Raw genomic sequence first — 72,089 nt, forward strand, 5'->3', positions numbered from 1 at the left:
TGATTTTTATTCTTTTTAATACAGTCTAGGCATTGATCATATATTAAGTTCTTTTTAGCACGGCAACTTGGCAGCAAAGTTAGGTTTTTCTTTTTTTCTCCTATTAATCCTAATGACATACAGTTTGAGGAAGCGTCCTGAAAGCTAGTCGAGAAGTGTTGGAGATTTTATTTCTTTACTAACAAAATCGATGAACATGACCCAAGAAAATATGCAATCAATGTTCAACAACATGCAAGAGTGTTTTCAAGAGAATACGAATGTGATGCAAGACAAAATGCAGTTGATGGCTGATTCTGTGGGGTGTCCGGATGCAATGTGCAAAGAGGATGAAAGACTTGAATAACAAGCATGTTGAGGTGAGAGAAAACTCAGGTGCACGAAAGACATTGTGGAAAAAGAATAGTGGGAGGATCAGGTTGAGGGTGACGACGAAGAAGTTGTGCCGAAGGAAGGGAACAAAGAACTAAGGGTGAGGGAGGGAGCCAAACAACCAGTTCCTCAACCCACATTGCCCATAACTAACCACCAGCCTTCATGGAGCAACTGTTGGACCATCAACCTATAAGCGGTGGATAGACGATGCAATCATTGATGGGTGGTCTGGATGGATTGAATCTTGGTGGAGTTATGCAAAAATAAAGGCAAACAGACCTTGTTTTAACCCCCCCAGGTCATGCGAGCCTGGTCTGGTCTCGCTTTTAAGACCCTAGGGTGAAGCTCGGCATAGGTGGCCGCACTATGGCACTATGTTGCAGCCATGCTTGGCACGAGCCACACCAAAAAAAAAAAACTTTGCTTGGTCATGCTTTTGGGTGTTAGAGGATCTTTTAGTTGTGAGTCCACAATCCAAATTTCAACATGAACCAAGTCCGAGAGGAGTTATGATCATCAGAAGTCTGCAGAATGAATGATGGGAGCCCAGTCTTGACTAGTTGCTTTGGCATAGGCAGAGGATGCAACATGGATGCTCTAGGCAAACATGGCTCAGGCGCATGTGAGGCGCCAAGCTGGCCTTTCTCCTCCTCCATGATGGCCTTTGATCCCACTGTTGGGTTTGGGGCCTGCGGAAGGTGTGGGACTTGCTCATGGGTTGGGACCTTTGGTGTAGTCAGGCGAGTGGTAGGTGGCATGCTCGGGCTGGGGAGAGGTTGCTACGGGTTGAAATTTTAAATGCACCCTTCCCCAAACTATAGGTTATTCAGTGAATTACCAGCCGAGGCATTGTCAGGCAGCAGCAATTGTGAAGGACTTGCGGCTTCCCAAGGCCCGCCGACTGAAGGAAGGAAGGGAATGGCTGCCGGGTGTGGTTCCCCCGCTGCGGCAGTGATAGTCGCTGGTCGGTTTGTTCGAGTGAGGTCTCCTTCCATCAATTGAAGATACCAGAGCAGTTAGGTTGTGCATAGAAATTACAGAGTAAACCAGAGGGAGGGTGCTAGAACACTTCATCAATAGGACAAGTGGCCCGTTTTGTGAATAACGGGGAGGCTTGGCGTTGAAGGCGAGGCTAGCTTCCATCGGATGTTGTGGTGAAGGCTAGCTACAATGCTTGTTTTCGCCCTTGCCGGTTGGATGGAAATGGTCCAAGGTGGAAGTGGGGTATCAATCCACTAACATTGTGCAGGAGCTCCCTAGGCACGTTGAAAGGTCTCGCCGAGAGTGAGGTTGAAGGGGTGTGCGTGGAAGGTTGGTTGCTGCGAGTGCCTCTTGGCAAAGAAGGTCGTTACTTAGGTGAGATCCCTAGTGCTTCATGTTGGATGTGACGATCTCCTGGAGTTATCATGGTCATTGCGTTGGGGAGCCTCACCAATTAGGTTCCTTAGTCTTTGCCCCTCTGGAGATTACGCTCAGCAGGAACACACAAGGAAAAACAGAAGGTTAACCCCGACAAGAAGGGAATAAATGTAGGAAGAGCGATAAAGCGCTTGGAAACTTCACCGACAGATTTGGATTCCCAACGGGTGACGACTAGGGAAGCTGGGTTATTCGGTGGATGCGCCCTGGCACCATGAAGCGGAACAAGTCTCTGTTGTTGGGTGACTCTATGACGGTAGACAATAACGAAACAAGGGACGGTCAGGAATCCTTGGTTTTGGCCAGCTCTGGTCACGTCGCCGATCGAGCTCGGGCTCAATGGAAACGTAGCACGTTGAGGCATCCTTTTGAATGTTCTCGCAGGGTGAGAACAGAACCTGTCCAGCGGCAGGACGAAAACTCGTCGATGTCGCCAGCAAGCTTGTCTTAGTCGGTGGAGCCTACTCGAAGGGAGCGAGGGTATCAGAGTTGCAGGTGGTGTCGGAATCCGCAACTGTGTTTCTGCCGTTAGAGGTTGAGGAGGATCCATGTCTTCGGGCTACATTCTGTTGGTTTTGTGAGTTTTGGGAGGGAGAAAAAGAGATCGAACTGCAATGGTTGATGATTGAAATGTCACCGCGGATTGGGATCCGAAAAACCCTTTTGAATCGGAAGACTCCATTTAACCTGGTCATGTCTCAAGGATCAAAACAAAACCGAGGAAAGGGAAAAGAGCCGGAACTATTGTCACCCGTCTTGGAGCAAGTAGAAGTAAACCCCAGCTGGCTCGTCCGAAGTCTCCAGGAGGGATGGAGAAGTTTCACGGTTCTCCCATGAAATCATCTTGGTCCAAGACCAATTGCATCAGATGAGGAACATCAGACTCAAATGAGCTAGATGAGAGAGAAGAAATCCGTGAAATGTTGAACCAACTTCGGCCATCTCTGGGAATGGCCTCAAAACCCACCAATGGAGGGGCTGAGTCTATAATAAGGTGGGGTGTACTCCCGGTCTAAATTAGGGAGTCGGTCCAAGCCACAAACCTCATCCAGGCCGATTCGAGGTTTGGACAGAGTATCAAGACCAAATCGAATGAGACTTTGGTACTCGGTCCCCAATCCGGCCCCCAATAGATGATCCCATTGTTCAGAGGCATACGCCGCCCGAGCATGAAAAGTTCATACCTCCCAGAAGGCATGAGAGGGGCAGTCAACCGGAAACAACACCACAAGATGTGGAGATCATGAGCAGCGAGCGAGTATCCTCTCTAGAATCCAACATGAGCCACATGCAGCAAGAGCTACAGGAGTATAAAAAGTCCCTTAGCAAGCTGGAAGAATGGGACCAAATGAAACAAATGATGTCATCCCTCGTAGTTAGCCAGGACATGATAGTTCATAGACTTAGGCAATTTGATAGGACTAATCAGGGACCACTGCAGTACGCGGATAAGGGAAAGGGGCCGACGAATGGCCCACCCTTCCCACCTCTCGTGGGCGGCAACTTCTGTAACATTGCCTTGGACCACGTTGGAACAAGTCGGGAAGGAGGATAAGGCACACAGTGGCGTCAACAAGGGCCAGAAATAGAAACAAGGACTGGGCCCAACAACCAACAAACAAACTGAACCCAGTGGCATCAACAAGGGCCAGAAATAGAAACAAGAACTAGGCCCAACAACCCACAAAGAGACAGAACACTACGGCGACAACAAGGGCCAGAAATAGAGACAAGAACGGGGCCCAACAACCAACCAGGAGACAAAACCCAGTGACATCAACAAGGACCGAACTCAGAAATGAGAACGGGACCTAACCACCAGCAATGGGTTCCCCAGTTCGTCCAGGAAAATAGGCATAGAGGCCGTGAGGAGAGTGAGTATGAGGATGAAGAGGACTACCCTGACATGGAACATTATCGGGGGGAAACCGTAGGCCTCAAAATGTTAGAAGGACCCCCACCGTCAAAATTGACTTCCCTACATTCTCGGGCAAAGATGTGAAAGATTGGCTCTTCAAGGCTGAGGAGTATTTCGATTGCCACGACATACAGGGCAACAAATGGGTCTTCATGGCCATTCTAAATTTTGAAGGCGAAGCATCCAAGTGGTTTTGATGGTTCAAGAGAAACCACCAAGTGGTCACCTGGGGCAACTTTACTGAAGGTCTGCAAGCCCGATTCGGAGATGAGTTGTATGCCGATTTTGACATCGAGCTAAAGGATCTGGTTCAAACCGGACAGTCCAGGACTACCAAAGTACTTTTGAGAGTCTGTCCGCCATGGTAGACTGGACAACCAAGTCATTGCCTTTGTGGGAGGCCTAAAGGAGGAGATTAAGATTGAGGTCCAACGCAAGAAATATACTGACCTCGTAGAATGTTTTGCTGAGGCAAGGGTAGTGGAGAGACGAATCAAACAGTTCAAAGCATTGTGGAGGACAGCACGTCATCAGGACGCTAGCAAGCTAAGACCAATACAAACCAGGAAACCTCTGCCATATAAGAAAGAGGAGGCCAAGGTAACTCCTCAGGAAAAGGTGGCCACAACGTATATCAGTCGTTAAGAAATAGATCAAATGATAAAAAATAATCAATGCTTCAAATGCAAGGGGATGTGACAGAAAGGCCACAAGTGTACGTCGTTTCGGGTCTTCGAAGTGATCGATGACAGTGAGGATGAAGAAGACCATGAGTTGGAGGCTGATGAGGAGGTGACAAACTGAAGAACCCCAACATGAGCCAGATAGCCCAACAGTGGAGGAGGGCAATTGTCATGCCTTAACCGACCCAAAGCGACCCAGTGTAATGAGGGTCATGGGCAAGTTAGGGAAGCATAGAGTGTTAGTGCTCTTAGACTCGGGGACGACTCACTACTTTGTGAGCGAAGAAGCAGCGAGAGCAGTCGGTTGCCAACTAGAAGAACAACGACCTATTTTAGTCATGGTAGGTGATGGGTCCAAAATTGAATGTACGCACAAATGCTCAGACGTGACCCTTCGCATTCAAAGGATGTCGTTTACCGTCGATCTTCTAGTCCTTCCTATAGGCGGAGTCGATGTGGTGTGAGGCATTAAATGGTTGAAAACCCTCGGTGACATATCTTGGAATTTTAAGGACATGAGCATGTCCTTTGCCAAGGAGGGTGGTAACCAGATGGTCACCCTAAGAGCTGTCAAAACCAGCATTGAATCTAAGGTGGCACTCAAGCCCATCGAGGTGCAACAACCGGCCTATTGGGTTATTGCTATGGCAAAGGATGTTCCTGCCAAGGATGAAAATGAGGAAGAGGTTCCGGAGGAAATACAACAAGTACTGGGCAAATCCCCGAACTATTTGAAGAACCCAAAGGCTTACCACCTCGTGGGGTGTATGATCACCGCATCACCCTCACCCAAGGAACTGAACCGGTGAACATGCGGCCGTACAGATGGCCACACTCACAAAACGAAGATAGAGAAACTCGTGAAAGAGATGTTGGGAGGAGGAATTATACGGCCCAGCTGCAGCCCATTCTCTTCTCTGGTTCTAGTAAAAAAGGACAATACGTGGCAGTTTTGCGTGGACTACCGGGCCTTAAACGAGGCAACTGTAAAGGTTCGTCACCCGATTCATGTCATAGATGAACTCTTAGATGAGTTAGCAGGAACGTGTGTCTTCTCCAAAATAGATTTGAGGTCGGACTACCGTCAAATTAGGATGAAAGAAGAGGATGTGGCCAAAACTATCTTTCGAACTCATGATCGGCACTATGAGTTCCTGGTTATGCCGTTCGGCCTAACCAATGCACCAGCCACATTTCAAAGATGTATGAATGACGTCTTTCGACGCTACCTTCGTGATTTCGTCTTAGTATTCTTCGACGACATCCTCATCTACAGTCGGACGATAGAGCAACATGTAGTCCATCTCGCCACGGTCTTGAATGTTCTGAAGGAGAATCAGCTATTTGCCAAGAGATCTAAATGCAGTTTTGAACATGCTGAAATAGGGTACTTAGGGCACATTGTATCCAAGGGGTGAGAGCAGACCCTGACAAGCTTCACGCTATGGACAGGTGGCCCCTACCGAAAGACTTGAAAGGATTGTGTGGATTCTTAGGATTAACTAGGTACTACCGACGATTTATCAAGGGCTACGGACAAGTAGCTGCCCCATTGACCCAGGTGACCAAGAAGGGGGCGTTCACGTGATCGGACAAGGCTAGGGCAGCCTTTGACAATCTGAAAGCCGCTCTCATGTCAGCCCCGGTCCTAACTCTATCGGATTTCAGCAAAACCTTCACAGTGGAAATGGATGCCTGTGAAGTGGGAGTTGGTGCCGTCCTCAGCCAGGAGGGGCATCCCATAGCCTACATGTCTAAGGCACTTACCAACAGGGCTAACCTACGAGAAAGTGCTCCTAGCCATTGTGCTCGTAGTTGAAAAGTGGAGGCCTTACCTCATAGGTTGGCGGTTTGTTGTCAAAACAGACCAAAGCAGCTTAAAGTTCATGCTCAAGTAGACAGCGTCAACCCCAACCCAACAGAGGTGGTTGTCCAAGCTTTTGGGGTATGATTTTGACATTGAGTACAAACAGGGACCAAAGAATACCGCGGCCGACGCATTATTCCATTTAATGAGCAGTTGGCCAATCTCACGATTGTACAAACTGACTTGTGGGATAAGATAGCAGCAGAGCAGCAAGCAGACGATGGTCTAGCTCATCAAGGTTTCCCTGGTACAAAACCCAGGATCGATTCCTCATTACTCGGTCTGGGGAGACCTGCTTCTAAGGAAGAAGAAAGTTGTGGTGCCACCACAATCAACTGTCAGGCAAGATGTGATACACCATTTTCATCCACACCTTCAACTGGCCATGGCGGCGTGACCAAGACACTACAGAGAGTGAAGGAACAATTCTGGTGGCATGGTATCAAGACATATGTGAAGAATTTTGTAAAGCATTGTGAGATATGCCAACGGGAAAAATATGAGGCCATTCGACCTCCATGCCATTTGAACCCCTTACCCGTCCCGTTCAAGTCATGGATAGACATAAGTATGGATTTCATAGAAGCTTTACCCCGCTCAGAAAACAAAGAGGCCATCTTGGTACTCAAGCCTCTCCGCCAAAATATCCTCAAGGCACATAATCAGATGAGACAAACCTACAACAAGGGTCGTAAGGATAGAGAATTTCAAGTGGGGGACTATGTGTGGCTGAAAAGGCTTCCCATGAAGCAGAAGTCACTGTTAGGGTAGTCATACTCTAAGCTCCTGCCAAAGTATTATGGACCCTACCCTGTACTTCAGAAAGTGGGCCGAGCAGCTTATCGGTTGGGACTTCCAAAAACAGCCATGGTCCATCCGGTGTTCCTTGTGACATGTCTTAAACCACACTACAAGGAAATATCTGAGCAAATCAAACATGCCCCAGATCATCTTCCAATCCCTTACCGCATTCTGAAGCATCGACCAGTACAAAGAGAAGGCATGTTGAGACATGAAGTGTTAGTGGAATGGGATGGGCATGACCGTGGAACATCTTGGAAAGAATTCGATCAGATTGCCCACAGGTTTCCAAAAGAAGGAGCTTGGAGATAAGCTCCTTTTAAGGAGGGTGGATCTGTTACGAATTTTCTTCCAAAACAGCCCAAACCCACATCCCCTGCCAGGAGAAGCCGGGCCAGGATGGCAAACGATGCCCAAAGACGACATGTCACAGGTCGAGCGCCCAATAGCACCACTGGACGAGGGTTGTCAACAGGACAAGCAAGCGCAAAGTCCAATGGGGATGGACAGGTTGGCCAAGGTCGGATAGACAGACAGGGCAGAAGCACAGGCCAGACACGCCAGGCCAAAACCAAGGCATCAGTGAGGTTGCTAGGCAGAGCAGCCGAAGAGCGAAGACATGAGACATGCAGACAGTAATCCTGACCCCGTGAGCCAAATGGAACCAAGCCTAGGTCAAGTCTGAACCCGGTCAGAGAGGTAGATTAAGATCAAGTCCTTAGCGTCGAGTCGTCCCAATGCCGTCTCAGTTGAGTCGTTAGTTAGAGTGTTTAATCTTACGAGTCATTTCATTTCCTTTTTGCTTTTTAGAACTGTCTCGGTTAGGGTTATGTAAACGGAGACGTTAGACTATTTAAGTTCTTTCGTAAGCCATTTTTGGCATTCCTGCTTTTGAAATAGAATTTGCTTGAGATCGTCTCTCTCCTTCCCCACCCTTTGTGGTGTGTATCTCCCCTACCGTTGAGGTGGTGTAATCCAAACTCTTCAGCCCATGGCTCTGGCCGAAGTGAAGAAGAGGAGCTTCCATTGGTGATGATTTCCTACGTGCAAATCCCCAATGAAAAGATATCTCCTCTCGGTGCGGTTGTCCTCGAACATGAAGGGCTTCAAGAGGCAGGACGAGATCACGGGAAGGCTTGGAAAAAGGTGGGCCGTGGTTTTGTCCTACTAGTACCCTAGCATTGACGATTCCGCTAGCGAAAGTAAGGTTGGTATCGTGGAAACTCCTATACGGTTCCTTCTCTTTCACTGGTTCTAGGCTTGGCCAACACCACCCTAGTAGGCTAGCTTCCTTCCCAGGCACATCGGGAAGGTGGGTAGTCGGAAAGGTAGGCCTAATCCCAATCTTGGCGAGTTTGGTGAAGCTCGGCCCTAGTAGGCAGCATTCCTCCTATAGGATGCAGGGAGTGTGTGGTCGGAGAGGTCACGCCCACAAGAAACAAGACAAACCGCAGTGGTGCACACGGAGACGACCGAGGCAAGAGCTTGGTAAATCGCCCAGGCGCGCGTAGAGGGACAGGCCAAGCCACTCCTAAGTCCGACTCCGGACAGTGGCAAATCGCAAAGTGTCGGAATCTTCCAACTCAATTGTCGGAATTCCTATCGTCCCACCAAGTCCAGTGACTCTTGGTGTTCCCTCAGTCCTAAGACGAGGGTGCCCTTGCCATTAAGGCATCATTAATCTGACTCCTAAGCCGAGGGTGACAATCATATTCGGGTAAGAAAGCCATCAATCCTATCGTGGGAAAACGAAGAGCATTAACTCCGGGAGTGTGTCCCCAAGGCATGCGAGTCTCCAACCCTCAACCTCCTATCTCTGATCTGCTACGTGGCAGCATCCAAGGGCCCACACCCTTCAAGTTCCCGATGTGTAATAAAGGGGAATATCCCCTTTACTCCTCATCCTCCACATGCAAGGCAGGTAAGAGTCTTAACTCTCTCGCATCCCCTCTCCCGCTTCTCAATCTCCCACCTCTTCCCTTCGTAAACCAAACTCATCATTAACTAATCTCCTCATAACCCCACCCCTCATCATTACTCTCCTTGTAACCCAACTCCCTCAGAAGTGCCGACCATCATTGTCGGTAGCTGCCCTTGTCGACCATCCAAGATTGCGCAAGGTTTGCTTCCCGTCCGTCCACATCACGTCCTCCCTCGGCCAGGCTAGCCGAGCCCATTCCTCTGCAACATCATCTTCCTCGTCCAGGCAGGACGAGCCATTCTACCGTGATACGAGTCTTCGCCGATCTCCCCTGGCTGCTCGACATTCTTTTGTCAGGTTCGAACTCAGCCCTTCTCAGGTTGTGGCATGTTGAATGTTTGTGTAAGCTGCTTGTGTAAACGTGTAGCATACTCGGTGGTAAGGCCTTAGCCCCTAGTGTTCTAGTAGGTTGAGACCAAGGGCAGGAAAACGCACCTATAACTTCACCCAGGAAGCAAGAAACCGGGGTCAATAGCCCGGCGGGAGACGCGACCTCAAGAGATCTTGGGCGAGCGATTTGGCTTAGGGCATAGGTTCTTTGGCTCTAGGGTCAGCGCCACCATCGTCGGCCAGTAGATTGGAGTAGATTTTGTAGTCTACTAGAGTCAGCAAGATGCCTTCTTGGGAGGAAGGAGCCGCGGATGGTGAAACCTCTTGCGGTTATGAGTCCAACGACTACAGATCCTTTGAAGAATATGAGCAATATTCCGAAGAGGAGGTTCAAAGGCAATCTGGAGAAGAACATTCAGATGCCTCAGACACGGAAAGGCTATATGAGGTTGTTGCCGAGGATGAAGAGCAACCCCCGGAGGGACATTTCGTTGAAGAGTCCCACCCAAGTTTCGTGGGAATCCGATCTAGATCGGAGGAGAGTCATGAAGTCTACAACTACTCTCTACTCCGAAGCACATATGGGAAAACTGGGATTATGCACCACGGCATGGGCACAGATTCAAGCGTTAGAAGCAGCCCACCGGGCCACCAAACTCGTCAACTAGAGCAACCAAGTTGGGACTTAGTTTTGAACGCCTATGAAGAAGGTCAATATACATTCAAATGGATCCTATGGCAAGGACGAGAATTGACCAAAGGTTCACAGTGGAGAAGCGTACTCGGTGGATCAAGTCCGAAATGTGAGGTGCATATCTAAAATTTGGGCTTGGAAAGTTACCATTTCCAGTTATGGATGGATCCGCATAACCAAACCCTGTTCATCACCAATGTTACCCATGCGAGAAAGCTAAGTGTAGATGGCTATATGGCGAATTTCATATAACTAGGAAAGACGCAGTCACATTGAACAGCATTCTACATGATGACACTGCATTCTACATGATGACACTGAACCACTTCCATCTACACCTGCATTTCAGACGACTCCTTTGTACATGCAGTCTGATAGTGAACAATCATTCACACAGATGCTTAATGATGATAGTCCCCTACAATCGGCAGTACCTCCAACTCCTACAACTGAAAATCCGACAAACAATACAACTACATGTAGGTCAAAAAGGACCAGGTCCAACTCCTCTAATGATGACGTATATTACAATTTGTTGAACAGTATAGCTCAGAATGTGGACACCCTCACACATACTTGTAGAGGGTTTCAATATGTCAAATGTTGCGAAATCTTACAAGAGATGGTGGACAGTGGGCTCCTAGATAGTCATACGCGACTGATGAGTATGGATCTGTTAGCCGAGGGCATCAATTCCATGATCTTTGTCAACATTCCACCTTCAGATTGGGTGACATGGTTGTCGCGTAGACTTGCTGATTCGTAGGTAAGAGTTCATTGTTTTATATTCAATTATTTGTATAATTCATGTCATGCAAAACATTTCTTGTGTGTTATTAGTATAATTCCATGATCTTCGATGTTGTTTGAAATTGTTGTTGTTCATGCAACAATTGTATGGTGATGAAAATGCACCTTCGAATGATGACTTTGTCTTAAGCGAACTGAAAATTGCAAGTCAAACACATCAGCGAGGAAGCAACAATTCTATGAGAGCTGCTATATCATCTCAAATGTTTACAGATTATCAATTGAATAGTAAGTTTGTTTATGAGTGTTGACTATTGTTTCATTTGATTATTTGACATTTGTTTTGTTTTGAATAGGACAACGAAGATGATGTCTCGTCAAAAGTACTACGTGGTTTTCGAAGGTCGTGAGCGAGGCACATATGACAGTTGGGAGCGGTGTCAATCATTAGTCTATTGATACAAGGGCGCCCTCTTTAGATTGTTTGATTCATTCGAAGTAGCTGAGTATCACATGCATGAGTATGTCCACAACAAGTATGGTGTGCAAGTACGTAGGCCTCCACTAATTGAAGATGACATTGCAAAGTAAGATATAGAAGACACGAAGCTTGAAGAACGAAAGTGCAGCTACAAATGTTGGATTACTTGTTTTGTGATTACATGTTTTCTTTGTTGGATATGTACTCATTAAACTTTTTTTTTTTCTGGAGTAAGAAATACACCCTTTTGTGGATTTGTACTCATTTAACTTTTGTGGACATATGCTCATTACACAGTTAAACCTGTATGGGTTAGCTAACTTTGTTATCGTTATAAATTTTATTTCGTCAACTATATTGCACTGTTAGATGTCATGGTTTTAACTGTGTTATTTTTTTTTACATATAATTGTTGTTCGTACCATGTGCATCTTGTTGGTTTAGAAGATCATGTTCCAATTTCTTCCCACGTCAAATTGAGGAGGAGAAGAAAAAAAAAACAATATTTACCACGATAAATTCTTCTTGTGCATTAAATAGGATTAAATTTATCACGTTAAATTCTTCATGTGCATCAAACATGGTTAAATTTACCACGTTAAATTCTTTCTGTGCATCAAATATGGCCTTAGATTGGAAGAGGGAGAAATTTCATCCTGTAAATTTTTTCAAAAAAATTTGCCACGTTAAATTTCACCCGACAAGCAAACGGGCCCTTACGTCGGTTTCCAGAATTTTTATTCAGGAAATTTGTTTCCACTCTCCGAAGACGAAAAAATGCATGTTGCTTCCCGCGGGCAACGCAAGCTTGGTCACCCGCAATGGTTGCGGGACTGCCGAAAGCTTGGTCACGAGCGATGGCTGTGAAGCGATGTATTCTGCATACACAGAAAGAGAGAGAAAGAGAGACATTAGAGGGAAACCTTCATACAGAAGAGGGTGGCTCTCTAGAAGAAACCCTTTTCCTTTTTGAGGGTTTACCTGCATAGGGTTTCTCTAAAACATTCTCCAACACTGAAACCTTCATACAGAAGCAAAAGAAACGAAACCCTCTGCCTCTGCATAGATGGTTACATAAAGAAAGAGTTTCAGAGCTCTTCGAAAGTGAAACCCTCTACCTCTGCATAGGGGGAGCCCTCTGAAACCCTCTAGGTAGAGGCAGAGGTTTCTTATAGACAAAGATGAAGAGATGAAAGGGTAGAAGAAGATGAAATATCAAAGCCTGAACGTTGAACCCACCTGTTGTCGGTTGCTGGTCGTCAGTTTCCAGTCTGGTTTTCCAGTGAAGAAGAGAGATCAGTGGAGAGGAAAGAGAAGAGAAAGGCAGAAATGAAAGAAAAAAAAAGTTCGAACCTTTCTTTATACAGTTAAAATGAAAAATCTTCATTCCACCCAACCCCACCCCACCGTTTTAAATTATTTTCAAAATGGTCGAAATAGTTTTTCAAAATTACCTATATGACTAATAATTTTAAGAAAATTTCAAAACACAATCTTGATAAAATTTTGGCACTTGACTAGACAGGAAAAAAATTGATAATTGTTATTTGAACCTGATTAACTTTGTGAAGAGTTGAAGCGAAATTCTCATCTATTCTGTGTTTAAAAAAAGAAACTATTTTTTCTGAAAATATGTTTATTATAGAAACTTGTTTCTAGAAATTTATTTCTTACTTATCACACACACATAAGAATGAGAATCAAAAAGATTTTTCTCATTCCTTTTTTACAGTAAACTTATTTTCAAAAACATTTTTTCAATTATAGGTTTCCAATCCATCAAACAGCCTCTAATGGACATATCACATACGCCTCTAATGGACATATCACATACGGGTTAACCTTTTTCTAGTGAAAGGTATGTTTTCTGAATGTTTTTTCTAGCCCAAAAGCTGTCGCATGCTGAATGTGAATTTTCCTCAACATCTTTTGCAAATGACCCAATGATGCCTTTCCATGCAGCTGCTTAGCTAGAGGCTCTCATAATCAGCATACATAATACCCCTCTTTAAAGGTCAAAACTACAGCAATTTGGCGTGGCAACACAGCGGCCATGGCAGCCACCCTTTCAGAGAAAACTGTTTCTTCCTGTTTCATTTCTGTGTCCAAATAAGGGAAAACTGTTTCTTCCTGTTTCATTTCTGTCCAAATAAGAACCTGATCACAAGCAGAAAACTTAAGTTTCTTGAGTAAACCTTTTAGGGCATAGTTAGCAAATCCATGACTCGGACTCGGATTGGCTGATGACCAGGTCACTAGGTTAGCAAGTTGACTTGTCAGCTCGGTGAGTTGACTCATCAAGTCAGTCGAATTTTAAAATAACCCGAATAGGCCAAGTCATACACGAGTTAGAGGTGAGCCGAGCCAACCTTAACTCGTGGCCAGGTTTTCTAGCAATCCGAGACTACTCGGGCGATTCCCAAGCCAACTCGGCGAGTGAGCTGAAGATAAAGTCATTTCAAATATCCAGTCTTATTAATCACCTTGAAATAGTAGAAGACAACCATATATTCCATACCAAATCAAGGCTATACTGAAGTTTGTACTGAACATAAGATTATTGTTTTGTGTCGGAAAGCTCGCAGATGCTTCACAAAAAGGTTGCCAACTAGCTGATTTAGTTCTGCAAAGAAAACATCAAAGCTTCACATGCTGCTAGAGGCTAGTATCTCGCAAAACGAGTGTTTAACATTTATCATCACACGAAAATGCATACAGATCCCTTCACTCGCTCCCGTATCGGACCATGATTGTTCTTATGAGAAGCAATACGCTGGCAATGCTCTTCTAGATATGAATGGGACTAAGATATGTTACAACTCTTCGTAATGATGTTTTACTTGAAAATCACATCCTTCCTGTCTGAAAATAATCTGATCCATGAACAACCTTGATTCCTTTCTCACTCGGGGATTGGACGACATTAACTTGTTGTCAAACCACTGATAGGAATAACTGCATCAGTACCAGATACAAATTTATCCTCCAGAAAAGGAATTGTTTTCCATGCCTTCAATCTTATCAAGCCTTGTTCATCTAAATTGAGTAAAAAGGCATCAAGGGTTAACAGTAGAGAAGAAATAAGTGGTGTTCAGAGAGGTTAGTGATTAGAAACAAGGAATATCTTTTAAATATGTAATCTCACCCTTGACATGGTCCTCTCTTTCCATGCAAATTGCACCATAGTGTGTATTAGCCAACTCAAAGAGTGCAAACCTCCAACTCCTTGCAAACTTATCCAGACTGCTAGAAGTTTCAAGAACCGTTTCTAATGTCTGAATACATTAAAAAACATGTGACTGCTCCACGCCATTATTCCAAGAAACCAAAAGTAGTAAGCAGGATGAACCCAAAATTGGGATGTAACCAAATTATACCAAAAAGAACATACATATGGAGGAGAACAAGGTTGACTAGAAGACTGCAGCCCCTCAGTTGCCCTAAATCGAATTGTAAAGTCCCTAAATGGAGCCGCCCAAAATCCCCTTCCCAATGCTTTAACATAGGCTTCCTGCAAAGTCGGATTCACATATAATGAGGCTCAAAGTGGAGTTAGACAATTTCTCATCTTCACTATCTCAAGCATATATCTAGCAGATTTATATCATATTTTTGTTGCTTTTTTGTGTGTCTGCCATTTTCAGTAACCAATAACCTTATATGCGGCACATGCAATCATGTCTTTGTGTTTCTCCTTAAATATCATTTTCATATAATCAATATTTTAATACAATAAGAGACAGGATGCGCAGGCATAGCTTCAATGAACAAACACTTAAGACTTAATTTACATGAAGAACAATATGGCCACAAAAAAAGGAGGTCCTAGGACATAAAACAAAAAGCAGCAGAAAGCGACGAAGAAGTACCAACACTTTATACAGCTACAACATGTCAAGATATGTCACCTTCATGGTCCACAATTTGATAAACTCTTGCTGTTGAACATCAGGGTCTGTCAGGGCCTCCAAAATTTGAACTTCTGCAGGTGAGAAATAGCGCCGAGCAAAAGATAAGGTGTTATTCCTTGTCTTCCTTTGTTTTTCTTCTATGTCAATGCCAATCTGAAATCAAAGAAGTAACAAAGTTTAAAAATTAAAGATGAAACATCAACTAATTTAAATGTATCATAAAATGTGGCATAATAATGTAGACAAAAGCCAAAAATGAATTACCACAGCACCAGAAGTCACAGCACACGCGATCAAAGATGGTGTATGGGAGATGTTAAACTGTAGTGAAGGTGGCTCCCAATTTTTCTCTTTTGCCCATAACAACTGCTCATACATGCAGGTTGCAACTTAAATATTTATACGCTGGCAGATCATTTACAGCTCAGTTTATTATAAGACATGCATCATGCAGAGAGTATAAGTAGTAAACTGGTTGTACCTCTGGTTTGCCAAATTCGTTCTTCTTGAACTCCAATGACTTTGGACTTAGCTGAGAACTTGTATCTGATTTCACATACGGACGGGTTCAAATGGAAGGTTCCATGGAGAGATTCAAAAAAGTAATAGTATGCAAGTAGCTGTGTGGTATATGTGACATACAACATTAATTCAGTATCATGTTTTTGTGCAGATGAGTAAAATCAGCAATCTAATGGACCATATGCTACAAGATATAGAAACTCCTTCCCTAATAATATGATATTTATACATTATAGGAGGAAATAACAAGTTCTCCACAGAAGCACTGCAACATAAGCTGAAGCCTTCAAGATATCAACTAGGACCATAGGACGTAAAATGAAAAAATGTTACTCAATTAGAAGAATGAAATTCATGGAAGGGAAAATTAAATTTTCCTGAATCAAATTCGAGAATGTTCCTTCTTTGGCACTGATACAGTTGACAGGAAAGAGATGCCGAAGTAAAAAAAAAAAAAAAATGAATGTTAGACATTCCTCCTCCTGGATCTGAATTTATTAGTGTTGAATGCATGTAAAGAACAAGGTCCGCAAAAGAAACATTTGCATACAACTGCTCTGCATGATTCCAGAAATAGTTCCTTTATAAAAGCCTACCATGTGCAAAAAACCAGGACACTTTGATAAGCCAAAAGAGAAAAGCTTGTTGGAATCAAAAGCACTCTCCTGAACTATTAAGCATTGACATGCACAGACATGAACTTTAACAATCACATAGAAGCCACTTTTTTCTTTTTGACCTGCACCATATGTCTCAGAAAAAAAATGCATGCCATTGCCATGTTGCACGTCTCCTTAGAAATGAGAGAGGTCATGACTATGAAAAGGAAAAGTGACAAATTCACCATAAGCTTATCAAGCATCCAATTCATTATTCTTAGAAGATGAAGTCAAACTAACAACATCAAGAGATTCAAATCTGATCTTCAGGATTTACACCATTGAATGATTTTCTATGGTACATCCCAAAGGAGATCATTAACTTAGTTGATCAATAAATTTGATCATTGAATGATTTTCTATGGTACATTTCAAAGGAGTTCATTAACTTAGTTGATCAATAAATTTGGTGGATTTGAACCCACAGATTTGTAATTTTGACTGTGTCATGCATATTTACACAGTTTGAGACACAAGATGATGGGTTAAAATGAAAATGGTAGAACAACCACGCAAAAGCAAGGAGGGAATATAATTTGTAAGAACTAAGAAGTGATATCCACCCGCAATTATTTGGTCAGACAATCAGTCAATTGAGCAAATCTGAAAGCGGTCAAAATTTCAGATGCATAACATTAGTAACTGTACAAAGCCACAAAGTGAAAAAATATATAAATGATTCACAAACATATGCAAGGAACAAAAAAATTATGAGTTAACTATGTCTCTTCAGTGAATTGAATGCAGTATTTTTTACAAGAACACCATAGAAAATCATTTTAAACACAGAGTTAATAGAAAAGGAGCTTAAATCCTACATCTCACAAGGGTAGTGCGCACCAAAGTACGAGTCAAAAGAGCATGCTTTTGAAGCTTGTCATCATTGAAATGGTAAATATTTTCCTTTTCATCCAATGATAGTTGCTCCATGTATAGCTTCAACAGAGATTTCTTTTGTACTTCATCAGGTATGACATACCAAAGATGGGTCTCCCTGGGGAAAAAGCACAAGAACATTGACATTCTAAGACTAATTTAACTTAGAATTTGTATTTCTGGAGTAAACATGCATTTAAAAGAAGTGGAAAAATAACTAATGCTACTACAATTAACAGCCTGAATGATAGTAAAAAATGATAATGATATCCAACGATCAAGCATGTCTGATTTCATTTGTGAAAAGAACAGCCAGGCAATGTCAGATAGAGTAGTAGTGAACAAACAATTAACTTACAAACTTAGTTGTCAAGGCACCCAGGCAGCAGCTAGCGCCTAGGCGGGACTAGGCGCGCCTAGGCAAAAAAGGCGACCTTTTTGTTTTTGTTTTTTTAGTTATGTTAACCATCACTTAATAAAATTATGTACTTGAAAAACTATTTGGTTCTGTTCTAATTGAATGTTTATACTTTGTAAATAAAGCCAAAAGTAAAACATGAAAAACTGTTCTGTGCTTGTTTACATGACAGATTAAAAGTACATTTCCAGCTTGTTTACATACTGGAAAACTTGTTGTTCTGTCCAGCTGATGCCTTAGGTTGATACACAAAAGAAAACACATCATTCTTGTTTACATAATGCACACAATGCTTGCATTTCTTATAGACTATTTCAGTTACAGACCTTATAGACTAGTTCATTTGAATCATTTCAAACAAAAAACATATCAAATCAGTACATATAGTATACATTACAAGTTTACAACGGATTGTACATATAACATATACATATAACACACAAAATACCCTCACAAATGAGAAAATAAATCTGTATTCAGGTTGCAAAAGTGAGGTCTGCACATTAACCAATAATAATAAAGAAATAAGCCAATGCATGTAGAGAAACCAAATTAGAATTCAAAGTGACATTTTCCATCTTAAAAAATCACTAGAAATCAAAAGTGGCCATATTTGGGTTTCCTAGACATTTCATTTTATTCAGCACTACCAACCTCAAGACCAAGGGTTTAAAACTAGACCTACCTCGGGCGAATATGTGATCTCAGGCCAGCACATACAACTACAGCATATAGTTGATATCAGTCAAAATCCTGCATGTATGTATCTTTACAATCTCAATGTCCTAGGTGCTTTTGGTCAGATTTGACAAATAGATGTGATATATAGTGGGCTTACCGCTTATCTGAATTGTGGTTCCTTTTTTCAAAACAGAATATGTTTGTTACATGAAAACAGTATTTGGCTTTCTAAATAAGACCTCCATCTCCAAGCTTAGCTGAGAGTCTGAGACGTGGCTCGCTCTTTTTTATTATTGCAAAGCAGTGTCAAACGAACCAACAAGCATTATGAGCTGCCCTTCCATTTTTCAAGCGCTATAAAATCCTGTATTCAATGCCAGTTTCTAGAAACTCAAGAGTTGATTTTTACCAAAATCAACCATCGAATTTGCTCAAACAACTAGCGACCATAAGATCTTGGAGATGATTAAACATAAGCGTGCCAATGAAGCCTTTACTGGAACTCAACTGGATTAAGGCCAATCATAGTCCTAACGATTGACACCACATAGAAGAAGCAACCTGCTATATACATTTAATCTCTAAACTTTGAAACTTGTTATAACGTGCTTTCTATTTTTCACTTTGCTAGCGTCACCGGTAAGGTTGACCTCAAGTTTCTTTTCCTTTTTTTCTTTGCGTGCAATTGTCACCATGAACTGGAAGCAATTTGATGGCTTAAATTCCATGTGGGGTGCTGCTAACATTGTAAATAAGCCATTAAAGGTACGTGCAAAAACAAGAAAACCCTGGAGCAGTGCATAATATCGTCATTCAGAACAATACCATAACTTCAAAGGCAACTATGTAGCACATGATATCGTTATATTCAGAAAGATAAGATAACTTTATCTCACAACAAAATAACTTCAAAGAGAACTGTAGCATTCTAAAATATCGCCATTCAGAACTACTAAAATAACTCTATGTAAGCGCGTAGTAGCAATCGTAAATGGGCTATGAAAAGAAAGTGTTACAACATCGAAAACCGCAATCCATGATATCGTCGCTTATAACCACAATGTACCTTGGAGAAGGAAGCGCCACTGGAGACAGCAAAGAGGACGGGGGCGAACATAAGAATCTCCTTGCAAAGCAATCCAATTGCATGATAAGATGAAAGAAAACTGATTTACCAAGAAAAACTTCGCCAAAGGCTCACAGCATGTTGAAAGAGGAGCGAAGTAATGAAGAATAAGTAAGTCAACGCCTCAAATCCTCTGCAAGAGAATGGTCGGTCCTTTCCCCTCAACGAAGAAGGAGAGAAAGAAAGGGAAAGAGAGGGTAAAACTCTCGAAAAACAGCGCTCTCTCTACATATATAAACGGGATCAGCAGTAGCGTTCAGGAAAGGAATAGAAGAGAGAGAGAGAGGCACCAATGGAAGCCGAAGTCCCAAGAGACGATGGAAAATCGAGAGCCAAAGAGCGAGAACGCCGAAAGAGAGAGGGGGGATCCATTTTATCGCATAGCTTTTAACGCCATATAAGGTCGTTGAGATTAAAAAACACTTTCTGTCTAAAAATGTCGAGTGGAAATGGGAGTCATGCCGCTACGGATCGATCTGAAATAATCAAACGCACCTATATGTCGAGTCTGATCAGATTTAGTAGAAAAACACGGTCGGACCTGAAAACTTGTAGTTTTGGAGAGATGTTGGGAAAAAACGGTATATATCGGTGGGCGACAAAACCCTACTTAAATTTTTATAATAACTTATTTTTAAATAAAATATAAACATGACAACATGTTTATAAATACTAGTTTCCATAAAACACGCTTTAAATCAATTATTTTCATCTTGGTTCATATATATTTTCAGTTTTTTGGGATGTTGTTGGATTGGTAAAAATTGAAAAATTTATTGTTAAAAGAACTACAAACTATTACTAGGTTATCATAAACCGTCCCCACACTATAAATCGCTGATGAAGTTACCAGACTGGCTAAGGTTTCTTATGGGTTAGCGAGATTAAATTTCAAGCTAAGGCATTTGTCTAAAGCTAAATTTATCTAATTTTTTTTTAAAAGGGTAAGTAGTTCATTCCACCATTCATAAGCAATACTACTGGCCTTGTGCCCGCCCACTTGGGTTTTCGCAGAGTATGTTTTGGAACCTTTTATTATTCAAAAATATAATGCATTGGAACGTGACAATGACCACTCCAAAATTCAAACCTAAGTCTAAAGAAACTGGTCCGCCTTGCCATCCAGTCCACTCTTCAAAATGCTAACCGGTCTGCAAGTCGATGATGAAAAATCGAAGGTCATTTTTTGTGGGCATGAAGAAAATTGGGTGATTGCTACAGCTAACCTCCTCCACTAGACTCATAACACTCTCCCTATCTTGGATTATTTGTGTTCAAAGGGCAGCTCACTGAGGAACTCTGCTCTAATCTGCTTGTCAATGAGCTAGCAGGTGTCTTTTCTGTGGTGCTGAAGAAGAATCAGACTCACAAATCCTAAGCTTTATTTGTGACTATGGTCTATGGAAACATGTTTCATTTAATTGCAATAGATCTTAACTGGATCCGAAAAATGAAACAGATCCTAGAAGGTAGACTTAGAGATCCAAATTGGAGAAGAATTCTGCACTTGGTTACTCGAGGAATCAGGGTGGAAAAGGAGCAAGCTGTAGAGGAGCTGGAGACTTTTATCCAGCGTTATTTTTATATGTGAGCTTGAGGTCTTCAAGGCATGCTAATTGCTAATTTTTAAAATTTTGTTCTTGCCTTGTTTTATTTGTAATTTTTTTTATAAAATGAAAAATAATAATGGAAGACCATATGTACTAAATGCAAATCATTGATTGGAATAATTGGTATATTCCAAGCCACAAAGTTATTATGAACAAAGATCAGAACCACTTCCCCCACCAAGAACTTTTGATTGTCAAAACATTTTTTTTCACGCAATTCAATCACACAAATATGATCTTATAAAAGTTCTGATGTCAAGCATATGCTCCATTAATCATAATAACATTACTATACTCATAGAAAAAATGAACTGTTCTTATAACATGATATACAAATTAATATTTTTTTATATAAACAACTTAAATTATGACATGTTTTATGTCAATCAACGTCTATAAACATTCAAAAATGTCAAACGCCTTGTGATGCGAAATATACTAATTTCTCTCGAAATTGTACAATTTGTCGTGTCTAGTGCTAGCCCAGCCATGGCCAACGGAAAGTAACTTGGCTTCGAATGACCTGATCGTTCGAATTATTAACTCAAAGATTTACATTATCATACATAATCTTAGACCTAAGACAGATTTACTCAAGCTTGATCGATTTTCAGTTGATCTCAACTTATATGTGTCGGATCCGAGGCATGGTTACTTTATTTGTATATAATATATGAAATTTTATAATATATTATGCGATAAGAGCTAATCAAAGAATTGCTAGGAGAAAATGAATTAGAGTTTCATTCGCCTGAATATATTTTTTATTATTGATACGTTTCACGTAGTGCAAAGCTAGTAATTAACAAAACTGACTTCTCATCCACAATCCCTTTTTTCTTTGCCGGCCAATCTCAGTCTAAAAGATTTGTGCTTCATTCAAATTGATTTCCAGATATAGACCATACTGATACAAAGAGATTCACAAATTGCATATTTTACCTTGATGTGATTTATATTTTGTTAAGTCATATTCGACGAAGAAAAATTGGATTGAACAGAATCTTGATTTTTTTTACGTGAAAATGTGTCCTTATGAAATCAAATCTAACTCGAAATATAAGTTTGGACGATACTCCACAATCGCTTTATATTCTAAAAACCTATGATAATTTTTAGGCGAGTGAATAGTTAACAATCTACCGTTTCAAAGAGGCTCGAGTTCTCCAATTACCTTACTTTTAGAGTCTTGAGCTGCATTGGAGCTTGAGTGGGTAGTGAGTTACATTCAACTCGACAGAACACCTTCACGTTTTGTAGCATAGAGGAATAGCGCCCATGAAATTGAAGCGAGAACATGCTGCATCTGACCAGCTGTGCTACATCCTTTAAAACATTATACAATGATTTCGTTCCCATAATAAAGAAGCACAGCTTGACCAATGAGCAAGCTATACTTGGTTCAGTCCAACTAAGACTAGTTCGATTCGATAAGATTTTTTTAATATTATTTTTATTGATATATATATATATAATTATAATATTTTATTATAATTAATTATATTTATATATTATTTATATTAATATATACATTTTAATTTTAACTGGATCATGCTCGGGTGTCAGCCTAGCTCGGATTCAGGTTTCCGGTGGGCTGGCCCGTTGCCAGGCCTAAAGTCCAACAAAATGTTCAATTTTAATGTACGCCCCCATTTTCATTATTCGCATTAAAAAATTAACTTTTGAAAGATAACCTTCGTTGGTAAAATATACACTATGGTTATGAACTAATTTACCGTAACAGAATAATTTTTAACAGAACAAGCTGAAGGTTTAGTTGGACAAATGATAAGATACGTTTTAATTTTTTTCAATTAACCGTCTATTTCGGACCCAAAGTTAATTGAATGAAAAGGCCGAAGATTGTCGTGTCCTTGTTATACAACCAAAACTTGAACATATTTATGTCAAATGTTGGTAACACAGGGACGCACCTCACAGTTATTGCTCCGATCAGTCAAGCGGTCTTCTGTTCCATACTGAAGCAGGAGCGGAGGAGCACGAACTAGGAAAAGCAGATCTGCATAGAGTTGGGGAGATGGATGCTCTCAGAAAACAAGCCAGCAAAATCAGAGAACAGGTTGCCAAGCAACAGCATGTAATCCTCTTTCTCTTCCCTCTCGACATACCTTCCTTTCATTCTTCTTCTTGTTTAATATACCATGAACTGCCTAACTCGTCCATATCTCTATTCATTTTTGTTTTTCGTTTCCAATTTCTCCTATTGGTGCACTACCTAAGCTCAGATCCGAGGAGACGATCCCCAATTGGAATTTATTGTCTTTATGAAGATTATTCAGATTGTTGGGATTTCCCTTTTAGTTAAGTTGGTTCTGGTTTTTCTCTATCAGGTCATGCATTTTAGTTGGTTTTCTGATGGATAATTTTAATGCGACGAAGTGAACTACGGTTGCCTTGATGCATGTGTTGGGTAGCAAGGAAAAACAATTATGGGTTCAAGCTGTACTAATTTACTGATGTAAAAATGAAAAAAATACACAAGAATCTGAAGCTTTTATTTTATGTTCTAATGCCATATCACAAGTTCTGATGCTACACCTTAAGGCATCTAATGCCTGTGTTTCAATAGCCATATAAGTTTCCATAAGAATATGGTCAGATGTAAAGTCAAACAGATTACTTCAGGAACATGTTTTACCAGGCAACAAGTTTTCAAAATTCAAAGGTTTTCTTCTGGAAGACGTTATTCTCTACATAAGAAACGGATTGCTTCAAGAGCATATTTGGCTAGGCTACAAGTTTCCCAAATTCAAAAGTTCTCTTCCAGGATATGTTATTCTCTACATACATTGTAAAATAAGCTCTTTCATTTGCTTGCAGTATAAACTGTTGCATATAGGAAGAAAGAAATAGCTGTTAATCCAAAATACTCATTTAGATTCTACCTTCCACCATGTTTAAGTGGGTTAACAATAGATAATTATTTTAACGTGATTGAATTGTGAAAGAAGCTACAGTTTTTGTAGTCAAGCTTGGTTGGGCATGCTCAAAACATCCTAGTGAATTTCTAGAGTGATTGTGAGATTTTTTTGCATTCATGCACAAATACACACATGCAAACATTTAAAAATGATGATGTTAATGATGCTTCGCATTTGGTAAGCTCACCAAAAGAATAGTTTTGTATTTTTCTTTGTATACTTTTGACGAAGCAGCCCCTTGTGCATTGCATTTTTTAAATGTTTCATTCTCTATCAGTCTACATTTGTGATTGCTACTTCTTGCCTTGGAAAACCTGTATTCAAGTTATGTACTAATCTCTTTTCTCATGCTTGAAACTATAGGCTGTCATAAAGCAGTTTACTGTGAGCGGATATGAAAGCTCTGATGTAATGGTCACAGATGAGATTGAGTTGCAGAGACATCAACAACTTGAGAAACTTTATAAGTCTACCCGCACTGGCAGGGTATGGATCACATTCTGTTGAAATTCCTTTTTGTGGTGGGTGCATCTATTGTAAAAATTTAAAGTTTCAGATGTGAAGTTATGGTAAGTGAGCTTGATTATTTTTATTTTATTGGTTAAGGGCTAGGTCTCTCTGATTCAGACATAGCAGTGCAGTTATTTTGCAACAGTATGGAGAATTGCTTCTATTACTGACCTGAAAGAGTTCAAATTCTCCTTTAGGTGCTTCAACTGTGGTACATATAGAAGAAGCTGGTAGAAAGACGTCTTCTGTATAGGGTTCAAATGGTGAATTAAGGCGGAGTAAACTGATCATCCTATGGGCGTTTAGCTGGCTATGAAAATGAAATAAAAGGCTCACCTCTATGGTTTTACCCTCTTTTCTATATATCTGGTCTGATCTCTTTCATAGTGAGGTGTAGTCTGTGCTTAGACACAGCCTAGCTTCTCTAGGTGAAAGCCCAATGCTTAGATGCCTAGGGAGGTGAAAAATGAGAGGCAGCCAATTTCTTTACTTGGAACAATCTTGAGGCATGCTTAAATTTCCAAATTTTGAAACGGGCATCCTGATTTTTTTTTCACAGTGGTCCTTATGAAATTTTACACTCCATTGCATCTTAATGGATTCTGTTATTTTTTGCTGGAACCTGCACTGCTGGGATTTATGCATGCATCACCATACATGTCTAATTTGTCTTGCTTGAAAAGTTGTCAGTTAATGGTTTAGCAAATGGCATTTCAAATGGTGCAACCAGCCATCATGTAATTAGGGTCTTCCTTTTGCAGGACTTTCAAAGAGAAATTGTTCGAGCTACTGAAGCCATTACATCTGTTGGATGTAAGAGAATTGAAATAGGCATGTCTATCTCAATTTTGATTTACTTTTTATATTCTACGGTTTCATAAAAGATGGGGCACATCATGAATTCTCAAACAAATCCTGTAATCAGCAATACAAGTTTATAACTGCTAAATATATCTTCTCAAAATTCAAGAAGCTTTATTTTGTTCGATTTTCCAAATATGGTGTGAATCATGATTTCCAGAATCGAAGATGTCAGAAGAATGTACCAGGTATGGGGTTGAGGGAACTGATGATGCATTACTTGCAAAGGCTGCCTCCTTATATGGTGAAGCTTGCACTAATATAGTAAGGGAAACAGAAGAATTGAATAGAGTATTTTCATTGGAGGTAACATGAAGTTATTTTCATTGGTTTCCTTTTTGCTTATCAATAACCATTTAATAGATCATCTGTGGGAGACTTTCTCTTACAATACTTCATCTTGAGTAGAACTATTAAGCATGTATTTATTGCATCGTGCTGCTAACAAGGTTGTCAATTTACATGTATGCCCTTTTTATTATGTAAAAATAAATTAAATTTGTGAATGGGTATTGGAGTTTTTTATTAGATATCCAATTATTGCTCCACCAATAGTCCAGCATGGAAACCAGGTCTTTTTATATGTCACATAAGTGATTTTGAAAATCAGTCTTTCTGAGGCCAGGTGTCATTGTACCAACTATTCCTGGTAGGTATAATAAAATCATGAAAAATTCTTGCTGGTAGCTGGAGTCGTACAAACAACAGTTGTGGCTGTGCCACTCTTCATGATAAAAGGTAATTTGGAAATTAGAAGTCCAAAGGGTGGTACAGAGCTTGCCTGATGCAAAGAGGATCAAGTTCAGATGACTGATCCTAATCTTCTCTTTTCTATTTTTCGTTCCCATACACGTAACTGCACTTGTTCCTCTGTTTTGTGACACAGCTTCAGACATGCTATGCTATTATGTGTGGGCTCCCTAATGTCTCAAGAACAGATTATGAAGTATCCATGCAATACTGGAATCTTATAAGAATTGTAGCTAGTATGTCAAATATATCCGGAATGCACATGAAGGATAAGTAGACTGATGCCCATGTCCCTTTGTTAGACTTGCCGTGGTGTTTTCTTGCGTTCATGGATGATCGAGACTGAAAAGTGAAAAGGAAGACATGAGAGTAAATGTGGACTCTTTTTAGTTGTTCCTTTGATAGATGGACATGAGTTGTAGGAAGGATTTTTTCTTTTTTCTATTTTGACTGCTATATTTGGTGAACATTTACCTTATAGAATCCTATTTGTCTCAATATCTGGAAATTCACATTGCTGTGTCCTCAAAAAATTTGGTGCTGCAAAGTGCCACCAAATGGTTTTTAACTTAGGCTGCATTTGATAGCCCGGTTTTAAGATCCGCGAGTTGGACTGCTCCTAAATCCAGCGTTTTATCAAATCTTGGATTTTAAAATTGTTGAAACTAGGGTTTGGAAGGGAGAGAATCATTAACCTCATTATCTCTAATAAGTACAATTACTTAAAAGCCCCCTAAAAGCAAAAATTATTTATCAACACTCCCCCTCAAGCTGCAGCACATATATCCATCATGCTCAGCTTGTTACAACAACTAGAAAACTTAGTAATGGTTAACGCCTTGACGGCTTAGTGAACATATAAACTACTTGCTCTTCAGAGGTCACATGAGTGGTGGAAATGATTCCTAACTGCACAATATCCCTAACATAGTGACAGTCTACCTCTATATTGAACATCTCCATGTTCCAAGGTGAGGGACAGTCTTCCATCTGCCAGTTTAATATGGCGAGGTCCATGGTGTGAATGGAAGGAAGAAAACACATGAGCTTTTGCCACAAAAATGTTGTAAGGGACCATAGTCTATTATCCATACGCTACTTGAATCCTGAGGAGTCATACCAGTAGGGCAGGCAACACTAGATACGATAGTAGAGGCAAATGTTGTATTAGATCTCTAGGCTAAAATCTGGTAATATTATGAGTGATTGAGACTAATGCATTTGAGAAGAAACCTATATTCTCACTCAATGTGGGAGCAGTCAGAGCAGATACAGCCGGAGGCAACCTGGAATGTGGGCTTAGTGGGAGCAGTAGAAGAAGTTTCTGGACAAAGGAGGATGCCCGTTTTTGTTCCAACATTTGTCCTCAAGATGACCCAATCAACTGCAAATGGTTCACTGCAGTTTGCCACAACCACCACCTCGACCACGTGAACTAGATCCACGTCCACGCCCTCCATAGGCAGCAAGGGCAGACACAGTAGAATAATTATGTGGTTGAGACAAAGTGAGAGCCAGCTGACTAAGCTTGTTATAAGCTTTTGCTAAATCAGGAATTTCAGCCCCTATAAGCATTTGTGCTTTTGCAACGCCATATTCAGGTAGGGCTGCACAATGAGTCGATCCAACTCGGGCTTGACTCGTTTATAAATGAGCCGAGTTTGAGCTTACAAATACTTGAAACGATAAATGAGTCGAGTTCGAGTTTTAGGAACTTGACTCGTTTATACTCGACTCGACTCTAAAATCAGTACTCCATATAATATTGCCAAAACCGGTTCACCGGTTTTAACTTTTAGGGTAAAAACGAATTTCTACAAGTTACACGAGTTAAACGAGTTACATGAGTTAACGGTTACACGTCTTAAACGAGTTAATACTTACACAAGTTAACGCTAAACAAGTTAACGCCTAAACGAGTTAAATGGGTTAAATGAGTCGAGTTCGAGCTCGATTTTGTGTAGTTGAGTTGAGCTCAAGCTTGCTATAAGGAGCTCGACTTGAGTTTGACCTGAGCTCGAGCTCGAGCTGGTCAAGCTCGGGCTCGACTTGGCTCGTGCGCAGCCCTATATTCAGGAGACAGATCAGACAGGAACCAAGCCACCATGGTTCTCTCAAGATGAACTTTCTGACATGCATCACAAAGAGGTCGTATGACATTCAGCCTTTCATATGCATTTTGCACAGAAGCAAAGTATTAAGCCAAGTCTTGGTCTCCCTGCTGGAGATGAGAAATATCCTGCTCTATTTGTAGGATGCTGCTGACATTCTTTTCATGAGAATAAGTGTTGTGGAGATGCTCCCATATACGTTTAGCAATTTTGTAATAGCATAACCCATTAGCAATTTGTTGCTGAACACTGTTCATTATAGAGACCATAACAATATTAGTATCTTCAGTCCATGTAGCATCCTTTCCTCTTTCTCTTTAGGTTCGTCCTCCTCTATAATGTGCCCCTTTCGATGTCCCACCACAGACATCGTGAAGGTCCTATGCCAAATCTCATAGTTTGTTCCACCTAACTTGATAGAAGTGCCATAGGAGAAGGGGTTTGAAAATGCCTTGTATTTTGTCTCTAGATCAGATTTACTAGAGCTGCTGGAACCCTTCCCATTTGCCATATTTCACCAATAAACAAAGCTAGAAGCACAATCAGATTAGAAATGATGGCAGTGTACTGCACAGTAAAGGCACAAGAACAATCGGCTGGGATATAAGTCACAACACCTTCAACATATAAAAATTCAGATATTGGTCTTTTTATTAGATCTGATATGATTCAAACTCCAGAACTGATCTGGTCAACTCCCACACAGCAACGACCTCAGATATGGAACACCAGCAGCCGGCGACTTCAGATCTGGTTCAAGAACAGCAATATGATTTGAAAAGAGGAAACCTGCAGCAAGTTTTGATCTGATTACCACTCAACGACGTGATCTGGCCTGAACTTCTTCAACAATAGCAACTAAGTCAGATTTGATGCAACCCAGCATTTAGAACTGAACGACAACTCAGATTTGGTTTTGCAAGAACTTAACGACTTCAACAGCAACACAAGGGTGCTAATCACGTTTCTACATGTTAAATGTGATTAGCCCCTTTCAACCAAACAATCTAATTGCCTCTTTTGTAAACAGAAGGAGCCTTAGGCGTGAAACCCTAGCTCGGAGGAGGATTTGGAAGATGAGAGAAAGAGGAAAGTGGTGTCAAACCCTAGATGGCACAGTCCTAGGTCTGTGGCTCTGATACCATGTTGAAACTAAGGTTTGGAAGAGAGAGAATCATTAACCTCATTATCCCTTAATCGTACATCATATATGATTAGGGTAGAAAGGGGCGGCAACCTCTATAACAAAAGAGTCCACAAGAAATATAAAATGACAAAAAGAGGCTTACGGGAATAAAATAACCTACACGGCTTTAAGTATAATTACTTAAAATCCCCCTAAAAGCAAAGATTATTTCTCAACAAAAATCATGGATATCAAATCCTCAAAAGGGATGAAATCCATGGTTTTTAAATCCCAAAGAGGAGGCAGGTCTGATTTCTCATGCGGATTTGAGTAGCATGGCTGTCACTATAAATCAGGCCCAAATAAGACAAATGCTTCAAGATATACACCCTTGAAGCTTCCACCAACTCAAATAAGTAACCTTCAATAGACCTCAAACAAGAGGAGAATAGATCATATATCAATCACCACAAAATACACAAGAAGAGGGTAAAAAGCCATAACAAAACAAGGGACAACAGTCCCTTATTTATAATACAAGAAAAGAAGAGAGGAGGAGGGGACATGGCTGTTGGGCCATCTCCAACGGCTAGAAATCTAACCGTTGGAGACTGGCCCAACAGCTAGTTCTCCTCTAAAATAATAAAAAAGTTGCAAACAAAAGAAAGGAAAAAATACAAAAAGAAATAAAAAATTACAAACTTGACCTAGGTATCCTAAACTATACATATATCTATATATATATAAGACATATATTAGCACACTAATATATATATATATATATATATATATATATATATATATATATATATATATATATAGGAATACATACATTCTAACACCCCCCCTCAAACTTATGGTGTGATAACCGAAAGTTTGCCAATGAGAAATTGAGCCTTGGTAAAGAAATCTCCTAGTTGATATTCAGAGGGAACATATGACAGATCTATGTTTTTCTGAAGAAACTCTTCACGAACATAATGGCAGTCCATCTCTATATGCTTTGTCCTTTCATGAAATGTGTGGTTACTGTCAATATAAATGGCACTCTTGTTGTCACAACAAAACTTGACAGGATCCACAAGATGAAGGCTCATATCTTTCAATAAGTTTTTGAGCCATACAATTTCCCTTGTTGTAGATGCCATGGCTCGATATTCAGCTTCAATTAATGATAGAGACACCTTGTTTTGTTTCTTGTACCACCAAGAAATTAACGAATTACCTAAAAACACACAAAAACCAGTGGAGTGCCTATTATTGGGATCTCCACCCCAATCAACATCTGCATAAGCAACTAGTTCTAATACAAAAGAGGAAGACAAGAAAAGTCCTTTGTTGATTGTATTTTTCACATAACGCACAATCCACATTGCCGCTCCCATGTGCATTGAGGTGGGTCTTTGTTGAAATTGACTTATAACATGAATGACATGAGCAATATCTGGTCTAGTAATGGAGAGATAAGAGAGCACCAACAATTTGCCGAAAAAGAGTGAGATTCTCTAATATCTCTCCATCATCGATCTTCATTTTTACTCCCAGTGCTTCTGGAGTATTTACAATCTTGTTGTTTGAAATACATGTTCTGTCAATCAATTCACTAGCAAACTTTATTTGAGAAAACAGATAACCTTGTTTGCTATATGCAACTTCAATTCCAAGAAAATATGTTAGCCTTCCCAAATCAATCATTTGAAAACATTTCTTACGAAATAGTTTTATTTCTATGATTCCTTTTTCATCACTCCCAGTAATTACTATATCATCAACATACAATAATAAAATAATTATACCTATCGAAGTATTTTTCACAAACATGGCTGTATCAAAGTAGCAAGATTTAAAACCTTGATTAATCATGACACTACTAAATTTGTCAAACCAGGCCTTGGGAGCTTGTTTTAAGCCATACAGAGCTTTCTTAAGTCGCAAAACCTTGTTTTGAGGTAGGACCAGTCCAGGAGGAACACTCAGGAAAACTTCTTCATTTAAATGGCCATTTAGGAAAGCATTTTTAACATCCATTTGAAAAATGAGCCACTGTTTGATAGAAACAACAACAATAAGAGTTCTAAAAGAGGTCATATGGGCAACAGGAGCAAATGTTTCTTCATAGTCAATCTCATATTCTTGGGCATAACCCTTAGCAACAAGTCTAGCCTTATACCTTTCCAAGGTCCCATCACTCTTAGTTTTGACTTTGTAGATCCACCTACATCTTATTGTCTTTTTTCCTAAAGGTAGAGAGACATATCCCGAGTATCATTACTTTCAAGAGCTTTAAGTTCTTGATTCATGGCATCAATCCAATTTGGGTCATCCTTAGCCTCAAGATAAGACAATGGCTCATAAAAGGAATGATGTGCCATAAGACAAGCTCTATGTCTAGGAGAAAAATACTCGTATGAAATGAATCTTTGAGGAGGCCTTATGTGTCTTTGAGACCTCCTAGGATTGGCTTGATCATTTTCTTGTGTTGCATGATCTCTTCTCCTATAAACTATAATGTCTCTTGGAGGATTAGTAGGACTATCTTCTATAACTTCTTCTATTTGCTCCTCAATATCGGAATCGTCATCATAGTTCGTCCAAAGAAAGGCATAATCTTCTAGTTTCTTGGTTCATTCTTAAAACCATCTTCGTTTTCTAAAAAGATAACATTTCTAGTAACATAAACTTTATCTTGCTCAATATCATAACATCTATAGCCTTTTTGTGTTTCCGAATATCCAATAAATACACAATTAATAGCTTTGGAGGAAAGCTTATCATCTTTGTTACTCAACACAAAGCATTTGCAACCAAAAACCTTAAGTCTATCATAATTAGGTTTTATGTTGTGCAATTTTTCAAAAAGAGAAATATATTTCAAAAGTTTGGTAGGCATTCTATTAATCAAATAGGTTGATGTCAAAACAGCCTCAGCCCAAAAGTTTTTAGGAACATTTTTGGATAAAAGAAGTGCTCTTGTGGTTTCAATAATGTGCCTATGTTTTCTTTCGGCCACTCCGTTTTGTTGTGGAGTGTTTGGGCAAGATCTTTGATGCACAATGCCTTTATTTTTTAGAAATTGTTGAAAGTCATTTGACATAAACTCTCCTCCTGAATCACTTTTAAAGATTTTGATATTGAAGCCAAATTAGGTTTTGATCATGTTATAGAAATTCTTGAAGTTTGCAAATACCTTTGACTTGTGTTTGAGAAAATAAACCCAAGTATGCCTAGAATAATCATCAATAAATATCACATAGTACAATAATTCTTCTTTTGATATAATAGGAGTGGGTCCCCACACATCCGAATGCACCAAATCAAAAGGCATTTTAGTAACAAAATAGACATTTTAGTAACAAAATTTCTATTATCAAAAGGTAAGGCTTTCATTTTGGCCTTGATACAATCATTACAACAAAAGTTCTTTTGACAATACATTTCTAAGAAGGAAAGATGAGACATTTTTTCTAGATTTGAATGTCAAGTCTTTGGTGCCAAGTTTGAATGTCACACTCTTTGATGATATTGCATGAAGGTCTTGAAAGGTCCAAAAAATCTATGTAGTAGAGATCATTTGTTCTAAAACTTTCCCCAATCGTCTTCTTGAATAGACGGTCCTGTATCAAGCATTTATATTGTGAGAAAGTTATATCAAAAGCAAGGTCAGCCATTTGAGAAACGGACAACAAATTTAAGTTGAGTTTATGAATGCATCGTACTTGAGGTACTTTTAAAACTTTTGATTCAAAAGTTTGATCAAGGTTTCCAACAAAATCAATTTCAAGAGAAGTTCCATAAGCCATTTTTACAAATGGATATGAATTATATTTGGTGCATTCAGTGAGAAGGGATCCACAAGGAGTCATATGAAAAGATGCACCCGAATCAATAATCCAAGAATACTTACTTGATGAGGTAGATGCTATGGTAGCCCCCAATGTTGAAGGTGTGCTTTCTCCCTTGAGAAAAGGTTGAAGGGCTTCAATCAGATTACATTCAAGTTGATCGAGTTGAAGAGTGCTTGTTTCTTTCCTTTCTTCTTGGATGCGAGCCGCCACATTGCTTCTCTTGTCATAAGTTCTTAGTTTTGGACATTTGGGTTTGGTGTTTCCCTCTTCTTGGCAGTGGTAACAAATAATTCTTCTTCTTGCTCCTTCATTTACTCGGTGGAAGTGTGCAGGTCTATAAGTTCTCATACGAGCACCGGGTCTTGAGGTAGCAAGAACGCTTTCATTCTTTTCTTTAGAAAAGTTGAGTCTATTTTCTTCCATTTGAAGCTCTGCTATGACTTCATTCATAGATGACACTTTATGTCTATGGAGCAAGGAAGTTTTGACTCCATCATATTTCGGTCTTAAACCAAGAATGAATTTATAAAATTTTTCCCTTTGGATTTGTTTTTCCCTTACTCCAATGTCTCTTGGATCATACCATTCAAGTTCAAATAGAGCAAGTTCGTTCCATAGTTGCTCTATTTCTCCAGCGCTATGTCACATGGACACGGCAAAATAGCCCACGCATCCGTGTCGACACGCAGACACGGGGATACGTGTGCGGACACGGCAAAAAATAAAAGTCATTAATTTAACGTTTTTTTTTTCATTTTATCAATTTTTTATGATGCATCCAATTATTTCCATGAACAATCCTTTTAGATATTCAGTACTTTTGTGATAAAACACATTTTCTAACAAGATTGTAAGAGTGAACTATTAATTTAATGTTTTTTTAATCTTATCATTTTTTATAATATTTAATGTAGCCGTGTCCGCGTATCCAAAAAATTTGAAAATTGCCGTATCCGCATCCGTATCGCATCCGCACCCGTGTGACATAGCTCCAACGTATTCCTTAATGGACTTGTCGCCTTGTTGGAGACTTGCAATCTTCATTTGAAGATTGAAAATGTAAGCCACATCCTTTATAGTGTGAGTTTTCTTGAGGAATTCCCAAGCTTCATGAGCAAAATTATGTTTTGCTATTTGGCCCATGGTTGTAGTATCGACACAAGCAATAATCCAAGTAATAATTTTGTGATGTCCTATCTTCCACTCCTCTCATTTTCTCTCATATTCATTCATAACCTTATATTTTTCAACTCCATTCAGTTCTTGGGCTTTACCATCTATGGTTTTGGTTAGGACTAATTGAGGTTCCCTTTTAGTCCCATCAACAAGACCCCATAAGCCTTTACTTCTAATGAAATGTTCCATAGTTTTTGCCCAAGAAACATAATTTGATGAAGTGAGTTTAGGGAGAGGAGTAGAAGAAGTTCTTTCATTCATAATGTGTACCTTGTAGAGGAGACGTTGAGGTAGCGCTAGGATGAGAGAAAACAGCCACACAAATAGAAGCTTTTGACGTGCCAAAAACAGTCACAAGCTTCACCACCAAGGGAGCTGGATCCCGTCACAAAAATCACCAAAAGAGGCCAGCAAAATAACAACACCTTCTTGTGTCAAAACACATCCAGCAATACATCGAACACTTGGAGTGCTTCACAGCTCTAAAGGAAGAGTAAGAGTTGAATCTTCAAACTTGAAAGTCACGAAGACAAAGGGCCAAAAACATGACTCTGATACCATGTAAATCAGGCCCAAATAAGATAAATGCTTCAAGATATACACCCCAGCTTCCACCAACTCAAATAAGTAACCTTCAATAGACCTCAAACAAGAGGAGAATAGATCATATATTAATCACCACAAAATACACAAGAAGAGACTAAAAAACCATAACAAAACAAAGGACAACAGTCCCTTATTTATAATACAAGAAAAGAAGAGAGGAGGAGGGGAGATGGCTGTTGGGCCATCTCCAACGGCTAGAAATCTAACCGTTGGAGACTGGCCCAACAGCTAGTTCTCCTCTGAAATAATAAAAAAGTTGCAAACAAAAGAAAGGAAAAAATACAAAAAAAAAAAGAAAAGAAAATTACAAACATGACCTAGGTACCCTAAACTATATATATATATATATATATATATATAAAAGACATATATGAGTACACTAATATATGTAATATACATACGTATAGATATATATATATATATATAGATAGGAATAGATACATTCTAACAGTCACTGCTGCTCTGCGTGCGCGAGAGAGAGAGAGAGAGAGAGAGAGAGAGAGAGAAGATGCAAAGGTTTCACATCAAAGGGGGTATTTGAAATTCCGGTTTTAAAATCCTTGTATCTTAGATTAGATGAACTTATATCAGCCTGGTTCGAAGATACATGGCTACCAAACATAGCTGTTAGGAAAAGCATGCCATATCAGATTCATGGATCTAAAACCTGAGGTGGACAAACACCTTCTTAGTGCCACCTAGTTTTTCAACTCCTATGCTTTTCTTTTTAATGTCAACTTCATAGTGCAGCTTTACTTGTGTGCCTGTTTTTATCTTGCCCACTTATTGTTTCCTCTATCACTGATGATGTCAAGGTCATTTGTCTATTCTACATCCATGTGGCCTGCATTGTACACTTTCTTAAAATTAGTCACAGCAGGCGGGGAACTTATATAAATCACATAATTTACATATACCAAGAAAGTTCTGCTGTTTCTGAAATTTGTGATAGTTTTCTGGATTTTCTTATGCCTATGGAAATTTGTTCTTACCTTAACTTCTGTGTGTCCGGGTTTTGTTTGTATTTGTGCCCATATATCTTTTGGTCTAGATATAAGTCTTTGTAATGCATATATTTAAGGTGTCCAATCATCATTTTAATGCTAATGACAATATATAAAGGGTCAACTTAAACTTCCTAGTTATTTAGTGCACGTTGTATGAGATAAATTTAAAATAAAATGCATGAACATTCCTTTTAAGGCAAGTCGATGCATGTCAAAATTTTTTGATAAGTTCATCTATTTTGTTATCAGGTTATGGAACCCCTAAAAGCGATGGCCAATGGAGCTCCTTTGGAGGATGCTCGCCACCTTGCCCAACGTTATAGTCGAATGAGACATGATGCTGAATTGCAGGTAATCAAATATCATGCGCGATCGTGATGCTAATACAAAAAGTTAATCTGTTTTATCCCAATCATATTTACTTTTTGATATGAATTGGTGTTATTATTGGTATCATCAGTTTATGTTCAAAGTGATCTAATGTATTCAATAGGCTGCTGAAGTTTCAAGGCGGCAAGCAAGAGTTAGAGAGACTCACAGTACAGAGAATGCTGTGAAGTTACAAGCATCTGAAGCTAAGATGCAAGAAATTAAAGCCAACATGGCAGTATTAGGAAAGGAAGCTACGGCAGCACTTGCTGCAGTTGAAGCTCAGCAACAGAGATTGACACACCAGCGTCTACTTGCATTGGTATTGTCTGTGAAAACGTTTGTACTAATATGAAGTTTGTTCTTTGTGCATGTTTACCTTCTGAAACAATTTCTTTTCAAGGTTAATGCAGAAAAAAATTATCATCGTCGACTAGCTGTACTTCTTGATGAGGCAGAAGCAGAGGTTAACTGAAGCCATTTCTTTTTGTCATATTCTAACGTTTTCTAGATTCGTTAATATGTTTTATATTCAATATATGTATATATTTTTTTCAGATGGTATCAGAAAAGCAGCGTAAAGAATCTGCTCCTCCAATTTTTCCATCGGAAAGCTGTTCAGAGAAGGCACTGTATTTCTGGGCAGAAGTATGTGAAAAGTCTGAGATATAGATGCTTGAAATTTAAAACTAATGTTTTCATTTATTCAATCAGATGCCTTAACCTTTTTCAGTATTTTCAGGCCACACATGCCTTTATTGCTGAGTCAGATAAGGAGCTTAGCTTGGATATTGGTGATTATGTTGTTGTTAGACAGGTTATATTTCTTAACTGTGTCCCTTTCTGTAATAACAGAGTTTTCATAGCTGAATGATTGGATGCTTTCTTGAGGTGATGCATGCCTTTGTCAAGATAGTGGAATTTTACATGTTTGTGTGTATCTGTAAGCACATCATTGTTACTGCTATTTTTGTTATTATCATGTAAAATTATTAGAGCTGAATTATGTCACCTGGTTAAACCATATTTGCCCAGGTACCTGCATCAGGACACGCATACACTGACATGGGTATGGTGTGCCATTTGGGTACGGTAAGTAATTTTCTTAATTAAAAAAAGAAAGAAAAAGTCTCATGCACTTCCGTCATGAAAAGAGAGATTTTTGGGGAAAAGAGACAGAGAGAGAGAGAGAGAGAGAGAGAGAGAGAGAAGTACCTGATTTACATGAGAGATATTTTGGGCAAAGTCTTCCATCCCTTTGCCCCTTTTTTGAAGGTGCTTTCCTTGTAAAATTTGTTTAAACCCCTTTCTTATCACTTATATTATAAAACTTAATCTTTAAAGGCTACAAATGAATGCTAACAAATTCTTTAAAAACTCTCAGGAATTTTTTTTTCCTGATAACAATGTTTGCTTATATATATATAAATACACGCACCTGCCATACCCCTGTATCACACTTATAAAATTTTCCATATCCATACCTACATTCCGGTACCCATACCGCACCCATACCGATACCTGTGGGGCATAGAAGCTGCATTATTAGGCTGCTGCTCAAAGTGATGGATGCCTGCATAAAGGCACTGCAATTTTACTTGTTTTTGTGCATGAAAGCCACAAAAATGTGAGTGTCTTCTTCAATCTGGGTAATACGTAAACATTCTTCTATAGACAGATGTCTTTTTATCTTCTTAGGGCTTCAAACCTTTATACATATATATATCTATATGTATGTATATTACATATATTAGTGTGCTAATATATGTCTTATATATATAGATATGTGTATAGTTTAGGGTACCTAGGTCATGCTTGTAATTTTCCATTTCTTTTTGTACTTTTTCCTTTCTCTTTATTACACCTTTTTTATTATTTTAGAGCAGAAATAGTTGTTGGGCCTGTCTCCAACGGCTAGATTTCTAGCCGTTGGAAATGGCCCAACAGCCATTTCTCCTCATCCTCTCTTCTTTTCTTGTATTATATAAATAAGGAACTGCTGTCCCTTGTTTTGCCATGGCTTTTTAGCCACTTCTTGTAGTGTTTATTTGGAATCAATATATGTTCTTTGTTTCTCTTGGGTGTGACCTCTTGAGTATTACTTTGTTGTGTTGAAGGGAGCTTCAAGTGTGACATTATTGAAGCATTAGTCCTGTTTGGGCCTGATTTACAGTTTTATCATCTCTCTCTCTCTCTCTCTCTCAATTTTGAATTAGGGCATCCGTTCTCTAAGTTGGGTAATTTGTTGATTTGGACTAAACATACATTAACTGAGACTGAGAGGAAGCAGTCATCTTTGAAGGATAATAAATCTGTGAAGGCAACATATGCTTTGTTATTTCTTGAATATAGATTGTAGCATGTCTGGAACCAAATTTCATGTTAATATATAATGTGATAAGTGTAAGCATTTATAAATTATAATCCAAGATGATTCAGGCACGATATACACTTGACCAAAAAGAATGGTACTGTGCATCTATTATGTGCACATTAATGTGTGTGCTCTCCCATGTGGCACCACCAAATAAGTGCATACATGTTGGAGCAATGCGTTATATGATCAGTAGTCTCATATCGTCAGGATTCATTTTCAACCCTTGGAATGATGTCTATTAAGGCTTAGTTTTTTTCTCTTTTGATTTAGATAGAATTTGTGACATGTTTCTCCTATAACTATTAGATATGGTGATCTAGTGTCCTTGCTAGTTTTAGGTCTAAAATGTTTCTCTTATAACTATTTGGTATCATAGTCTAGTCTCCTTGCTAGTTTTAGGTGTAATAATTCCCTCTCAGGTCTGGCTTTGATAATTTGTTTTACCCTGATCAGGTCAGCCCATCGGGATGGTCAGAAGGGGAATGCAGAGGCAGAGCAGGCTGGTTTCCATCTGCTTATGTTGAGAAACGTCAGGGAATCCCAGTAAATTAAGCAGCTGCAAACTGTTCTAGCTTATGCAATCTGGTTTGAAGGATTTCGCCATGCAATACGGTTTGTGGATTCATGCCTACTTTGATTCTCACCAGTGTTTGTAAGTCTCGCCTGTGATTGTGATTGGCTATCTATCCCAGGCTTATAAACAACAAATGCAGAATAGCTGCAGTCCTATGTAATTACACCAGGTTTCCTGCATGTGCAGTCTTGACCGTTGGTACTTTGTTACCTGAACCAGCCAAATTTTCTGCCTCATTCTTGATGTCATCGATTGGTCCAATTACCTAATTGAGCTATTTTTTATCTTATTCTTGCACTTAAAAATTCCATTCTTGGGCAAAACTGCACTACTTATACTTGTGTGTGTCGCATGAGAGAGAGAGAGAGAGAGTGATCCATGAAGCTCCATATGTAACAGCTGGGTTTTTAGACTATAGGTTCTTGACCTAACAATATTATAACTTTCTCTTTCTCTGGTTTAAAAGCTCTAGATATTGTTCAGTCTTGTGGCTTTGAGTTCTTGAACACAATTTGTCAGAACTAATGCATCTAGAAATTCAAATTTGTTGTGGTTGAAAGTAGGAAAATGCTTCACTGCAGCTCGCTGATAATACGCTAAATCATGCTCATGTAGGTGCTGTGTGATATCTGATTAGCAGTACCTAGTTCCTTGAGTCTAAAGATGAGCAAATAGGTAACTTGTTCTTTCAGAGTGATTATAATTTATAGCGCAATCTAACTACTATTCTTTTAGGGTGATTATAGAGCATGAGTACCACATTTATATCAATAATGATATAAATGATAACTTATCACTTTGCTGCTTCTGTCACTGGAGTCCGAGTCTGTTTGGAGGGACTGAAAGCAACTATACTTTCATTTGTGTTAGAAAGCCTAAAACCAAGTTTTCTTTGTGGATGCTACTTTTGTTATTTGAAAAAAACTTGAAAAACGAAAAAAACACGTTTTTAACGCATTTTTTTTATATTTTTTCACTTTTTTTTCATTTTTTAATGCCAAACAGTTTTTTTTTTTTCATTTCTTTTTTTTATTTGTTTCAAATCTATTTATCTTTTGATGTTTGTGTTATTATTTTCTCACTTATTTTATTTTTCTCCATTTTTAGTTTTTTTAATTTAAAAAATACTGTTTTTCCTTTTTTTTCTCGTATTTTTTAAGTCCGCCGTATTATACCCGAGAAAAACCTCACTGTTTAAAACTCCGAGACGTTATTTGTGACTCTAATTTAAAGTCTTAGACATCTTATTGTACTTGTTAAATGCAAATAACAAATGAAAATATCTTCATTCTCCTTATCTTCATTTTCATCATCATTTGCATCATCTTCTTTAAATTCAGCATCTTGATTTGACATATATAGGCTCTTTATTGTCAACATCCTCTTCTCCTTTGATAGTGAAACACTTAAGATCCTCCTTTTGAAATATGGCGGTTGGTTTTCTCCTCAACCCACAAACCTAACACATGAAAGTTTTCCAAGTTGATATGATCAATTTGAAATCTATGTTTTATCGTTGATGTTCTTTTTAATTGCTAGAATAAATTAAAATTTTTTGTTAATGTATGCTATAGACGTTTATAACTTATAAAACAAATCTATATTAGCTTATTATCTCTATTTCAATCGCATGTTATATAAACATAAATAAGGTCATTAAGCCTTTTATATTTCAGTCTATTTATTTCTTTAGTGCAGATATTTTCAGAATCATTCAACTTTCTTTCACATCCACTTACACTGCACATTTGATATATTTCCATTTCACAATGGATATCATCTTGTACGTGAGGCTCAATGACTAATGTCTTAACGCAGTCCAATAAACCATTGGTCACTTTTCTATCCATTTTAAATGCGATTGAATATCTTAATGCATGATGTAAATAATATATTGTCAAATGATTGGCATGATGAAGTTACCCAATTCAGCCTGATATATAATTTTCCATATTTGCATATATAACTTCTTTGTCACTTCATGTTTTATCTGATGACCTCTTTTGCTTATCCATAACTTCATAATGTATCCATGACAGACCTATCTTGATCGTCAAAGTAATCTTAAGACCTTAACTAAAGTTATGCTGATTTTTCAATAACTTCGTGCATGATTCTTAAAATTCATTGCTGAATATAATACCTGCATCTTTAGAAGACTTTCTTGTTAGCATGTGGATATGCAACCCATTTATTACTAGAACACATCAATCTAAAATAATTTCTTTGCTTTACAGTGCTCTACATGGTCAAAAACATTTTTAGTGAATCTGGTTTGTAGATGCCAGACCAATTCAACTTCATGTGTTAATTTTTTTCATGAAATTCAATGCATAAGCATGAGTATACATGTAATTCATAATATTTTGGCACTGTTCATAGCTGATTTTGTCTCACATATGTTGTCAAGATCTTCCAGTGTGAGATCCTCACTATAAGTAGCATATGGAGTCTAAAAGAATGACTTGTATTCTTCAACCAACAATTTACTTGTAGCTCTATAGTTTAATGCATCATCCATGTTAAATTGCACAATCTTCTTAGAGTCAATATCTTTTGCAGTATCATCAAAACATGAAAAGGGAACTTCAGAAATCTTGATGAATAGAATTAAAAAACTAGAAGGATATTTGTAAATGCTCTTGTCTGTGTATCAACCATTTGCCATGACACTTGACCCTATATTTCTCTAGCTCAATCTCATTTCATTATAATTTGTCTTTAATTTTTTAATAACTGCATCAACAATTTTGCCTCTGAACTGATGATAATAATATGACAATTTTTACCCGTGGGACTAGAGAAATAATTGCATCTGTCATAGCCTAGAAATGAAATCAATTAACTGCATTAGAAGGAACATGCGCATCATAAAACTATCTCCCAACTGCATTACTTGTCTCCTTTGTCATATCTTTGGAAGTCATGTTCGTAAGAATCTTAGATTGAAAGCCTAGAGCAGTATAAGAATGGAAAAGTTTTTAATTGATCATGAAGCACTCGACGTGCCATTGCCGTACCTCTTCTTTTTCCATTGGGATTGCCTCCTGCATACATGATTACTTTTTCTTTTACTAGTTTTGCCGTCAAATTATACACTCAAATCTTATACTAGTATTAATAGGGCCAGAAATAAAAAAAAAACTCATGATCATCTTCATCGTCCTTAGCCTACTTCTACATCATCCATTTCCTTTTCCAATTTTTTTTTGCTGTTAAAGCGTTGATCATGTCCAAATATTGTTCTCACACAAATGGTGGCAATGGTGTTTTTTGTTGCTAGTATATGTGGCCACAGTCTCATCCAATCCAGCTAAATGAGCGTAGAAATCTCTGGTGATAATTTTTTTTTTTTTGAATAGATGTTTGCAAATGATTTTCAACTGATTATTTCCCGTCAGTGCTTCTTTTCCATGTGGGGTCATTTGGAGCCATTTACAAAAAATAGAAATCTACAGTAATATTCACAAAACAATAAATATAGAGTAAATGTAAGAGATTTTATACCTTTTATGGAGGCAAAGTCAGGGCCATGATTTTTTTTTTCTTAAGGGGGTTGAATTCCATAAATGGTATAATTAAATAAAATTTTTGAAAACTTTTTACAGCGGAGCTCTCTCTTCAAAGCACTCGTGCCGCTTTGCCTAACATCATGAGCACTGAAGAGCAAGTCAATTTGCTAGGTAGCAAGACCGAGCAGAGCATGCCATAGCAAGAACGAGTTTTTCCTTTTGGGCAAGACGAGAAAAGAAGACAACCTCTCTTACAGGCTCGAATAGAGGCCAGTCTTTTTTATTGATATCAGGTTGACAGACACCAGAGAAAAGAGCGGTCATATACAACTAAGAGACAATTAGAAAGAAGATAATAGCTCCCACTGGATCTTCAACGAGGTGAAGATAATAGTTTTATGTACATGTTCCTGCACCGTTCCTCCTTAGAGTGAAGCATGCGCATGAGCACGTATGGATGAAGTGGAGGTGAGAATTTTGAGTTGGTGCAGGAGCTCGGGCTCTGCCTTTGTATGGAGGAAATTGGAGCTCTTTCTTCAACCCTAAATCGATCTTTCACTTGCAAATGCAGGTTCAAATGACTTTTTCTTCTTCAAAGTACAAAAACTCCACTTCACTCAACTCCTAAGAGTATATCATATTGTATGTATATATGGTAACTGTTAGAAAAAAACTAAGAATTACATCTTTGTTTTAGATGTGGAAGCATATCTCACTTGTGTGAGATATACAACAATAATTGAACCACAGAATGAAAATTAGTGTACGATTTTGATTGTTGAGGTAATCATATTGAAATTCTTTTTTCAATGTAACACGATTTTTGAATCAAAAGTCCAACTTTGATAACTCTAATTGGAAATTGTTGCATGTTTTCAATCTGAAAAAGGTTTGGCGTAGTTATGGGGTGTTCTTTGGCTGTTTGCGGACCGCTGTGACTTGTTTTCATGAATGACATCGTTTGGACTAGCTAAGGTCTACTGAGGGTTTTAAGGCTTCTTCCTTGATGCTTCATGACTGAGTCTTCCATTTGGACGTTAAAAAGGGGAAACAATGTTGCGTATTTTCCTTGGCAAGATCAGTAGGATGGCAGATGCATCACGCTTCTAACGAAAATGTAATGCTGTAGAACTGCTAGAAAAGAGAGACCTTTGTTACCAGCAAGCAACTGGTGGCGGCGTTAGAAATTTTCGACTAAGGGGCACTAGTGTTTTAAATTTTAATCTTAAAGGGGCACTAGTATATAAATATGTAAAAATTAATAAGGTGCCAATATGTAAATAAGGTAAATTTCTATGGGCTGATGTGGGCAATCTACATGTGGCTCCGTCGCTGCCGGCGACCCTTGTGCATGTATCAGGCATGAGTGCAAAAAATAACAGGTCAAATGCAGAGCCAGGAATTTTTGGTTAAGGGACACTGTTGTAAAAGTTTTGATTTCTTATGGGGCACAACATATATAAATACGTAAATAATTATAAGACATCATATAAAAATAAAGAAAAAATTTGTTGCTGGCATGGGCAACCTATATGTAGCTCCACTACTGGTCAAATGCCAATACACACATCCATATTATAACAAAAGGATGGGAATATCTGATTATTTTCACTATAATCAACAGAGGAATAATTTGATTTAAAATCTAAAAGGGCCTTGGTTTTGCATTCATGCTGAAACACAAGTATTGCATTAATATTCTACAACTATCGCTTAAAAAGTACTTCACAAGTTATCATATAATTTCAGTCGTATGCACAATGCAAGTTAAATCTATCATTGGAACATGTTTCCTATTTTATTTTCAATCTTCAATGTTAATTAACTAGATTATGTTCACAAATATGCCAAAATTGCCTTACTTGAGAATGATTCATAATTTCACCCTAACTATATGCTGATTCCATTTCTCTCTCTCCTCCCTCAACGCCCCGAAAAAAAGTGAGAGGGAGAGAGAGAGAAGAAGAAGAAGAAGAAGAAGAAGAAAAGATGTTCGCTACACCGGTGATAGTTTTGCTCAAAAATTCATAAGAAATATTGCAAGTGTCATCTTCTTGCGAATAGATGAACTGAAATCCTCCGGCCATTTTGAGCTCCGTCCAATCACAACCACTTTAAGATCATGAATCACTTGAAATCTTTGTTGCCAAGAGATTGAATGTGGACCCCTTCTCTTCTACAAGCCAATAAGAATGTGAACCCCGGACCAAATCTCAACCCTACCATTTTACGTGATTGATTGATGGTCGGTGCATGCTCGAGGCTTCGCATCTCGGCGGATGGGTCCACCACATGGTTGGATCTTTGAGTTTTTCCTTGTCATGAATCTTTAGGTTGATTAAAGTATAATGGACATGCAAGACTAATTTCTTAATTAGCTTGCATAAAATTTTAGAATTAAAACCTCTTTGACCGACCATGGGCATGCACCTACTACAGACTTATGACAAGGTTTAAAAGAATTAATCTATTTCCACTACTAACACATGCATGTACTTTTAGGCAGCTGTCTCCTTTGACAGCTGAACACCTTGTCTCATGCATCTGTCTAGTTGCATAGTCAGAGATGTCAATTACATATTGGTTACCAGAATACCTGCCTTGAACTTGTGTGATGCTTAAATAAGTTGACAACATTCTTCATCTAAATGATCTAAGTTAGGCTTGATGGGAAACTGAGTGCTAGAGATTTTGCTGTAGGTATATATGCCATAAATGTCAACGATCAGAAATATAAAATTTTAAACATGGTTATGCAAGCATTCTAGAAAGGAAGGACCAACTTGAAGCTTGGAAAATGTTGGCAAGAATTAAAGATGGGGCAAAAAATGCTTTTTTTCCCCATGGTTACAAAAGGAAAAGATTTTAGCACATAAAAGTTCTTTGAAAATTTTAGGTTTTCCAAAAGCAAAAAATGCTTATCTTTTCCTTTAGATTTTCACATGCACATAAAGAAAAAAAATATATTAATTTCACAGTACATGAAAAACTTGTGGCAAATCAATTATTTTTTTTCTCAAGCAAGCTCCAGTTATCACTTTTCTGTTATTTCTTTGAGACATCTATTTCATTAGGTTCTTTGCTAGTTGGCAGGTAGATTGGAGCTAATTAAATGCCATAAAGAGAACCAAGTAGTACATTTTTGGAAGGATTCTCCAACTGGGCTTTGAAAATGAGGCCGAATGGATCATGTTCAAGTTGTTAATTAAGCAGACAAACAACAGCCAATAAGCCGGACTTGATTGATTCATGTTTTTCGGCTTGGACTGCGTTACTTGTACCATCATCTACAAAGAATTACTGTATTCATTTTCCCTTTTAAGAAATTTCAATTTATTAAGTTGTTAATTTGGCTGTCAATAAAGGGTGAGGAAATCAAACACACACTACAGTGAGTGAATGATGATTCTGACTATTTAGAGTTACCCAACTATCTAACCAGAGCCATCCATCTAAAGTAGATAGATGGTCAAGAGAAAAACAAGAAGAAAAAAATGTCAATTAATGCTATATATCTCATAGGTATAGAAAATTAGCACATATATATAGGCCTATAACATGTTCACCAAGTTCATTTTCTCACAGGAAAATGGAGATGTTTGAGATATGAAGTACTTCTATTGAGAAATAAACCAAATGATGGATTGTTTCTAGCTAGAGGCAAAAACAGAGGACAGCAAAGAAGAATTAATATAAGGATAGAAGGAAACTTAATCAGAAAGCTTATAATGTTTTAGTGATGAACGAATTAGTGATCTTCTGCTCATCATCGACTGATAAGCTTTAATTCACCTGAGAACTGTATCGTGGTTTATATGGGCATATTCCACACATGGAATGCATAATTTGGTATCTTTCTGGATAGATGGCCTCTAAGGAGCGCGCTCCATGTCTGGTTCCTCAATTTGAACCTGTGAAATGAAGTTGCGTGGAAGCATTCGTGAACTTTGTGAAAAGCCTTGAACCTACTTTTTAGCACAATCTGTGCCACTGATTCTTTTACTCGTGTTAGGCACGAAATGCACCTAATCTAGGTACTATATGTGAGCTTTCCACTGAATGCGCTCTGTCCAATCCATCTATGTATTTACACCAGAAATCTCTATTCCTCTCATAAATAAATAAATAAAAATATATATATATATATATATATATATATATATATATATATATATATGTATATATATGTTTCTACTTCTTTTGAAATCAGCCATGGAAAACCTGTGTTTTTTGAAAAATACCCAATAAAAACGCCAAAAATAATGAAAATGAAAAGAACCTGTCGGTTTTTATTAAAAAAAACTCCAAAATGAATTTTTTACGTTTTTTTCTCGTTTTTCATACATTTTCATGATTTTTATGTTATTTTTGCCTTGAAGTTTAAATCCTAAGTTAAATTATTAATCTTCGTTGTTATCATTACTAAAACTTCATTTTGTCATCATATAAAGTTAATCTTTTATATTCTTTTGCAAATTTTTTTGTGTTATTTTTTTCCTAATGTTTAGGAATTTTTGTTTTCTAAAAAATTTTGCTGATTTTTCCCAAGTTTTTTTTGATATTTTCAGCTTTACTCAAAAACCTTATTGTTTAAACCCTTTAACGATATTTCTGATTAAGTTTTAAATCACTTCCGAGATCATAGCTTGACTTCCTAAACAAAAAGTTACCCACAGTTGGATAGACATGAAAGTGAAATATACTGATATACAATTCACTTTTTTCACTCTTTCTACACACACACACACACACGCACATGTGTGCATGTGTGAGTAACTGACACTTATTATAACTATTGATATATTTCTGTGTGTGTAAAGACATCCAAATGGACGGATGGTTGGAGGAACCATATCTATAATATATATATAATATATATAATATATATATATATATATATATATATATATATATATATATATATATATATATATATATATATATATATAGAGAGAGAGAGAGAGAGAGAGAGAGAGAGAGAGAGGAAAAAAGATATTTATTGCATATTATATCCAGGTATTAGCTAGTGTGACCTAAAAATGGGGTAAGAGAAACTACGATTTTCGTACCTAACCTTTGTAATCCAGGATGCATGACATAACTCATCAACCGCTTTACCTTCCTCATATATTTAAAGTGAGAAGAGGGTGTCACTTTGTCAACGATCACCTCACCAAATTCCATTTCCTTGTTTTCTTGCTCCTCGACCTTCACTACCCATTAAAGAAAACGACGTTCACAGAAGCTCCATTTCTTCGTAATATTATAACAAATATGTGTTTCATAAGGCTAAAAACATGCAAAACTAGATGTACCAAGTATAAATACATACAAGTAATATAAGCACTTATGGGAAAGGCAATATGTTTATATAATCTAATAGAGTGTTCGGTAGAAAGGTCAGAGACAAAAACCAGACCCTTTAAATATGATATTTAAAATATATATTTTTTGAAATGTAACCTTACCAGTATGATCTAAAGGGACAGGTTGATGCAAAATATATACTAAGTTGATCATTTTTTGGGTTTTAATAATGCTTTATAATAAAAAAAAAGAGTGGCTCTCATAGCATCAACATTATGATAATAGAAAAATCAACATTTATCATAAAACAAATTGATTCAAAAGCACGTTTTATAACAAAATAGTTTTTTATAAATATGGTAGGATGTTTATATTTGATTTAAAATAATTTTTTAGCAAAAACTTAAAGGATTTGGTTTTTATCCCAGCCTAAGTGTCTGGTTTTTACCAATTTCTGTAATATAACATACGACTTGGTTCATGCATGAACCAAGCCTAATAACTAATCAGTAATAAACTAATAACTAATCAAGACCATAAAGATGCAACTTGAGCATGAAAAACATTCAACACCATCGAAAGTAATCAATGAACTATTGAAAGTCTCTTTGAATCTTTTTGCATCTTTGAAATTTTAATAAAACTATTACTTCTTAAGAAGTTTATATACACAAGCCACAAGTTGAAGAACAAATGACCCACAAAAGAGTAATCACTGGTGTGTAAGTTGAGTGAAGTGGGTAAGTTGAAATGCAGCAGAAGTAATATCCGAGACACCATAAGCAGACCTATATTTGGAGAAGACAAAAAAATTGGATAAAAACTTAAGGAGTTGAATAAAAACTTTGGGTCTCTTTCAGACAGTGAGTCTCCCCAAATCACCCATAATGTGAGAACTGCTCAATTTCATAAAAAATATAATCAAAAGTTGCCATTTTGTAGCTCTTTTACTTTCAGTAACACTCAATATTTTCCTTCGAAATGTCTACGTCAACAGTTATCGAGAAAAACTCCAAGCACAATTGCTGTCCCTTTCTGCCTATTAGGTTGAGATTGGAGCCATGCATCCATGCACCCTGCACCAAAGGCTTTTTTCAACATCTGATTACGTAGACATCACGCTGTGAACATCATAAATTAACAATATATCAATCGATTTCAGGATTCAATCGAACCCGCAAAATTTGTTTACTATATTTATCTTTTTAAAAAATAATATAAAATATTGAAAAAAGTGAGTAGTTTACAAATTACGTCTCATCGATTTGCCACGGAATTGATTAAAATTGGCTGATTCATGGCGACTCTTTTTTTTTGGTTTACAACGCTACTGACGTGGCTGTTGGGTAGGGCTTGATTAGGTGTATTCAAGCTGAAAGATGTCACGAGTTTGATATTTGAGGTGCACATTTATTGCGCTAACGCTGAAGCAACATCGTTGGAAGATTTTTCCTGCATGGTATATATATATATATATTGGCAATGAATAAGCACCGACGTTCATACTTAGGAACATCGATGTCAATCTTATTAATTTGGTTCGGTATAAATCATGACCAAAGCACATCGTTGCATGAGATTTGGTGATCAATACTTAGAATCTGAGCACCACCAACTTAACAGTGCACAGTCGATCCGCCGGCCTCGATCAGCTCTGAAAAACTTTATTTAGTGGTCGCAGGACTGTTCTGTTCGGCCCCTCTAGAGATGAAATCCTGGCTCTACCCGGGCATCCCTCGTACAGCAACATGCTAGATGTTGCTATTTGAAAGTTGCACGGACTTTCCTTGTAATTTCCTGCACCATTGTGATGCAGGTTCGAATCCTGTGATCTGCTACTTTCTGCTTAATGGACAAGGACCTACTTCAGCATGTCCCCACTGGAAGCGCGCTGGTTAATTTACAGCATGTGGATACAAGTGGATCGGATTTGGATCCGTAAAACTGATGGGATATGGTACCAAATTCCTAGATCTCGGCCAAGAATGCGATCTATTTGGATCAACCCCATTATAGTAGCTAGCCTGTGCATTATTGGCAATTCCCAGGCAGCACCTAGAACAGATCTAAATTGAAGGAAGTTAAATTTATCAGATTTTGAATCAATGACTACATAGATTTCGACAAAGCAAGATGGGCAAAACAATCAAATCTTTCATGTCGATCCGATCCGTTTATGGCACTGATCTAGCTGCTCCATGTCCAAGCTAGTAGGGCTGATTGACTATACATATATCACTGCCTTTCACAGCAGTGATGATATTGGTCAAAATAGATATATGAGGTATCAGGACTCTTTAAGAACATGGTTAAGCAAAGAAAGGGTTAGTACAAAGGTTGGGGCGAGGTTGGTAGGTCGCCGGTTTCGTTTCAAATCCGAAAGTGTCAATTCTCTTGTGCTGTAACCGGACATCATTGATGTGCAAGTTGAATCTTGGTGAGCCACATTCTAAGCCACCAAAAGCAGACCCAGGGAACAAGGGCTGGGTAGTAGTTTCAGCTCTTTTATAATGAAGTTCCTTTTGTTCTAATGTTCTCACAGATCCATCCAAAGAATAGTTGTTCATGAGAATCGAATCCAAGAGACATCGCTTATGAGCCACAAACCCGACCAGCTATGCTACACACTGTTTGGCTACTTCAGTAATGCATTATCCTTCATCAGCTTGGGTTCTTGAACCCTAAACCTTAGGTTATACCATCATGCAGTCTCACCACAAGGCCAAGGAACAACCATCAGAGGAGATAGAAAGAGAGGGAAGTGAAATTACAAAGAAATAGACTTTAAAAAATGATTTTTTTTTTGGGAAAAAACTTAACAGTCTTATATATTTAGGATAAAACATTTTTTTAATAAATCACATTCATAAAGCGTGTCTATAAACACAAGGATCATGACTATTCTTCGTATTAAATAGTTTCACTTCTGATAAAGCCTGAGCCAAATACAATAGCATCAACAAAGTGAGGAAAAAGTGCGTGAGCGCGTGCACACAAATATATCATGCTCTCTCAGCATTAGCACCACGAATGCATGCACCACGCACACACACACATGCAGAAAGCTTGAGGAAGATGCCTCAAGTTTGGCTGTGCAGCTACAGATAGAATAGTACGACTATTCCTGCTGACAGCTAACTCTGTCGGTACTAGAAACTTTAATTTTGAACGTGGGGGCACCTTCTATATATGCCATTGGATAAGATTCTTGACCGGATCCAGATCCAAAGTGCGGGGTTTACATAGAACTCATGAATCTAATTAAGTTCAAATCTGACCACACTTTTAACTCAGGTTTGGTTGTAAATAAAAAGAGTACCATTGGATTATGGATCTGGGTCCAAAATAAGTCGGACTTGGTAGCCAGGGCCTGGATGGAACTCGAAACCCGATCTATTGCAGTTGTAGGTCCGAGCAAGATGCATGCATGTATGTGTGTATGTCGGACTTAGTACATTGTATCATGCATGCATGTATGTGTGTGTTGCTAAATCTGTACTACTTGTGTGAGAGGTTGAAGCCACCTCTCCTTCTTCCTGCTCTTGGGTTCAGAGTTGCATCGAGACTTGGATGAACTTACAGTTATTCCCTTCAACTTGAGTGTAGCTTATACCACTTTTTGCAATTCAAAGAAGTAGTGTCTATATAAACCAAAATGATGACCAGCCTGCCAACGGGCCAGCTATGCTATACACCCCTTAAAACATTGCATATGAGGCTTATTGAATCATCCCCTCATTCAAATGAGGTAAATGGATGTAATTTTGGTTCTGCATCCACTCTTTAACTTATTTTTCGTAATGAACTTTATTAATTGAACATTTTAAATTACAAATTCTTAAATGTATATAAATTATATAGATGTAATATAAAAAAAATAAAACCGACTTTTTGTACTACCTCTCAAAATGATTTTAGCTGTGACTCCATTAGGCCAACCTCAGTCTTTAGCTTCATCCAAATGAGCTGGGTGACGAACTGACTGATGTTGAACCTCTTGAAGTGCAATAATGGACTCTCTCATAATATCTCGCTCTTGTATTTGACAATTTTCCAAAGCTAACTATGTGGATATGATCTCTACGTTTGGAAACGGATTTAAAAAATTAATCTTAAGCCAACAAATTTCAAGCTCTTGGTTTTTTTTTGTTTTTTGTTTTTATTTATAAAAGTGGATCTTTGTATGTATACGTTACATAAAGTATCTGTAAGGCATTTTATCCTAGTAAAAATTTAAAAAAAATGATGTTGGCATATCAATTATTTGGAACTAAGTATATGTATATATGTGCGTGCATGCATGTGAAATAACCCTAAAATAGCCTTTAATGATGTGGTTTACCCCCTATATTTTACAACATCTAGACATTCAAATATTCATATATATTTTGACTCAGTTCAACTAGTCAAGCCTTTTGGCAACAATAACAAACTGTTATTATTTTATGAATCTTTTCTCAAAAAAAGAGTAGATCTATACGATACCATAACAAATGTTTTATGCATCTGCCTAGTTTTTTAGAACAAATTCATAAAACGATAACAATGCATTACTATTACCATGCAGCCTGTCCTATCAGATCAAGGACTCGAGAGGCCCCTATAAAAACATGAGAGCCATACTTACTACGTGTTTGCATAGGGGTAGGGGCTACTCAAATATTACTCGACAGAAATGGTAGAGCTTGGCCCGTTGGGCCAATCAAACATCTCACAAGCGAACCTTAAATAAGCTTGGGCATCGAGCCGGCCCGGCCCGGCCTGATAATGAGTTGGGCTCGGGCCAGCCCGACAACTAAAACCTGGGGCCAGACCCAGGCCGGCAATGAAAACCCGAGCCCGAGGCTGGCCCGATTAAATTAATATAATATGACAAACACCAACCACACAGTACTGACCTTCTCGATACTCCAACTTCTCATCTATGTAGCCAAATGCTGGAATATATATATATATATATATATATATATATAATTTTCTGGAGAATTCCATGAAAAGAAAATAGCTAATTTTGCGAAAAAGATTACTGGTGGCTAAGCTCGAGAGAACACTTGTTGAATATTGTACGTCAAAAAGGGGATGGATGATAAGAGAAGGGAGCCATGATTCTTGTCACGTTTGCGCGGCTAAATGAGAAAGGGAGAGCTGTAAAGGGCAAGAGGAGAATATATGTTGAGCTGCCGACAAAAGGCGCCACTTCTTTGAAGTGCGGTAGCGATTTTGCCTACTTCAATTACTGCCCGTCTTCTTCCCATATGATCAGAATGACTTCCACGTTCTCAGGCGGTCCACATCCAAGTCGCCCATTAATGTAATATACATATATATTTTGATGGATATCATATTTCCATGGTTGGTTAATTTGTACAGAAACAGAATTCTCCCCATCATGAATCGAGATTTGAGTTGTGCACTGCTAGAGTACATGATCGGCTCTAGTATGAAGCTTCAGCTCCACCTGATTTTAAGTATTTGTGCTGAAAATGAAGGCCTCTGGACGCCGGACGGACTTGCACTCTGTTTATAAAGCGGTTTAATCCATGTGATCAAAAGCAATTCTAAGTAACTTCAAACGAATTCATTTTCTGGATTTTGGTATTAAAAATCAATCAGGTTTAGTGAAAATAACACAAAAGCAGCAAACTATTAGAATTGGATATCGAGTTAGCAATAAAATTCACGTGTCCAAGCCTGTTCCCAATTGTCACACAATCAAAAAGACTATCGGTACGTATGAGATATGGTTACTTCACATTTGAGATGGACAATCCGTAGCTTCCTGCATCTGAAATCCCAATCTCGAAGAAAGTTGACCTAAAAAGTCTTTTCTTTTTTTCATAAAAAACAAATATGAAGCTTTCAGTGGATCCTGTTGAGGATATAGATGCCACTAGAGAGAGAGAGAGAGAGAGAGAGAGAGAGAGAGAGAGAGAGAGTACTGTTGTTGTTTGCTACCAACTGTGAAAAAATCATGAATTTGTGTGCTACCCACATGATCCATGATTGTTCTCTCTCTCTCTCTCTCTCTGAGTGGTGAAAGGACAGAGAGGCGCATGCCTTCCATGGTGGTCAGTTTGATGGTGTTGAAGTGCTGGCAAGGGGAAAAAGGCATATATCCCTGCAGCAGGCATGCTTCTTATGATTCCTTCTCAGATTTTATGGTGGATATGATGCATCTCTGAACCCCTTCCCATCCCACATGATCCATCATTGGTGCGGTTCTACACACCCTCAATCTCTCTTTATATATATATATATAGATATAAAAGTGGGAGAAAGAGAGCTAGAAAAGAAACTCCTAGTCATCTAATCAGGGTGTTTATATGACCTATATGGATGGTTGAAGAAAACAAATACAAAAAAGTGCAAAGTAATATTATATAATAAAAATATTCATCACTTTTATCTTTGTTTTTCTTTTAACTGTGACTCTGGTTAAATGGTTGAGTGAGTCCAACATGTTCTGCTGGTTAAATGGTTGAGTGACTCTTAAAAGCCAAAGTTACCTTAAAAAAATTAAAAAAATTAAAGTTCATGGCTCTGGTTAAATGGTTGAGTGACTCTTTAAAAGCCAAAGTTACCTTAAAAAAACCAAAGTCCATTCACTTTTCCTTGTTTTTGGGATTCAGGCTACCAGCTAGTCGACTAGCTACACCCCAAATAGAAGAAGAACCCTAAGAAAAGAAAAGGATGGTGTTGTAAGCGCCCCAACTTGATGCATGGATGCATGCGTGGATGCACACATCTACATAAACACATAATAAGGATGCAAATAGGAAAACCAAAATGAGAGTGAGATTAATGGGAGGGGTCATGTGGCGGGGAAACGGTTGAAAGGAGGATGAAAAAAGTAAGAAAAAGCATACATGTGGGGAAGTTGGATGTTTTTAGCTTTTAGTGTTTGGTTTTTGGAGGCGGTTGGGGGCAAGTGAGCTTCCATGACAAAGCCATCGGTATCACGTGATGAGAGAGGAAGAAAGACAGAGGTTATTTTTAATGGCCACCCCTCCAAGCAGTAGTGATTGTCGTTTGAGATCTCTCAATGCTGCGAGCAGTTGCATTCCTCAACAGGAGATGGACGTCATTAACCAATCTCTCTCTCTCTTTCTCTCTCTACCTTCCCGTTACGTAGGCTCGGGGCACGTGCCCCTCAACCACCCACCCGTGAGCAGATGAAATAATTCGTCATATTACGTCTTAAAAGATCTATAATTTCGGCCGTTCATTTTCTTACAGATATCATTTTAAATATATTTTAAATATTAATAGGATTGCTGACAAGCTGAGCCGAACTTAAGCTTCATTTAACTAAAAAACTAGAGCATGTCTGCAATTTCTTGTCAAAAAACAAGATTTAGATGATGCTTGCTGCTCTTAACGTTTACATTACTGTAAGAACTGAGAAAACGTTCGACTGCAATGCTTCTAAATATTGCGATCAAAACCGTCATGCTTATTGCATGCAATGGATATGAAAATTGAAGCTTCACCGTCGATCTAAAACATGTCTTCCTTTTTGAAACTTTCGTTTTACATCCGGAGTCAAGAAAGCACCTGACTGTCGAAGAAAAGGGCTGTTGGCCATCATTGGTCGATTTCACTTTCCTTTGTTTGTCCTGCATTGGCCTCCTCCATATGTGTGTGTGTGTGTGTGTGTGAGAGAGAGAGAGAGAGAGAGAGAGAGAGAGAGAGAGAGAGAGAGAGAAACCTCTTCCATATGATAGAGAGAGCGAGCCAGAGAAAAAAAAAGAAAGACTTCAAACGAACCAACCAAATGTAAAGGAAGACCAAAGTCTTAGCCGTAATATGCATGTCAAGGGATGAAGTGCCAATTTTATTTGGTGGCTGATGTTGATATTTCTCATGCTAAAGTTTTACACGTTCAAAGTCAATATAATGGCTTCTCATGTGCACATTTTTTTCAATCATAAGCATGCCAGGGCAACATGAATTCCATCACTAAAAGGCCAGTCTTCATAAACCTTTTCTGGGGAGGGTCTTCAGCAACGCTTTCCTAAAAATGTCACTTAAAGTCAGTTTTTAATGACCTTGTTTGGACAATGTCAATGAAACTTAATTTTCACCATCTGATTATCTTAAAATCGATGTTTTAGATGAGAATACTCAGACTCAGCAAAGATAATTCTTTCTAGTCTTTTCATTTTAGGGTAGTGCTTTTTGTATTTGTTAACTCGGGGTGTTGTTGTCTCTTCAAGCACCCTATCGATGGAACTTCTCAAGCCTCAAGCTTTTTGGAGTACCAACATTTCACCTCGTTCCTTTAATTTGAAAGCCTTAGATTTTTTATTCACATAGACAACTCCATGTAGTATACATTTCCATCGACCTTATACTACAAAATTACACGTCGCAAATAAGAAAAACACGTATATATGTGGCCTTGTGAATATCAATGCATGGAAAGGGAAATGCATATTATTGGACGACACGGGTTGCCTAAAAACCTTCTTTAAGTACAATATACTTAATAGATATAATTTTGAGATTTTTTTTTATGGGAAACATATACTAGATCATTTTTTGAGTTTGATAATGCTTTTACAATAGTAAAAAATGAACGGCTCTTATAATATAAAAACATTAATTACATAAAAAGCAATATCTTTTATAGCACACATGGATTTGAATACAGACATGTTTCATCTTAAATTAGAATTTACAAATGCCTTGTAATGTTAAAACTTTTTTTTTTAAAAAAAAACTTTCTAATAAGGAATAAGAGGTATAGAATTTGTCCTTGACCTCATGATTAATGATATACCAAATTTTTTCCCCTCTAAACACACGCGTGCATGCGCACGCACACACATGCACGTGTGTGTATATATATATATATATCATCCGTTGATCTGTTTCATAGAATAGCTGAGAAGAAAACGAGGAGAAAAAAGTGTTGAGACATTTTCGTTATCTAGAATTATGAAATCTAATATTATTTTGTACCTTGTCTTCTTGTTCTTCTCTCAACGACTGATTTGAAAAAGATCAAGAACTGAAGTTCTTTATCCATCTAGCATATAAGTGTCAAGCACCTAATAGTTTCTTCCTTTTTACACACGCATACACACATACATATACACATATGATCATTGAATTCCTCTATACAAATTTAGAATGAGAAATTCTCTGCCTCTCACAGTAGACTGCATGTTTCAGTGTTTAATCATGCCTAATATATGCAATGCATCTGGCAGCTGCGATTAAACATTGCTCAAGATGGCTGAAATTTCTGCTCATCTCTCTCTCTCTCTCTCTCTCTCTCTATATATATATATATATATATATATATATATATATATATATATATATATATATATATATAACACCTATGGGGAGGTGAGGTTGAATATCTGGCAAATCACTTTAGATGAAGGGGATGACCAGTTAATCACACCTGCACATGGGGGGTTGCTTTTTCATGTGATGGAGGGCGGAAGGAATTTTAGTGGAAGGAAATATGTTGGGAAACTTCAAGGTTCTTCCACAGCCTTTAGAGCAGAGCATGCTTTGATGGAACACAAGTCAACTTGATCCATTGTCTCATTAATTAATTTATTTGGACAAATTGAAGAGGGGGGAATTGACCCAGTTGTGATTTCCATATCCCACTTATCCATCAACTTGTACCCCTTTTGTCTCCACCCACTACTAATTTTTTATTCAATTCTTTTAGGCGAGTTTCCCTTTCATTCGTGTTTTTTTTATTTAAAAGCAAGTTTAGAAAATCTTTATGAGAATCAGAAAGGTGCAATAGGCAAACACCTAAACGCTGAATGGATCAAACAAAATGTTTTTTTCCTCGAAAACCTCCATGTTCAAAAAAAACCTGATGATGACACATTGAAAACAGGAAGCAGTCCCATTATATATATATATATATATATATATAAGACTTGTTCGAAATTATTTGGGTTGTTAGATTTTATAAGAGGATGAAGATTAAGTTTCAAAAATAGAAACCCTATTATATTTCCAAGACATTGAAATGCCCCTCAAAAAGGCAAAGTGTATCATTTAAGAAAACTTATTCTTTTGAGGGGTATTTCAGTCTCTTAAAAATATAATTGAGTTTTCATATTTTTGAACTTAATTTTCACGATCTCAGCTTCTTTAAAATCAATGTGACATATGAAGGACTGGTAGCTACCCATTTCACACACACACCATATATATATATGTGTGTGTGTGTGTGAAAATTGTTCTGAAGTTGATTTATTAAAGTTGATTCATATTTATTGCAGCTTCACTGGTTACAAAAATGGCGAGACAGAGTTGGTTCACTGCCATCCCTTTCCCAACGTTGGAATAATATCACTAGGGACAATCTAGTTTCAAACAACAAGAAATGTCCGATTTTTAACATGGTAATGAAGTACGGGCTTAGCTCTAAACCCTGTTTCATTTATTTTAAGCAAAGCATAAATCCCAAGTAATTGATACATATTTTGTTCTCGATGTCACAAACATTAAATAAGTTTCCTTTAAAGAATGTTTGAGTTTGTGTGCGCTTAGAATAAGGTGTAGGGGAACGGCCACTTTCTTTAAAAAGGGGGCGAAATTAATTTAATCTTTCCGTGCCATTCTTCTTCCTCCCATATTCTCCAACTGACAGGAACATCTTGAAAGTTGAAACCCTCAAAAGAAAGAGAGACAGTCGTATAGCTATGCTCTATGAGGAAGTCCAAGTGGATCGCTGCTAGGCTGCTTTGTCACTAATGGTCAAAAGTGATAGCTAAAGAAGCAAAAAAGAATTAAGATTGTCGCTTTCCCAAAGTGTAGAAATAGTGTCATATGTATTTGATTATGCAGCTTCCACATTATAAAGAACATATATTTGTCATTAATTACTTCATGTTATCCCATTTATCTCATTATATATATATATATATATATATTAAATGGTAGCTCTGGCTTTTAAGAGTCACTCAACTATCTAATCAGGGTCATATGATCCAAACCATTTGCTTTACATAGACAAACTCGATTAGATGGTTAGGTAACTCTAGATAATCAGAGAGTATATATATATATATATATATATATATATATATATATATATATATATATATATATATATATATATATATATATAGAGAGAGAGAGAGAGAGAGAGAGAGAGAGAGAGAGAGAGAGAGAGATTTTCCAGCGCACCTACATACATGCAAAAACTATTATATTCTTGCATCTTGTGTATGCTACTAAGATCAATTTACCTGAGGTTAATTTTGTACAATTTGCACCAAGGATTACAAAATACATGCCCTTACGAATGCTCGTGAGTGCGCTGATTATACTGCAGTCATAACGGTGATAAATTGCCATGAATTGGACTTACAAATTCAGTTATTGTAGATATAACTCTGTTGATATATCATGCACTGACCTAAAAGTTATACGCTAAAGCTGCAGGGCCGTCGTATAATTAAAATGATTTTATCACACCAAAAACAAGAAGACTTATATATGCCAAATCATGACTTCATGTTGGTGGAATAAGAGAACACACACACTCACACGGGGAGGCACTTTTCCTTGCATAAATTTAGATTCTCTAAGAAAAACCAATTCTAAAGTTTGATTTTTCAATATGTTTGTTCCTGTTTTATATCATCATGCGGCTTTTACTACGTTGTTATAGTTAAAGTGCCGTCGAGCTATTAGTTTTCTTGCTCGACAAATCCCTACAAGCGTTGCAATATTTTAGACATCCTTCTTACAAAACAAACTCTAAAGATATATAAGATGTTCTATTATGTATATGATTTCCAAGACATGAGCACTGTTCTCAAGTATACTGCTTTGTTAGATTTGAAGTGTTCCAAAAGGCTGGTAACTCAAAAAGGAGAGCCGACGATCTTCTTTTCTTTTTCATAAAAGCTAGTAATTACTTAAAGGTTCATCTGCCATTCATTTTTAATGAAGTTGTTTCACATGCAGCAACAACTTGACTGGCTTGGTCTTGCTGATCAATGTTGACTACATATAATGCTCTCACTTTTTTTCAGTGCGCTATATTCCAATATATTGTTACAGGTACATGTATATTTCTTAACGTCTCAACATAGCAATATACGTAAGTAGCCAATTAACAATTGATGCGTTGCATATACAAGGAACCCGTTCTGCAATCGACGGCAACCCTTAGCACTCGAACCTCAAGCGCATGTCTCGCTTAATTTGGTCATCAGTGTTGTGTGTAGATCCTGCATGCCTTACACCTACACTTAGGGTTGCACATGAGCAGAGTGCAGCTCGAGTTAGTCAGCTTGACTTCAACTCTACTCAAAACATTTGAGCTTGGCCAGCTTGACTTAACTCGACGATATGCCAGCTTGACTTGACTCCATTAGACATGGCGATATAGCATCAAAATTGAGCTCGACTTGCTTAACTCGTTTAATTTGTTTTTGTTAATTTAATCTGTCTCATTTCTCTTCACTCAGTTTAATTTTTGGTTTCATTTGACTAATTCAATTCAACTATGAATGACCATCTAATAGAAAACCCAATTACATCATATAAATTATATCTCATAAAGAAAAGCTTAACCACAAAAATCTCTCGTTTGACCGGAGCCGAGTTCAATTCGAACTCGACTCATTAACATTTCCAGCATAAATTTAAACTCAAGCTCGGGTCATCCATAAACCAGTTTAAGCCCAAGTCGAGTTTTTAGGGTGAGTTCGAGTGGAGCCACCCCTACTACACGGAGTGAGGAGACGCTCATGTCCATGAGTCAATTACCTGCTTTACTTCCTTTTCAAATGTCGCTATACAGATTAATTGAACTACAGCTTGCTTTTTTTCTCAAAACAAAGACGTATATTTCAGAACAGGATGGTGACGGATGCATTCAATTCAAGATGAAAATCTCGCCAATTTCACCGTTTACTTCCCACAGTGATCGGTTGCAGTAATGACGTCGAATGGTTGGAACGATGGGTGATCGGCAGTGGGAGTTAGGTCTGCAACAGGGAGGAGGGCATCAGGGGAAGCTTCCTTCAAGTGGGGAGTTGAGATACGAGCTGCCATCGAAGAGTTTGCCTGTGTCAACCATTGTATTCACATGCAAAGTGGAGCCATTAGAGTCATCTTCGGGAGAGAGAGAAAGAGAGAGGGGTGAAGATAAAACGAGGAAGAGGATATATAGAACGAGAGAGAGAGAGAGAGAGAGAGGGAGAGGTCAGCATCTGACAGCACCCTTCACCACCGCCACGCCAGGCCTAACAAGGAGCGTTACAACCCGCTATAGCCCGCCCGGAATTATTGAGAGAGAAAAAAGGAAGAAGGGTAGAGAGAGAAAGAGAGAGAGAGAGAGAGAGGGAGAGATAGCCACCTCTCGCGTGCTCGGCTGCAGTGGTTGTTCCCCCGCCCATCCTCTCTCTTTGTTGGGGAGGGCTCCAAGTCCAGTTTGTGCATGAGAAGCGGAGGAAGGAAGAAGGGAAAGAGAGGCTGCTGCTCGTCACTGTCTTTGTGTCCCCTTTCCTGTCTCTTCTTCTTCTTCTCTTCTAGGTTTCTCTCTCTCTCTTTCTCTTCTCTGTGGCACTGTTTCAGCTGGGTCTAATCTAACCTTCTTCACTTTCCCAATACTGCCTGTTCCTCTCCCTATCCCTCAAAAGATGCATAAGCCCTAAATCCCTCGAAATAAACCAACCTACCCATCATTTTGGACGCTCTTCTCTAGGCCCGGCTCCTTCTTTCCTAACTTTTTTCTCTCTCATCTTTCTTCTCCTTCTTTTTTTGTTTTTTTCATTTTCGTATTTTTCCAGATGTGGTGCCTTGATTTATCTTGGTACGTGTACTCCTGTGTCTGAATCTCTGCTAAATCTCCGCCAGATTTAGACCTCTCTCTCTTTGTCTGAGAATTGTTTTAGGAATCTGCACAAGGTGTTTGTCTTGCTGATCTGCGGCTGTGGCTTTGGTCTGTGGAAAGTGAATATTGCGGTGCGGTGATGGTGATGGAGAACAAGGTCGTGTAGCTTTGGGTTGATCAGACAGATAGTACAAGCAAAGTCGTTTGCTCCATCAGAGAGGCCAGAGGGAGTTGGAGAATTCTAGGAATTCTGGGGTTGGTATTATCTCTTCCACACTGCATGCAAGCGAAGACAACAGAAAAGCCAACTGCGCCTAACCCTTAACTAAAAGGTATCAGATGTTCTTCTCGTCATATTCTCAGAACCATCTGCTTCTACTTAGATGCTCCATCTCCTGAGTGATTCCTTTCTCTGATTTCACTGTTTGCTTGTATAAAATCATATCTGCAAATGATTCATCTCGAAAAAAGGAGTGGGTTTTCTCGCAGAGATGGATATGTTTTTGCTTTTTCTTTTTTTACTTACTTTCCCATCCTTATAATAGACAAATAAGCAAACAATTCTTCCTTTTCTTTTTCGGGTTTTTCAAGGACTTCAGGCTACACATGTTTAGTGTTCTTTTCTTTGTGGGGATCATCTAATTGTTGGTATTCATTTTCATTTGCTCTACAAAGGAACTCTTGAAGAAGGAAAAAAAAAAAAAGGATGCAGGATAGAGGAGGAGGGGGAGGATTAAATCTGAAACCCCCAGATGAGATGTTGGGGAGCCTCCAAGATCGAAGGGTGAAGCCCCAAGCTGAGCAACCCCAGAAATGCCCCAGATGTGACTCTCTAAACACCAAGTTCTGCTACTACAACAATTACAGCCTCTCTCAGCCGAGGTACTTCTGCAAGACGTGCAGAAGGTACTGGACCAAGGGAGGGACTCTGAGGAATGTCCCTGTTGGTGGGGGTTGCAGGAAGGGAGGGAAGCGCCCCAAAAGAGCCATCTCTGACACCCCTACTCCTCCAATCCACCCAGTCGGCGGCGATCCCAACTTTCCCATCCCGAGCTTTGGTGCAATTAGACCCCAATTCTTGATGGACCCTTCGTCCACGGGTGCCGCTGATCTGAAGATCTCCACCGGCTTGCCCTCCTTACCCAGCTTGGCAGCACTCCCGCAGTTCAGCCATGGTCTGACCTTAGGCGAATACAGCTCCATCTTCGGCCCCCGCCACACGCCAATGATTCCGCATCCACCGCCGCATATGCTGTCCCAGCAACCGCCGCCGTCGCTGCCCACATCAGAAGGATTCATGAATGGTGCTGAACATTGGAGAATTGGTGATGCTGCTGCTGCTGCTGGTGGTGGTTCACACGGTTCCTCCATGGGCAAAGATGGGTTGCTCCACTTGCTGCCGCCTTTCGCGTCGATGGCGTCCTCGTCCGGCACCGGAAACCTGACGGGAAGCAATGTGGCTTCTGTCCTGAAATCTGAGCCGCAGGCGGCGTATGAGGGCAGCACCACAGCTTCAGGTGGTGGTGTTGGCTACTGGAATACTAATGGGTCTTCCTCTGTAGGTGGGCAATGGCCAGATTTTTCGGGGTATGGCCCTTCAAATTCGTTTCTATAACCATCACAAGTCTTTGTATCAATCCCTTTCCTAATTTTCCTTCCATCTGCAATTCTTCTGCCTTTTTGGTTTGCTGCTTTTGTGGTTAGAGTTATGGAATCATCTTTTTCACTTCATTTATTTAGATCGTCTTCTCCAAATTGCCATCAGCTGCAGCTTTTGATGTAGCAATAAGAAAGAACTACAGTGATAGGGCGATAATCAATCGGGAGAGGTGGAAGTTTTATGATATATGGTTACTTTCCTTTTTATGAGGTTGGATTCATGTCATGTAAATACTCAAGATAGGAGTGTGAAAGAATAACACACTGCGGACATTTACTAAATTCTTTCTGCTTTTTGCTGTTCTTGTTTTCATTTTCTTTTTGTTCTCATATATAAACATGTGTAGTCGAGATCATGTTATTCCATGTACTACCACAGTGCTCTACCTTTCATATTTTTTCTTTATCATTATTATTATTATTTTCTGTTTGAGGTCGATAGATGTTGGAGTAGAAGCTAGGTAGAGTTTATTTTTTTCTTGGTTTTGTTACTATAAACCAGCTGATATATGGGAAAGCAACTTCTCGGTTCTCAGTGATCAGTGTTTCTAGAGAGAGAGGGAGAGAGAGAGGTAAAGTCACCGGAATCCGGTCGGCTTTTTCATTCTTTGGTGGTGACTGACTGGCATAGGGAAGAGCACCGCAGCAGCAATGGAACGACTTGACTGCAGTGGTGAACAGAGCCAGGAGCATGTGAATTAAATGCAGATCGCCACCACCACCACTCTGCTTTCCACATGATTAATAGGCGCTTCTTTTCCTTCACCATCAATATTCTTGCCGCATTATCATTTATATTGATGTGCTGGGCCTTTTTCCATGTAAATTTAATGCATCATGCCCATATTCTGCTGATATATATATATATATATATATATATATATATATATATATATATATATATATACTGAAATTTCACGGCAACTTTTAAAAAAATTTATTTTAAACTTTTCTCAAAAGATTGACCGGTCATATGTAATTAAGGTTAATACGAACACGTCCAAAAGAGTTGATCTTCCTATTCTTTTTAAGCTTAAAACTTTTTCTTGCCATTAAGGTTACAAGAAGTAGAAGTGCCTTTTGAATCAATTCGTTTCGATGTGTGTGTCCATTTTTTTGAAGACTAATCAAATATGAAAACTTGACACACCTAAAGTTGTTTTAATAATTGTTCTCAGTATTCTTAACCATGAAAATGCATTTTCTGCAGTTAATACTAGTGAAGGTACATCTGAATTTCCTTGATTTCTTAGAGAATGAGATTCTTATGGTTTTAAATCTTGGGTGTGTGTGTGTGAATTTGTGCATGTATGCATGTTTGTATGTGTTTATGTGTGTGTTGGAGCTAGAAATTTTGTTTAATTAAGGAGGCACACATGCACAGACTTAAACACTTATAACTGTTGGTGTGTTTCTATTTACATAACTACAAATGGATTCTTGTAAGTATTTTAATATCACATTACCAAACTCTTCTTGGAACGAGTTTTTGAAGGTACGACTTTGTATTGTTTAAAAGAAAAATGTCCATCCAATGACTTTCACTACTAATAACAAGAAAAATTCTGAATGAAACAGGTGCCATGTAAAAGTAAAAGAGAAATCTTAAAGTAATTGAAAATAATGCATGCTTTGGGAAGGCAAAGTAAGTGCAGAGATAACATTTAGCAGTTTATTTTTCCACTATACAAAATGTTTTACTCGCACCCACAACAAAATAAGTATTCAGGTGACATTTTTATAAAATGGTAGACTGAATTGAAATTAAACATTAAAAAGAGATGCAGCCAAGGTCCCCTTTTTTACGAAAAGGCATACATATACATATATTTCCTTAGTACGATCTTTTCATAATATGAATTGGGTACTTTTTATAAAGCAAAAACAGAAAAGGAAAAAGTTGAAAAAATTAAGAGGGCACTCTAAAAATGTTAGAGGGCTGCTGCTCATAAAGAGGCTCCAGCTGTGTTATGTGCGCCTGCACCATTATTACCCACTTTCTAGCAAGGTATTTACATAGATATATATAGTCTCAAGTTTTACACGATTCAACAACCATATATTTGCAATGAGTTAGATTGGCATAAGAAATTTCCTTGGGTTATGTGTTTTATATTCAATTTTTATTTTGTGGTGCTCGATTTTGGCGTGTTATGTGGTACATCTTTGATTTGACTCGTAGGGGTTATGCTCTTGTACTAAAAAGGTGTAGGTTTTTACGTATAAGTTGAAGCTCGTAGAGATCTCACTACTTGGTATCTATGAGTTACGGACCAGGGATAACTCTCCTCTCGATTTCACTTGAAGTTGTAAAGGTTAGATCAATGGGGCATTTTGTTGGGTCTTTTGCATCACAATTTGTAGGAGAAGGAAATGAGAATGAAAGAGGAGAGAGTTTGTAGGAGAAGTAAATGAGGAGAAAAGAGGAGAAGAAATGGTTGAAGAGAAACACGACAAATGAGAGAATAGGAGTACAGGGTGAAGTATCACTAATATTCTCTCTACCTGTGTGCAACCATGGAAGTAAGGAAGGGGGGTGCACTGATCCACATGGGGAGAAGGGATGTGAGAGTTATGCCCTTCCCCAACGCATCTCTTAGATCTTGTCATCCTCATAATTTTATTTTACAGATCACTTATATCTAAAATTTCATCTTCATGCATGCCTTTTTTTAATAATTGCCAAATAACCCTTACTTTTATTACCATTGTCTTTCATTCTTTTTCTTTCTTAGAGTAAGAGTTAACAACACATCATTAAGAAAATAGGTCCAAAAATGAATCATGAGCATCAGGGATGGTAATAGTGCACTATTTATTTGATTTAAGAATTTTTTTTTAAAATAAATGTAGGCACTATGTCCCATAGCTCTAGAACCAACCAATGATAGGAGCTCAAGAAAACCAACCAATGCTCGTTTATGTTGTGTTCATTTCACTGCAGATTCTGCGGTTTGAGAACCATGCATATAAATATAAGGTTGGATTTTCCTTTCACCAGGCCTTAAATTCATGGTTTTTAACTTGTAAAATGGATTTAAGATTCATGTTACAAATATCTTCAATTTGTTAAATTAAAAAAAATCCTTGAAAGCATTTGTTTTTAATACAGCTTTCAATTTTAGATCTAAATTTACCCATTAAGATCCTTTTAATAAATCCAAAGCTATCAAACACAACTCCATATTCTTTTACAAAAATCCTAAACCAAAAATTTCATCTTCCATGGAGGATTGATCGTAAATTACAATTGGATTCTTGAGAATATTTCTCATCAAAGGACACGTAGGGGGGAGGGGGGGGCTAGGGAGGGGTTGGGGTTACCGAGGAAAGAGAGGGCATGTCTGGTAGTGTACGGCAGCATAAGAAGGGGGGAGGTGGGGGTGGAGGTGTGGGTGCGCCTCACGATAAAGCGAGAAAGGAATGGTGTGCTCCGTAAAATGACTAAACTGTCCTCAACGAGAATCTTCCCCTGCTGTACCATCTTCAAAAGAAGAGTGGGGGCTTCGCTGGCTCAAACGCCCGAGTCCATTGGCCGCTCCGATGCAATATATCATCGCCTTTTGACTGGTACAAAACTTTAAGAACAACGCACATCCGTTCTTATTGGCGTTGCTTTAAAAATTAATTATTTTTTTAAACGTTTTAAATAATTGTTTAGTTTCCCGCTTATTACTATATCGACGCACGCTGCCCACATTGAGTCGATATTTTAATGAGTCGATTCGTCTTCATATTGCTGTCGTTATGTTTTCTGTCACTTGAGATTGGCTGCCAAAACCTCTTATTTTCCTTCACCGTCTAACTTTATTTTTGTTTTAAGTGAGACTTGATAAATGGAGTAAGAAAAAGATAGGAAAATATGATTAATTAAGGTGCCGCGCTTTGTAAAAAGAAGGAATTAATATGGAAGTTGAAGTATAGCAAAAACATCACTTAAAAACACCGAAACTAGACCTGATATCCTAAAAAGATGGAGGGAAATACTTGGGGTTTTGATTCTTAATCAGATAGTAAAATCAAACGCCACTTGTTGGACTAACTATGCTATATACATCTTTTATGGAAGAGAGAGAGTTGGAAAAAGGAAGGGGGGAGGATTGTTTCATGCAAAAAATACTGAAAAGATTCAATATATGAGTGAATTAAGGGGGTGGGGGGCGGTGTGACCCTAATCATACTTAAAGCTGACATGAACTACCCCACTGATCCTGAAAGCTCACATGATCTCACCCTTAACCCTTACCCTTTATTCTCCATTAAAGTGTAATGTCACCGGAATCGAACTTGAGACCTACGGCACAGCTACAAGAGAGAGAGAATTTTCATTAAGTTTCGTTTTTAATCAATTGCTGGGGCTGCAAAAACGGGCAGCGATGAAGGGGGCATATTTGTATTTTTACACAATTTATTTATTTATTTTTCTTGAAAATTGAGGAGGGCCCTGTGCCCCCTTGTCTACTACTCGGTTCTCCTCCTTGATTCACAACGTGTCCTGTTCGTCCAACAAAAGGGCGTAAGCATAGTCCAGTGTATGTAAACATGAGATTTCCTTTTAAAATGTTTGCATTTATTATTATTAGTATCTTACGCCATTAAATGTGATTTGTAGTTTGTTTACTAAAGAGAAGCTTTTGAATGGTCAAAGACTCGAAACAGGATGTGGTTGAATTTTCTTATTAATCCAAGACTCGGTCAGTCGAAATTAATTATACGTCAAGTTTCCACCAACAAAAGCGCTTTTTTTTTAAATTATTTTTCGATTATATCGATTTTTTCCATCTCATCGGATCTCACGATCACTGAGATTAATTTCTCCGTGATTGACAGAGACATTTGCTTCTTGAAAGCAAGCCCATAATTTTTTGTACAATTTTAGCCATACTCAACTTCTCGTGTTATTCCTTCCTAATAATTAAGGTGCATTTTCCTGTGATGAATTAATTAAAGAAAGCAGTTTTAATAATTGACAAGAACAAACAAAACCCATATATAGACTGAACAAGACCATACGAATTATGAAGAAATGCAGAGGGCAAAGTGCAAATAGTTTTGAAGTCAGGATCTAAATTAAATGTTGGATTTGAGTGGGCTTTTCTCGAAATTTATGGCGGAGAAACAGGTCCAATCGAGTCCAATGTGGACTGTGGAGAATGTCAATACAGGAGGAAATCAACTGCATGGCTGCTTCTAGTAAAATGTTTCTGATAATTCCGGCAACCCGACATTAATGGCTTGTCTGTCATGAATATTGACATCCCAGGTACTGCAACGGGTGTTTGTCTTGGCTCCGCCCTTATAGGCACTTCAATGTGAAATGATATAGTATATTATATATACAAAACACACACACACACATATATATATATATACTGAAATAAATTTTTTAACATATGGATATATAAGATCGATATGCCATCCTAGTAAACAAAGCACACTTAGAACATCCATTCTGTCATATATATATAAAGCTTAATTTGCAAACAGAAACTTACTTGGCCCACATATTTGAGGGTTAAGGTTCTTCTGCTTGGCCTTTTGACCAGCAATGAATGTACTACAGTTGGCACAATACTAATTTTTGGTAGATGTCACGTCTGACACCAGATAATTTATGACACTAAGACTACTACTCTCACATGCACAAGCAGTTTTTTGTTTTCTTCAAATAAATGCGGCATTCCGCACTTGATAAGTTTCAGTAAAAAACATGGGCACACACACACACACAAATGCATATAAGAAATATTTTACTATTTAAAAAAGATGTGTGTGCTGGAATTCTGTTTTTAGCAGGATTAGGTTGGTTCAGGTTCAGACTCAGATCTGCAACTATAGTTCATAAACACAAACCCAACTGCAAAAGATCATTGCAGTTGTATGTATATTACTTTGTTACAGTTTTTACCAAACCTTAAAATGTGGGTGGAGTCCGGACAGAGCCAGGCCCGTGTCTCTAATTATTTGACGTGTGACAAAGCTGTCTAAAATGTAAATTAGAAGTGCAACTTTGGTCCTGTCGCTTTTACATTTTCAAGACATTGATTTTGCCTCTTAGCCTTTTAACTATGTTGCAAATGATTGATCACAAGCAAGTTTTTTTTTTTCATACTACTTTCCTTCTTCACATATCAGATTGTACATATGAGTGCAAATGGCTTGTTTTTAAAAGATTGACTTACTGAATCATGTAACCGAGACATGTGACTAGTTTCAAATATTGCTTCAGGAATTGACACCCATTGCATAGAAAAGTTCGACGAGTCATTTTTCTTGCCATAAAAATCATTGGCAAGTCAGTAAGAAAGATTATAACATGTTGAGAACATCTAATATCTGGGCAAATTAAAACTGCAGAACTTTTACCTCTTTCAACAATAACATATTTTCTATAACACCAATTATTTCCTTTATAATATTTTTTTCATAAAATTAATAGTTATCTTAGAAAGACAATGAAAAGTGTGTCTGTAGAAAATAAGTCAAATGGGGCTGGTTTTTCCTTCTTTTTTTCCTTTCCCACTGTCTCGCCTTTCTCTCTTTCCCTTCTTTATTCCTCTTAACAAACATCTTCCTGATCCTAAAGTTGGTGGATCATTCAGGGAGGGGAGGGGAGGAGACCATCCCGAAATTGGTGTAATCAGATCACTCAGATGTTTACCTGAAGTTTGGCATATGCAGGAAGTTTACATAAACCAGCAAGTGATCACATGGTGCAACACAACAAAGATATTGATGAGTATATGCAGTGATGCAAACTAATTTACACTAACGAAGTGTTGTTAGCAAACCTGGATGATTATGACGAACTATTTCTTTACGTATAAAGATATATGCCTTTATGATGACTCTATCAAAGTATCTTTAACGACTTGGATTGCTCATGCCTCCATTCTTGAGCTGCACAATCTTCTACTATAACATATTTACACATTCTGAAAGGCAGTCAAATATCTACAAAATTGTAATTGTCCAATATCAATGTAGTAACGATATCTAAAACACAGATATATAATAAAAAGGCACTTGTCTGTTGCATATATATGTTTACATGTCCAGTTGTAAAAATCCTCACCTAATAATATATGTATATTGTCAATTGATGTGACAAGTCTCATATAAAGAACATGAAGACTTGAATCGACATATTAATATAAAAGCTATACAAAGAACCTCATAAGTTAACAAAAGCTTGTTTCTTAAAAAAACTTGGGATGTTACTAAATACATGGACAAGGTACATGCTAATAATATATGAGTTCAATGAAATCTGTGTGTAATTGGTGACATCCCAATGCTTCATGTTCTTCAAATATCTTCTTGGCCCTGAGTGATAGCTCTTTAATATTCTTAAATGAGGATTAAGAAAAAGCAATGTCTCAAATATTAACCATAAAAATATATATGTCCAGTTGTAAGCTTTATTCTCTTACCTCATATTTGTCATGCTAAACTTTAACAAATATGTAAACAAAACCAATTATAAGAATGAAGATAAATTAGACTATCTAGTTTGATGCGACAGATTGAATCCTTGATCGTTGATGCTTGACATCCTTTTTAAGCTACACAAACTAAAAACTGCACCCTTTTTTTTGCAATCTAAAAAAAAACCCCGGTTCTTTGATATTCTCAAAAGCAACAATCAGATTGTGTTGTTAATCAAGTACCACTCAACAACTTCACTAGGGCACAAGGTTGAATTATTGATAAAACCACTTATTTAATCTTCAAGCAATTTTAGGTCCTTTTTTCAAATGAAGGCTGGCTGACCGAAGATCTCTATCGTTAACGTAACTAGTGCATCTAAAATGAGAAAATCATTATAAAATCATCCCTTATCCCTATGTCTTGAATCAAACCAATCTATGTGTTCATAAGAAATAGGAAATTTGTTGCTTTTTACATTTTCACTCTAGCAATCTTAATTAGTGAACTTCCAAATTTATTGGACCTATTTACTCTGATAATTTTTATTATAGCTACTATATACTCTCTAAAAATGGAATTTTGACTTATAAATGTTTTCCTTTAAATCTAAGAATTTCAAAATTTTAATTTGTTAACAACTAATTCAATAGGATTTTTAAAGTGCATGTGAAGTTGAAATGTCAATTTTCATAGATTTTAAGAAAAACCAATTGAACATGAAAACCTTAACAAGCTTACCAAGTTTTTCCTTCCATCGGTAAAACAAAAAAAATTAAATATAAACTAGGAAGAGTTAGATATGGTTCTGAAATGCATAAAATAAGTGAAAACTCCAACAAACACGTTTTTCTCTGATTTGGTCATGTTTGACCTATGTTCATGAGGCAAAAGTAAATTAGAATTTTCATTCATATCAATCCCCAATTTATGACTTCCATGACAAACTGATAACATTGTCATAGGTGGTCAGTGTGAATCTCCACATATGGT

At 38.1% G+C, this 72,089-nt stretch overlaps 3 protein-coding genes across 7 annotated transcripts; 2 read left to right on the forward strand and 1 right to left on the reverse strand.

Moving 5' to 3' along the window:
* Positions 1–13,789: 13,789 nt before the first annotated feature.
* LOC116263730 (uncharacterized) lies at positions 13,790–19,963 on the reverse strand. 2 transcript variants are annotated; one of them, XM_031643481.2, is made up of 9 exons: positions 19,542–19,963; positions 19,433–19,451; positions 17,210–17,385; positions 15,692–15,756; positions 15,475–15,576; positions 15,208–15,363; positions 14,691–14,810; positions 14,445–14,574; positions 13,790–14,335 (listed from the first exon to the last, which is right to left on the reverse strand). In XM_031643481.2, the coding sequence occupies exons 3-9, from the start codon at positions 17,319–17,321 to the stop codon at positions 14,223–14,225; spliced, it is 798 nt and encodes a 265-aa protein (XP_031499341.1). In that variant the 5' UTR covers positions 17,322–17,385; positions 19,433–19,451; positions 19,542–19,963; the 3' UTR covers positions 13,790–14,222. The 2 variants fall into 2 exon arrangements, with proteins under 2 accessions (XP_031499341.1, XP_031499340.1); XM_031643480.2 differs by having other exon boundaries at positions 19,433–19,963.
* Positions 19,964–23,012: 3,049 nt separating this feature from the next.
* LOC116264983 (SH3 domain-containing protein 3) lies at positions 23,013–43,615 on the forward strand. Of its 4 annotated transcripts, XR_004174947.2 has the most exons (12): positions 23,013–23,200; positions 24,408–24,530; positions 25,316–25,385; positions 25,576–25,721; positions 36,286–36,387; positions 36,530–36,727; positions 36,809–36,871; positions 36,964–37,053; positions 37,139–37,222; positions 39,236–39,394; positions 39,972–40,031; positions 42,965–43,615. XR_004174947.2 is itself a non-coding variant. In XM_031645475.2 (10 exons), the coding sequence occupies exons 1-10, from the start codon at positions 23,141–23,143 to the stop codon at positions 39,332–39,334; spliced, it is 1,035 nt and encodes a 344-aa protein (XP_031501335.1). In that variant the 5' UTR covers positions 23,014–23,140; the 3' UTR covers positions 39,335–39,653. The 4 variants fall into 4 exon arrangements, 2 of the variants coding, with proteins under 2 accessions (XP_031501335.1, XP_031501337.1); XR_004174948.2 differs by lacking the exon at positions 39,972–40,031 and having other exon boundaries at positions 42,965–43,612; XM_031645475.2 differs by lacking the exons at positions 39,972–40,031; positions 42,965–43,615 and having other exon boundaries at positions 23,014–23,200; positions 39,236–39,653.
* Positions 43,616–61,253: 17,638 nt separating this feature from the next.
* LOC116265063 (dof zinc finger protein DOF1.6-like) lies at positions 61,254–64,034 on the forward strand. The gene is made up of 3 exons (XM_031645601.2): positions 61,254–62,341; positions 62,685–63,596; positions 63,750–64,034. Exons 2-3 carry the CDS (start codon positions 62,716–62,718, stop codon positions 63,790–63,792), a joined length of 924 nt encoding a protein of 307 aa, XP_031501461.1. The 5' UTR covers positions 61,254–62,341; positions 62,685–62,715; the 3' UTR covers positions 63,793–64,034.
* Positions 64,035–72,089: the final 8,055 nt, after the last annotated feature.

This window comes from Nymphaea colorata, chromosome 11 (genome assembly GCF_008831285.2).
Source record: "Nymphaea colorata isolate Beijing-Zhang1983 chromosome 11, ASM883128v2, whole genome shotgun sequence".
Taxonomy (NCBI): Eukaryota; Viridiplantae; Streptophyta; class Magnoliopsida; order Nymphaeales; family Nymphaeaceae; genus Nymphaea; species Nymphaea colorata.

What these genes read in the sequence shown, in the direction of transcription:
- LOC116263730 (XM_031643480.2), bottom strand. Translation starts at nt 19,515, where the DNA reads ATGCAATTGGATTGCTTTGCAAGGAGATTCTTATGTTCGCCCCCGTCC. An exon ending in GCGCACTACCCTTGTGAGAT is followed by an intron (nt 15,757 to 17,209) that starts GTAGGATTTAAG and finishes ATGTGAAATCAG; the next exon opens with ATACAAGTTCTCAGCTAAGT. An exon ending in AACCTTGTTCTCCTCCATAT is followed by an intron (nt 14,575 to 14,690) that starts GTATGTTCTTTT and finishes TAATGTATTCAG; the next exon opens with ACATTAGAAACGGTTCTTGA.
- LOC116264983 (XM_031645475.2), top strand. Translation starts at nt 23,141, where the DNA reads ATGGATGCTCTCAGAAAACAAGCCAGCAAAATCAGAGAACAGGTTGCC. An exon ending in TTGATGAGGCAGAAGCAGAG is followed by an intron (nt 36,872 to 36,963) that starts GTTAACTGAAGC and finishes TATTTTTTTCAG; the next exon opens with ATGGTATCAGAAAAGCAGCG. An exon ending in ATTATGTTGTTGTTAGACAG is followed by an intron (nt 37,223 to 39,235) that starts GTTATATTTCTT and finishes TACCCTGATCAG; the next exon opens with GTCAGCCCATCGGGATGGTC.
- LOC116265063 (XM_031645601.2), top strand. Translation starts at nt 62,716, where the DNA reads ATGCAGGATAGAGGAGGAGGGGGAGGATTAAATCTGAAACCCCCAGAT. An exon ending in CAATGGCCAGATTTTTCGGG is followed by an intron (nt 63,597 to 63,749) that starts GTATGGCCCTTC and finishes TCATTTATTTAG; the next exon opens with ATCGTCTTCTCCAAATTGCC.